Genomic DNA, 72,089 nt, shown 5'->3' on the forward strand with positions numbered 1-72,089 from the left:
GATTTTAACATGTTTTTACAGAGTGACGACACTTTTGGAAGAAGCTTTATCTGTTGCAAGAGCTAATCGCGAAATACTGTAGTGTAAAGATTTCGTTGTGTCTAAAAATTACTACTTGTTGATATCCAGCGTGAAAAACAGTCATGTTTTCAGAATCCTAATTAGATTCCTCCCTCCGTTTTTAATTAAAGTATTGAAAGACGGCGGAGCCTTCCGAGCAGACCACTGCCATGGTAATTCCCGTTAGGCACTTCCCCTTTCAATTTGTTTCGCCTTTGGTGTATCTAAATTTTCCCTAACTGTTATTAATCTTATGGACTATTAGAGTTAGGTTAAAACAGTGATTGATCTCACAGTACTTGCGTGACTCGAGTAGCAGTAGTAGAATTAAACATGGCTATAGAGAGAGATTTTTGGACACTGCAGGTGATCATTGCAGTAGGGGCAGCTTTAGAACTTTCCCTGAGCAGCAAGCGAGTTCGCGGATTCTTTTGTAATCACCAGAACTGACCGTGGGCTCTGCCGGGCAGTGGTTTATGTGTGGTTTATGGGCCGCCGTTCTGGCGGACGGGCTTGTTCCCCTAGGGGCCAAACAGGAGGGTGGGAACGCCGTGCCTGAATGCGAAATGACACTTCTTTAGAAACTGGCGGCGCCGGGCATCCTGGCGCCAGCCTAACCACTTTACTAGTGAGTGGACGTGGTGTGGGAGTCTGGTCTTGCTGTCCCGTGTGCGGGTCCAGGTAAAGCGCCCAGCTTATGTGTTTATTACAAGAACAGCGTACCTTGTGAGACGGGACGACGAATTTGTCCGGACGTCGCGTTTCTTAGACGCAACTGCGCCTCGCCAAACCGGCGCCCACTAAATCGTTTTATGGGCGAGACAGAGCATATTTTTACTAAGAATCGTGCCTCATCTTGTGGATTCAGCCGAGAGTTTGGCTGCAGGACCTCCAGGCATTGTGTGCTGTTTTTTCGGAGAACAAAATGTATACTTCACTGCAGTGATTGTTTGAGGAAGATCGGGTCTCCTTGCTTGAAAATATGATTGGCGCAGTAACCACAGCTGCGCCATGATAGGTTTTTTGGAAGGTTTTGAGCAACGGGGACTTGCTTCTCTACTGTCGCGGAGTACAGTCACTAGAGCTCTTCCATTGCTACAGAGGGAGCAGTTAACTGTAAAGATGTCCGGACACCCAGCTGAAACTTTATATTTTAACTGACGTGAGACAATCACTGGCAGCCGTGTGGGTCATCTCCCGCGGTACGACGCTTCGGCAGCGCTCGCAAGCAGATGACAGCATCTCGTCTTTCACCGGCTATACCAGTAACGTTGTGCAGCTTCGTCAAATTCAGAAGTCTACCAATAATTTTCACGACTATCTTTTCTCATAGCAGCCTCGTACTCGCAGTAGTCACTCCCAGCGTCCATTGAATGCTTAATTATATTATGACGTGAGAGACCAATCAGTGGAACGATGCAGCAGAGTGCACTTGCCTAGGCTGGAATCCTTCTACTCACAGCAGCCAGTCTCAAATTGGTTCAAATGGCTCTGAGCACTATGAGACTTAACTTCTGAGGTCATCAGTCCCCTAGAACTTGGAACTACTTAATCCTAACTAAGGACAACATCCATGCCCGAGGCAGGATTCGAACCTGCGACCGTAGCGGTCGCGCGTTTCCAGACTGAAGCGCCTAGAACCGCTCAGCCTCCCCGGCCGGCGCAGCCACTCTCATTTACACATAAATTCCAGTTAGGTTCCCCAAGTCTATTGACAACTAACCTGAGTTTGTGTTAATGAAATGTTATACAGCTGAAGTTTCTCCTCATATGTTTGTTCTCTCTTGACCTTGGTATTAGTAAATAAATCTCTATGTGATACCATAGGTCCTTGTTATCAATTTTTCAACGACAACCATTCTCATTCCCTATGATGTAATTTATATTGTTGTGGGTCTGAAGTAATTAAATTAATTATATGTCTAATCAGCCAACTCAGGGGTGATCCACACAGGGGCCACTAGTCAGATTTCCTTGCGCTATTGATAAACGTGGCATCCCTTGGGTGTGATGGTTACGACTTTTTTGTCGTTTGGTAGACGAGAACTGTCGCCACCACAGGCTAGCTTGCAGTATTTCATTTGAAAAGGGTAAGAGTAAATGTTATGTAATTTTAATATTATGTACAAAAGTAATTTCTATGGATTGTGACAATGTAAAGGAAGGATTACAGTTCATGTTAATACGAGTATGTTCTATGATATTAAAAGGATTTTATATAATTTCAAGTTCTTTCCTACTCATTTATAAATATTTCATAAAGCCCCATGATCAGATGAGAGATAGATCTGGCAAAAACTCCACCGACACACCTTGCACTGTTGTGTGGACAGTGAACTATATTTTCAGAGAAGGAGCAGATGTTTAATTTGCTGATGCAGCCTGATGAATAAAATATACAGTTTGCTGCACTGCGGTTTATTTCAGGTAAGTGCGGATCAGCTCTACACAGTCTTGCAGAGTGCAGACTGAGCAGAATCGAGTTACCCGTTGAAAGGTAAGACTCTACTGTAGGGCTTAAAAGACTTTTCTTAGGGAAAATTAAGAGAGAAAATTAAGAACAGTATTCAATTACAAATTTCATATAGATGCAGTTCATGTGTTTTTCTAACAGGGCATATTTTTCTTACGTAACAGTTAGTCATTGTATGCGACTGTTTCATGATAATGATATTCGGAGTGTTATGGATAACCATTCTGTATTTTCAGTTTCATTCACAGACAGTCAGATACATTTTATTCTAATTGGTATCACATATATCAAATGTAAACTGGATAAATATGTTTGTGTTCAAAATTAAGGTGACAAAGGCAATTCTAGATCAGAATATGTAATCGGAATTTAAAATTTTTGCTTTCAACTGCTTTTATCACACACTGTTTCCAATTAACAAGCTCGAACGTAAAAGTCTCAGTCTGTGAGTTTCAGAATGTCCTCTGATTCCTACTTAAAATAATTGCCTTTGCCCACGTAGTGAACCATTTACGGTGAGGGTGGCGACCTGATTGATTTCAGTTAGAGGTGCTGGTGGCGGCTGAAAGAGGCAGCTGATCTTCTATGTATTGAATAAGGTAGCTAAATAAAGGGATAGAATGGCACAGTACAAGTATGATGTTGCTCCTTAGGGAACTGATACATTTAAATTAATATCCAAAATTTTATGGAATTCCTTTAATTACACTAGTTTATTAAAGATTTTTGGAAGGGAGTTAAAAACGGAATAACATATCATCATCATCATCATCATCGTTATCATCATCATCACTGTTATTATTTCCTCCCTTGTATTTGTCGAATTAGAACTTGTGCTCTGTACTTAACATCGTCATTAACGGAACGTTAATATACACTATTTCTTACTTGTCGTTTTTCTATTCAGAGGATTCACTGCTTCTGCAGTTTATCCAGTCGTAATAATGCGAAAGTTTGTGGCTACGCATGCTACGTAATGGTGAAGTGGTACGAGTGGCCTAGGCTCAGGAGTCCTGTAGGCTTATGACGTCACTACCTACAAGATGTCGCTTCGCCACAACCGCAGCCGTAATAAAGAGGTTCTGAGCTGAAACCTAACATTAAAGCTCTCAGATGGCTGCACAGTGGAGCAGAGAAAGCTGTATTGCTTTAATGAATGTATAGAGGGAAGAGCTGATCTTATATACTGAGAAAACCTCGAGTTATTACAATAAAAGTTGGCATTTTAAACAGATATTTTACACCACAGTCTTGCAGTGGGTGACAGTTCCGGCAGGCAGGTGGACCAGCCATCCTTGCTGCCTGCTTTCCAACGGTCGTGCACGCCATACGACAGGTGCTTAATGCCAGTGACACGCATATACGCAGCTGCTGTCGCCAACATGGGAAACCCACCACTCGATATGCAACGGCCTGCCTCTCACATGTACTCATCCAACGCCCCCAAGAGACTCACCACCACTTCGTAACGATTTGCAGCTATACACTCCCATCATAGCCCACCTGCCAATGTTCCATTTGTTTCTGAGAAACAATAACTAGAAACCAAAGTTGGAGACAGCTCACTCTGTAGCTTTAAGCTGAAGTATGCTGTATCAGTCTCTGTGAGGAAGTCCCTGCTATCATTCTCCTGGAGCAAGGGCGCTCTGAGACGTCCTAAGGAGAAGTGTATTCTTAATCTCTTCTACAAAACTTAACTGGCTCTGCCAGTAGCAGAATTTGGGCTGGTCAGTTATGATAGACACTAATTCCCTTCTCTTATAGATTCTGCCTTGGTTAACCAATAGAATACATTTCTCCCCATTATGTAACAGAATTCTACCTATCGCCAACGAGAATGCATGCACATATACATGTGTGGCAAATTTCCGCCAGTACCAAAATAATTGCTATGGGCCGATCAGGGATCTCCTTACCAAATTTGAAAAAAAAATTTCAGCTCACCTCCTTCAGGCCTATCGATGGGGTTCCATGCTAGCAGCATCGTGTTTTCTTTTATCCTTCAGATCTTATCTTTGCTAAAATTCTCTGTGCTTCATGTACAATGAAACTTTATAATGGGTTTTGCTGTCTTCGCTTGGCGCACCTGCTGTGTTTGGCCAGCGAGTGTTTTCTGAATGTACCTGGCTGAGAATTTGGCTTTCAGCAGAAATATTTTTGTGTTCCCCTTGCGGCTCTTACCTTAGCCCAGCCAGCTAAAAGCTCTAACCTGCAGCATATTACAAAACTCCTTCACTGTACCAAAAGGAAAACAGATAGGGGGAAATTGGAATTGCATTAGTTGGCATTTATTATTATTACCTTCAGTTTTCATGCAGCATTAGTGATTCAATTTGATTTACCAGTTGGGTCTGCCTATTGGATTATTAAATATATTACGTGACAGTTTTGGAAAAAAACTGCCATGTAACATAGTTTATAGGAAAATATTTGATCAATACTATGATAGTGAATCGCAAAGAAGAAGGAGAAGACATAAGACATAGACCCACATGATATGGTAACAAGCACCAACAATCATCTTAATAATTTCTAGAAGACCTCAACGGAGAAGCCATCTGATGAGAATGAAATAGGATCAAATGGTTTCAAGAATATTCATGGAAAAGTCATTTGGTAAGAGATCAACAGGGAGGTCGAGGAGCACATAGGTAAATGAAATTAAAACAGTATGGAACAGGATGGGCGTAAATGACTGGTGGGAAGCAGCACAAGGTAGAAGCATTTGGAGACAACAAGTGAGAGCTACATGGGAGCTTCGAGTCCTAGAGAAACCAAGAAGATGAAGAAGACTAAAAGTAGTGACAGAAAGGTGTTAATTGCTCTTTAGTTATGTATTGTAACTGACATTCAATAACTAAGAATTAAATGCAACACTTTATGAAAATAAATGATTGCGCAATAACCTATTATTAATTAGCAAACACTACATTCAAATGCAATTGTATTATAATTAATACTTTAATATTAACCAAATTCATCACGATATTATTGGTGCAAATCATAGGATCTTATACATCAAAGATTCCTTTACTATAATGTGAAATATGTCACCCAATGAGGTATTTCTCGCCATTATAGTCTATTTATGATTTCTGATTTGATCCTGCGTGAAACAAATGTGTAATTTAAAAAACGAATTACATCACATTTTGTGAGTTGTCCTCTATCTGTTCACTACCAATGCTGTCTACTTAGTCACGTACTTCAATTTATACTGAAATTTTCTAATAGCCAGTAAGTAAAGCGAAACAACAGCATTTCTTCATGACAAAAAATCTAGTTTCTTACTGACATTGCAGTAAGAGGAAACAAAGAGCAAGTAGGCTGTGCTTCATTAAGAGAAAGTAAATTAGACTCTGATTGGCACAAAAAGCCCTATGTAAGTTCCAGTTGTTAGAAAAACTATGTATTATATTTGAATGGAATTACTTAAAACATTTAAATGTGAGTGTTGACGATCAAGAGTTGTGAATGTACTAGCATTTCAACTTGTAATACCCTGTAAATTATAAAGACAACAGCTTATATTTAACACAGGACACTGCTCAGAATCCTGGAAATAGTACTAACATTTTACTAGCATAAACAGTCAATTGTAATCTATCAGGTCCCTACAGAAAACCTACTTCTTGTCTTAAGTACACTATAAAGCATGCGACTGAAGGTACTTCTGTAAAGTCATTACTCCTCTTAAGAAGCACATCATACACCGAATATTTCGTCAAACTGCTCTCTAATTTGTAGCTTTTTACAACCATAAAAGTTAATGACTATTTAAACACAGTGCTACATGGTCATGTTTGTAAAAACCGTCACATACAATAGTCAAATCCCAATAAATTAAGAAATGCAGCCAATCCAAATTAACCCCAAGCCAGAAATGAAGATACAAGCACGATTAAAGTTAATGTCAGTGACTGTCATATCCAGTTACTATATTTCCACATTAAACTGCTGTTCTGTAGGTCTGTCTAAACGTAGCTGGAAATCTTGTCGAGTGCAGATTGAGCAGAGGGCAATCAAGTAGGAGTGGTTGCCAGCGTCCTGCCATTAAGAGGGGTCATTAAGGGAGGCCTTTTCAAAGGATGAACAGCGTCAGGGGAATGAGGAATACTAGTATAATGTTTGGAACAGTATATTGCATTCAGACTGACCTCCGCCAAAGAGTCACCATCTGTGTTGTGTCATGAATGAAGGAAAACCATTATATCAGGTTTTTAATGTTGGCAATCTCTGTTCACTGACGCTCTCTGCAGGAAGCCAGTGCTGGGAAACGCTAGACCCAAAAAATTACAAAGATATGATCTCTGAACTGGAGTAAGATGGAAAGCCACCCAGCGCTTTCGTGTTTAAGAACATGTTTTTGACTGTGCTCAGAAATAGTAAGAGCAGCTACCATTGGATAATATGTATTAAGCCTAGAGGGTGAGAAGAGAAAGCCACATGTGTTCATGTAGGAGGTCCGGTTGGCTAAAACCAGATGGTGGGAGTAGGGAGCTGCTTGTTTCTGAGCTCCATCACTAAAAATCTCACACGACTAGTTAATTATGTTCGACGGGAATTGGTTGCATTATTAAAACAGACCTAATTAGTCGGCACTTAGAAGTATCACTGTCAGTGGTGTGCGAAATCACGCAAAAGTGAAATTCTGCTTCTTGCTGGGAGCGCTCTGTGGAAGTTACTTCCATCCAAGACTCGTTAGGACTCGCTTCAGCCGAGAGAGGGGCAGCGTTTCTGGACACTCTTAGGTGCAGGGCCGGATGACCTAGAACTTTCAGCCGTCTCTCGCAGACACCCACCGGTAACGTTAAGTATGTTGAACAACTGCAGCGCTCGCAAACCTTGTGATAAGATGTATGTCCAGTTTTCAGACTGACCTTAGGACTTTTACGTTTCTAACTCAAATATATTTATCAGCAATCTCGAACTCAACACGTGCTCAATGAAGATAGTGTGTGCATGCCTGATACTTTCTGTAGTTCTTCCTTTCCTCTATGACAAACATTCGGCAATCATTGCGCGATTTCTGCGAACTTAATCATTCCACCAAATGTTTTGTTGACTTTAACATATTCACCTCAGCCTTATTATCTGACGTTTACTGCTTTTATTCCATTACAAGTTGTGCTAGTATTTAAAGAATAGCACAAGTTCACGTCCTTGTGCATTTGTGTTAAACTTGAAACCCACAGCAAAATTAATGAACAGGTTAAAACTGTGTGCCGTACCGAGACTCGAAATCGGGACCTTTGCATTTCGCGGTCAGGTGCTCTACCATCTGAGATACCCAGGCACGACTCACGCCCCGTCCTCACAGCTTTACTTCTGACAGTATCTCGTCTCCTAACTTCCAAACTCCGGGACTTGAGTAGTGCCTGGGTAGCTCAGATGGTAGAGCACCTGACCGCGAAATGCAAAGGTCCCGAGTTCGAGTCTCGGTCCGGCACACAGTTTTAATCTGCGGCGAAGTTTCATATCAGCGCACACTCCGTTGCAGAGTGAAAATCTCATTCTGTAATACACAGGGTTTTATAGTTAGCACTGTTTCAGTCAGTAGTTTGATGAACTCCCTATTTCATCATCTTGTGCGCTGCAGCACTCATGTTTCACGTGTCTTAGGGCCACCCTTGTTTAATAAAGTTAATTTATTAAGTTACCCGTTGTGCAACATCTCATTTAAATTCACGTGATTCTGTGGGTATCGAGTTGGTTATCGCTAAGGTATCGCAGTACAGCTCTTCCTGACATCCACAGGGATATGGTGATGGCTCAGCAGTAGGCTTACAATTTCCCAGTTCTTCCCAGTACCTTCTTTCATAATGGCAGAACCATTTATTGCTTGAAGAGCATGAAGTATTATTAGAACTACTTCCGACCAGTGTAATCTTGCACCACTTCATCCATATTTCTGAGATAGTTTCTTTTACTTATGCTGATTTTACCTTCATTATAGTTTATTATGATAGGAGCATTTATTAGAAAAGAAAGGAAGATTTGGAGGTCTCTAGTATGCAATACATGTGGATAAAAATATTGTCATAAAAAGCTTTCATTACATAGTCAAGGAGAGATCTTTTGGCAGAAAATAAGTACTACCGAACTATTGTTCTAGTGCGACACTAAATACACACTATCCGCAATCTTTGCGAGCGTCTAAGTCAGTGAGTCAACGCATACGTCAATTTCTAATGATTGGAAGGTATATTGTTTCAATGATATTCTAAAACTTAGTAATCTCTCAGTCAGGACTTAAGCATATTGACTTCAGTTTTTCCATGATTTCGTCGAATGATTCAGTGTTGAAATGAAAATCACAATTATTAATTTCGCTCTATACACACATTGGTCATCCACACATTATGTTTAATCATACAACGACTGTACACATTCTAAACAGATGTTATTATTGTAATATTATAGGACTGTCTACACACTGCATAAAAGAGTTAAGGGGTCACTTTTTCGAAACCCTGAAACTGCCTCCAATTCCGAAGCATAAACTTTAAATTTTGTCAGAGATGCCTACCACCTTCCTCTGTGCTGGTACAGAAGCTTGGCCCCCGGAGTTGTCACCCTCGAGCTGGGCGATGCATCAAACAACAAGATGTCCACACATGCAAAAAACATTCATGTGAGCTGTAAGTTGGATTAGCACCAAAAATTTCACCACACTCCTGCCCCATGCCACCGAGAACGGTGGCAGCAGTGTCAAAGACTCTCAAAAACATCTTTCTGATACTCACTGCACTGTGAACTGTCGTTTTCGATCGCGAAATGGTTTGAATCAACACCCCAGGCAAAGGAATGGTTTTATTGCCGACCTTTATGCAACCTCCTGCGTCCGTTTCGTGTCAGTTCTGAGCGGCGGTGTGTCAGAAATGTTTTCCTCGGCCGCAAATAATGAAACCGCGTGATTTCAACGCCGGTTGTCGCGGTTCTGACCTACACATGGGTAAGAGAAGTTATGACGATCGTTGGGCGGAATTTTGATAAAATTTGGTGCGAATGGGACATCACTCACCCACCTTACAGCTCATACGAAGTGCTGGGCTGTGGCCTTTTTTTCGCATGTCTGGAGACGTTGCTGTTTGTAGCGTCGCCGAACGCGTGGATGACGTCGCGGGCCGGCACACTTTTGCGCTATTACAGAGGAAGGTTGTCTGCACCTTCGAGCCAAATTTCAAACTTATACGTCGCAATGAGAGGCAATTACGGGGCTTCGCAAAAGAAATCCTCTAAAGTTGTTGTACAGTTTAATTACACGACGGATAACGGGGAGAGCGCTAGCGGGACATGAGTAGGCAAGCTGGCCCCAGATCGACTTCGCCTCGCAGACTATCGATTATTGTCAGCGCGCCGCGCAGGGGAGTATTTTTACCAAAAGCCTTTCCAAAACTATTTTTGATAGGTTTAAACGTTTATTGTAGGCCCGTTCTCTTTTAACTTAATTGTAAATACAAATACAGCTATACTACTTCATTGCCAATCTTAGAGAGGCACCGGGGATGACTCGGTATCCATTTGTTAGTTTGTCTGGATTTATTTTCATTTGTACCGCGCTACTTTCCACAATTTCAGGACTTTTGCCTTGCAAATTTGAACGTACACTCATGAGATACCCTTAATTTGCTGTATTGTTTTTAGTGGTGTTTTGATGACAGGAACGCTTCTGTTAGGGTAACCAAATGCCTTGTCACGTACGTGATTGTTGCATAAATAGTGGCTTACCACAATTTCTCTCATTTATCTCCTTTTTTAAATATTCTCGCAATCAAATTCAGTAATTCTAGCTATGTGTGCAATGGCATTTCATGTACTTTGTTACATAAACATGCATTGGGGTGTTTATGTTATTTTGTGTAGTCTAGGTCAGCGCAGCTGTTACGTTTGTTTGTCTAATGATTCCGATCATACAAGCTTGTGCTCAAGTTTTTTCGACTTTGGCTTGTGATTTTGTTCATGTATAAGATCGTGATAGTTTGGAAATGAATGTATAAGACGAACTTTAATTTTTCTTTCCTCTCTACTTATTAAAAAAAGACACTCATTATGGATTGAAAAGATCACTAAATATGGATAAAGAGTTTTTTTAGGTTCAGACGAGTCATAAAGATTACTTATTTAGTTTTAAGGTCGTCTGTAATCGAAACACACATGAGTTTTTCGATAAGGTAAATAAAAACAGTATATTATTTTAAAAATTTTATATTTACCTCGGGAAAATTTGGTGAATTTTTTATCTTTGTAACTGGCTCTCAGTACAGTACCAGTTATAGCTATACTTCAGAACAGGTCCGACAAGCCCCGACACACATTGCAAATTGCTGTATAAAAAGGCAGAGGAACTAAAATATTGTTTAATAAAATTTTTCAACTTAGTTACTGTATTATAAGTGTAAGTATGCCATATTTTAAATACAAGCTGTTACAATCCTTTAACATGTAGATATTCTTGAGTTCGGACTCATTTAGTGAAACCACAAAAAATTAGCATTAAGGTAACCTTAATCAAGAAAAAATTTCCCTAAAAAAAATTCTTCTTGGATTGTTGCTAGATGCTAACAGACGTGTCTCAGGGCCCTTAAAATTTAGTTAGGAACCCACCAGTTGGTCAGTTACTGTAAAATATAATTGCCATAATCGCTGGGGTAAACTTTAATTTTTGCAGTTTTGGCCGGCCAACTCGGATGTGGTATTTAGACCGTTTAGCACATCCAAATACGTAAATTCCGGGCTGATATACGCGTCCCACCTCAGTACACACTACGCAAACACTTCGAAAACGTCATCATGCTTGCACAGGAGATCTATACTAGACACAGACAGATAGGGCACACAGATTTTCTTTGCGGAATGCGGAGTGAAGAAGGAAGGGCATCCGGCACCGAATACCAAAACCGATATGCTGCCAAAGCCAATATGCCACAATTTTGATCCTGGTAGAGAAAAGGGAAAAGGCAAAAATTAAAAAAAATATATATACAGTGCCCTGAGCCTGAGTTCAGATTTTATGAATAAAATGTTTGTACAGGTTATTAGTGCATTGTTCTATGACAAAATATTTTTAAATAAATTGGTATATTTCACCAAAGCTCTAGGATAAGTTTAGAGCGAATACTAACTAAGAGAGCGACACTGAAAGTGGTGAACAAATGGTTCAAATGGCTCTGAGCACTATGGGGCTTCACATCTGAGGTCATCAGTCCTCTAGAACTCAGAGCCTGAGGCAGGATTCGAACCTGCGACCGTAGCGGTCGCGCGGTTCCAGACTGAAGCGCCTAGAACAGCTCGGCCACAGCGGTCGGCAGTGGTGAACAACCCATTGCTACAATTCCAATACCAAAAACGTAACAACATCGAGTGCAGGATCGTAGCATACAGACTTTACACCATATGTTGCCATACTGTGCCGTCTCTCACGTGATGACAGGCAGTACCTCCAAAATCGCCGAGAGCAATGTTTCCTTCCGACAGCGTACTACATTTGAATTATTTGTTAAAGGGGAAAAATGTACTGCTGGAATTCTTCTCGACTTCAACGTGGCTGTGGAGATGTCCGCATGGGCAGCAGCAATGTTAAGAGGTGAGTGAAACATTTTATCTTGGAAACATGCGTATAAACGTTAAGCCTCATAGCTGTCACTCTCGAGGTGCCTCCACGGAACGCTACACAGAAGGGTTTCGACTGATTTTCTTGAACCTTGACAAACCGTAAAGGCTGCACATTATACCGTATTTAGACAATTTAGAAGCTCTGTAGTGCACTGTGCGAGAAGTGACCTGGGAAGGAGATTGTACTGCAACAGGATAACGCTCGTCCTCATACTGCTCACGTCACTGTGAAGACCATGAATATTTGGGGAGGAACTCTTCCACATCTTTCCTACAGTCTGAACTCGGCACCCTCCGACTACCATCTTTTCGATTCTGTTAAGGAACAGACGTCAGGCCAACGCTATGAGACGATGGAGGATGTTTGGAAAGTAGCGCTTCGGTGTCTTCGGGAAACTGTAACGGGATTCCACCGTCCGCTTGTGACAGAGAGTATGTATGTGAAGATGATGTACTTGGTTTGCCTAAAAAATAATTATTAAAAATTTTAAGACTTTTTGTTCATTTGTTTCAGTATGGCCTTCGTATTTATATTAGGAAGTGATAGAAATATGTGTAATACTCAGAAATCTCGAAACTAGACACGTAAAAATAGTGAAAACAATGCCAACGGAATGTGAAAATAAAGGCCATCGCCGAATGTAGTCCCAGTGTTACATCTAAAAAATTATTTCGCTGTTTTGATTTGGCCAAATAAAAAATCACTTATTCTATAGTGTAGCTCATATTACCATATTACAGCAGTTTCTAAACACAGTCTAACCTACAGCTACTAAAACGAAACAGATATTATCATGCTGACACTGTAATAAACAACTTTCTTCAAGCAGATGCTGCCGACCTAGAGGGAACATGCAGAAACGAAAAAAAGTGACGCACTGGAAGTACGTGGTGTAAAATGTACGCTACAGTCGGGGATAGAGAGTTCAATGGCTAAACTAGAAAAACATAAAATAAGGATATAGCATATGTGCTACATAATGAGAACTGTACTACATATTAATTAAACACAGATATTTTCACCTGATAGCAGCTAGATGACACGTGTTTGCATATCGTCGTATACTTTTCGTTCATGCTCAAGTACAGATCTGTTGTCTGTTGTATAGAACGATTAATTATGCTTTTAATTGACTTCAAAAAGAGTGAAAAATATGTCATTAAAGATCACTGATGTATAACAATACTCATATCTTATGATGAGAAGAACCTGTAGAGAGAAGCTGCAGCCAAATAATTTCTGTGTCGTATAGAACTTGCTAATATATATGTAGTTGATGAGTAGAAAGTGACGTATTCAATGAAATGATTATTACAGGATAATATTGTAATTCTGACGTTGATAAACTTAATTTTTTGCAAAAGAATTGAGTTTAGAATCTTGTAAGGCTACTACTTTTAGGCGACAATGATCTTGATGGAGTATGGTCTTCGTTCTGTCTACCACTGGCATTTATTGTGCAGTTAAAATTGGTCGTTGAGGTGCGTATGGCCAGTGGTTTGCTGGTGATCCACGTATTGGGTGTCTGAAAACTATAGGGTCAAAATTATACGGATGGTGTAGGATCCTAAACTGAGGATCTCGATATCAGCAACGAATCTTCGGAACTGAGCAATATTTGCGAGATAATTGTTTGTGGACTATTTAAGTTTCGTAACATACAAACTGCTCACGCGTCGAAATGCTGGCGCTAACTTTAAATGCAGTAAACCACCGTCTGCAATTTATCCCCGCTGGAACTTAGCACACTATTCAGTTGACATCTGGTTGTCGAAGATGGAGCATTACTCGTTACTGGAACTTGTAGACACGCGTTTAAAATATTGTTCTGGAAAGTAGAACGAATGAGTTACGCGAAAAGCGGCATGCTAATTGACAAGAATTTATGGTCTTGGATAAAGTTTATACGAAACTGAGTCGTTGAAGCTATAGACGGATGGCCAGTTTGAGAATATAGTGCTGGATCGTATGGAAGAAGATTCAGCATTAAACATCCGTCAACTGGTCAGGAAAATACAACATGAGGACCAATCACATCAAAATCATAAACGATGTGTGCAACCAATGGGGTAGAATGATTTTGAACCCATAGTTTATTCCTGTCAGTTGATTATCCAACACAGTGCTGCAGTGTAGGACAATCTGCAGTTGATATTGCTCGTTTATGAGGGTTCATTTCAACGCATTTGTGTTTTCAGCTGCAGAAATAGCCATAAGTTTGTTGGCGCTTCATTTGACTACTCCACCTTGCATGGTGTTCACTCGAAAATTGCCACCACAGTTATTTGGAGGCCGTACCTCCGGCTGCTGTAGTTTAATGTGGCTTCATCACGACGGTGCACCATCTCATATCCATATTAACCTCCACAAGAACCTGAACAACATTGGCCAAATATTTTTTTACTAAAAATTTGAATAGCCTTGATCGCAATAAAAAATAAAACTACAATTTTCTTACTGCCGGTTGCGGTTGAGTAACAACCATCTTCAGGTCATGGTTGCTAAAGAATCAGAATCGGTGTGCATTGTTGGCGACAATACCATCATTAATAAGTGTAACTCAGTACCTAAGCGTAAATCATTACGTTGGCCACATGATCGTTAGTTAAGGTAACACTCAATATAAAAACGTTGGTCAAGGTACGGCTGTGGAGGTTTGAATCATTCATAACCGGTAATCAGCAAAATTTAATTTTAATTGTTATTGCGATCGAGACCAGTAAAAATTTCTAACAAATAATACGGTTAGCTATATCTCCTTTACGCGCCGATGTCAGGTCTTATTGAACAACATTGCTGGAATTTCTGGTAGGTCCTGTCTGTGGCCAGCTGAATTTCCGGATCTCAATTTTTTACCGTAGTGTTACATGCAAGCATCGGTGTATGTAACGCATTTGGAGCAAGACAATCTAATTTATAGAACACTCGCCGCCTGCCTCATTGTGCAAATAGACCACAGGGATGTTGCAGGGAGTGTAACAAAATTTTATGCGCTATTGTGCTACGAGCATTAAGACGCAACTGTCAATGGCTACAAGTTCATGGGTTTTCGTACAAGCTGTAAGTTATTTATGTCAACAAAAACTAAATATTCATATCAACAACTGTATACAGTGGTAAGGTAAAGAGCGAGCACATTACACGCTACATGTGGATTGTTTTTGAAGTTTACGCCACCACGTCGACGACGACATTAATGGACATTCCTGCATCATTTGACTCCCAACATAATGAAATTAAGTTCACAGTGTAGATGGTAAGCTCATCAATACAGTTTTTGGAGCCTAAAATAGACATTACCACAAGGTAACGTTTCCTTTGTATCTACAGAAAAACAACCGCTCTCATTACCCATACAGTCACGAATATAGAGATTTCAGTTCGACACTGGGTTGCCAAACATCACTTTCATTATGTGAATCTGCTTTTCGCACCGAATTGCAAACAAACTTATCGCTTTTAGTAATAGGTTGTTACTTTGAACTGAGCGATAATTTTGTACGTAAAAGGTAAATGCATAAAGTCAAGCCATTTTTGCGTGTTGACCAACATGAACCAGATAGTGGTTACAAAATCTGTGAACTATGGAATACGATGGCAAAATTTCTAATACCCTTAAAAAATCTTAGTGTCGCAATCGCATACCTACATTTCGCAATAACAAGCGTAGTTAAATTGTTATTCAGAGAAAAGACAAAATTAATGACAAGTAGGTTATCGAGCAACGAGAGTAACTAGAGACTAGGAGGCTAGGAAAGACGGATTCAAAGTGGAACTTTTTTAAACAAATAACCATTCGTATGATGTACATCGTGATGTTTTACATACTCTTAGTGGAAGCAGAAAATTCATTATCGGAAATACTTGAAATAAATAAACATGAGACACAGAAAGCCAGCTTAGTTTTAAGTGGACTAACACAATTTCTTTTTTACCCTCTGTTAAATTAGTTTACAGTTATGCAAACATGAGATTATAATGGCAATTTTTTTTTATAAAAAGATTTAATTTTTGTCAAATTTAACGATTTTCTTTCATTCAGAAGCACTAATCATCCAATAAATTAGTGTTTCTTTATCAGCAGTATAACATGTTTCCTATTTAACATTAATGTCACGTTCTCTCAGTCAGGTACTATACAATCACTTAAATAATAATTTCCGAAAATTAGTCCCTTATATCAAGAACAGTATATAATTATACACTGTTTTATAATTTTGGCCGTTTAAGTTTCGCGTAGAAATGAAATTGCCGTCTCACACAACTTATTAATATCCTTCAGAGCGTAAGATAATTGGTGATTTGAAGACATTCGATTGAAGACAAAAGAATACTTTACTTGCGTGTTAGGTTAATCGGGTTTCAGTCATCTGTAACACATTCCGACCTCTGTAGTACTTAATTACTCTGGGTGACCGACTGACACACTCATTTTTGTGTTTCCTGAGCCACTACCCACTTTGCGACTGAAGAGCACACTGCTCATGCATTTGAAGGCAACTCAGGAAAGCTGGACGGGCTGTTGTAGAACAAGATCTCGCTCTTTTCAGCCATATAGACCAGTTAACTCGAAATTGCGCAGAAGGGCTTCTAAGTCTCAAAATTTGGGAAGCAATTTCTAGTTACGGTGTTCGCTCGATGACCAACGAGAACCTCCCGAAAGCCTTGACTGGAACCAGGGCACTGGCCTACGTTTAATTTATTTCTTTGACCATGTTGTTCATTGTCCCAAGGGAAAAAAAAGTTGGTGTGTGTGTGTGTGTGTGTGGGGGGGGGGGGGATGAACCTGAAAAAATGACTGTGTGCAATAGGAGAACAAAAGCAATAATAACCCCCCACGATGCAGCAGTTGCCATTGTTAATAAATCTGCGGTATGAACGAACGCAGGCGCTCAATTGGTTGCTACGCTGCTTGTGTGCTTGCTGTTTCCGATTTTCCGCAATGTGAAAATACATATTCATCGATGCGTAGACACCAAAATCATTTCTGGGACGCAATACCTTGCATTACGAGGTGGATAAAGGATGAGAAATTTTCCTGCGCCTTGTCTTGCTTTACAGACATTGTAAGAGAAGAAAAAGTATTCCTTCTGAAAACAAAAAGCAACAGAGAAGGCGTATTCTGCATGATACTGATTGCAGCGATGGAAGGGGGTGGGAGGGTGGGAGTGGGGATCGGCAAAGTAGTATACAAACTGTGGTTCCTTGAGACCTCTCTCTCCCTCTCTCTCTCTCTCTCTCTCTCTCTCTCTCTCTTTTTCTCTCCGTCCCCCCTCTCTCTCTTTCTCTTTTATTAAACAAAGACTGGTTTCTCCTCTGCCTGCTTCGCAGACATTGTCCATCAGATGTAGAAATCTCATTACAGACTCCAAACTGTACTCAGTTGTTTGTGTATACAAATTGGCTTTATACGAGGATTCAAAAACAAAAATGTTTCCCTGTAAAGACGAATGCTATGGAAAACTTTTTCTTTGTAGCCGGAGAGCATCCCGCGGTCGCTTGGTTTCGTCGGATCGTCGTGTATTTTGAACAGAATGCCGGTAGCAATCCGGTATAATAGAATAAAAAATGAGTATAGCTCTGCTTCATCGTGAGCTTATAATCAATTTTTCAACGAATTAACAATGCTCCTGTAAACTTGTACTACAGTCACATAATAGGTTAATGAAACCAGTTAACAACAGAATTTTTAATTTATATTTTCGAGACACTTGATGTTTTAGTCTTCCGTACGGAGAAATGACGTATTTCCCTAAAGTCGTTCGCGTTCACATATTGCTCAAAGCCATGCTGGTCAAATTCAGTAATAACGAAAGAGTTGGAAGAAATTTCCCTTTAGTAACAGAAATGCAGTAGTTATGCCTTAAAGTTAAGAAAGGTAATAAGTAAAACTTCTCTGGGTGTGTGATCGCGTTATGGTGAGCAATGAAAATCGATGTTCCGGCCTCTTTTGGGTGGAGTAATTGTCAGGTTCAAACTGATGAAGGCAAGTTGCAGCACTAGCCGATATGTCCCTTTTCCTTTTACATCACAACGCAGTCTCACATCCACACGAATTTTACCGAATCGGATCCCGACGCGGCAACCTAGGCTCATACAAAGCAATTTGCTTGTAACGTGTTACTCGCGTTTGAATACTCGTTGTGTATACATTTGGGAGAAGTTCAAAAGCGGACCATAACACTAAACACAATTGCTATCATTCACAGTACATGAGACATCCATAGACAACACACTGGAAAAGAGCTCCCTGCGAAAGGAAACAAATGGATTAAAATCTCTTTCCAGTGTACAAGTTTAAAGTGCTATGAATAAGTGTGTTGTGTTCGCTTCACCTAGGTGATAAGTTATTAATGAGGCCAGTAGGAAAGCAGAGGATCCAATGTTCAGCCTGTTGGAGATTGATGTATTTAGGGTTTGTTGTACTTTTTCCAGACGTGCAGCAGAAATGACCACTATGAGTCCGCAATCTCTGACATTACAGATGAGAGCATTATTTAAGAGAGCCATTATGCAGTGTCTGTATCTTATTTATACTCTTTGCCACAGTTTTAGAATTGCATAGCGTTGCAGTGGTAGCCTTATGAGCGACAGATGTAACTAGTCACGAAATAATAAACAGTAGCAGGAACGGAGAACCAAGTAATATGCAGATAATGCCTCAGATATGAACTGCACACATTATAAGAGGTTTACAATCACTCGCTGTCGATATGACGATAAAGCATCCGGTCACATAAAGGAAATGCCTTCCCGTTGAAAACACTGTGTATTCTTTATTGTTTCTCATTTCATCTCCCCTCACGAATGATGATGGGAGGCGACGATGTAATGTATAGTTCTTTAGCTGCAATCATATTTGTTGATTAGATGTGGTTCTAAATTATTAAACAAAATGAAATACGCAGTTTTTAAAACTGATGAAACAACTATTACTAGTTGACATTTTTTAACAGAAATGCGAAACTGTGAAGGATATAATTGCAATAAAAGAAGGAGCTCCATCGTAATGGAATAATTTGAGAAATGAGAGTTCCAGTGGTTCTGGTGGTGTAAGGTGTGGGATATCAGTGGAGTAGGAGGGTTGGTATTTAGGAATGGGTGTAAGGTGGGAGGTTGGGTGGTGGTTATAGAAGAAACCAACATAAGATTGGGTGAAGGTCGTGGTCATCAGGAGGTAAGAGTGGGATAGGATGAGAAGTTTAAAAATGCTTTGGATGACTTTCCATCAAATAAGGTACAACGGACAGATAATATTCCTTCAGAATTTCTGAAATCATTCGGCGAAGTGGCAACTATGTGAACATTCAGTGTGGTTTGTAAGATCTATGAGCCTGGAGATATATCACCAGATTTTCGGAAAACTGTCACTCACACAACGCGGAAGGTAGCAAGGTCAGTTAAGTACAAGAAGTGTAGGAGGGGTACATGTCATAGCGGATTTCATTAACCGTATGAGTATTTCAAACTATAAAGGACGAGGACGTGGAGAATGTACAGGAGAATTTTCATGTTTGGCTTCAGGAAAGGTAAAGACACTAGCCAGGTAATTTCGACTTTTCGCTTAATAATGAATGGAAGGCCACAGAATAGCCAATCGGACTGTTCAGTGTGTGTAAACCTAGTTCAATAAGACTAATGGAACTTTAAGAGTTCACTTACCAGGCATTGTTCAAATGGTTCAAATGGCTCTGAGCACTATGGGACTTAACTTCTGAGGTCATTAGTCCCGTAGAACATAAAACTACTTAAACCTAACTAACCTAAGGACATCACAAACATCCTTGCCCGAGGCAGGATTCGAACCTGCGACCGTATCGGTCGCGTGGTTCCAGACTGTAGGGCTTAGAACCGCTCGGCCACCATTGTACCCGTAGTAGCTGTGGATAGCGTCTTGGGGCAGAAGTTAAAAACTTTGTGAGTCAAGCGTTCGAAACCAATCACTGATTATATTTTGAACCAAAATCGTCAACAGCGGCGACCTAAGACTCCCAGCATAACGAACTACACTAATGCTGCCAACGATCTTGTCACTGAGAGCAAACGAACGGGTAGAGTTCAGGGCAACTTTTGAAACTTAGGTTTGAAATCGGTCCCTAAAAGGCAGAAATATCAGCATGATCAACGACATGAGGATGCAGAAGCAATGTAAACCACTTCCTTAAAAGCACATAATGTGTATACACACGACATGTGGCCTGTAAGCGAGAAAGTATCGTGATAATATCTCCATTGGCAGAAGTACCGGATTTGTCCCTCATTCGGATTTCCGGAAGAGGATTGCCAATGGGGAGGCAACCGTAAAAAAGATTAAATAATCAACAGAAAGGTAGCATACTACCAACCGGCGCGTAGAATTCCAGACGTCTGAAGGTAGCGGGAAAGCTAGACAATCGGAAAAGGAAAATGTAGAGTCTCAGTTTAGAGGTAATGAGCTTCAGTGAAGTGAAATGGAAAGAAAGCAAAAATTTCTGGTCGGCGAATATAACATAATATTAAAAGCAATAGAAAATGGTATAACAAAAATCAAATTCTTTATGAATAGGAAAACAGGACGGAGAGTGAGTTGCAGTGAACAGGTCAGTGACAGAATTGCTCTCACGAGAATCGACAGTAATCCAGTGTCAACAAAAATGTTCAAGTGTAGATGCCGACATCACAAGCAGAAGATGAAGACATAGGCAAAGCAGGTGAGGATACTGAACGGGGAATTTAGTATGTAAAAGGAGACTATAATCTAATAATCATGTGGGGCTGGAACGCAGTAGTAAAGAACAGAGAAAAGGGTGATGAGTGATTATCGGCTTGATAGAAGGAATGACAGAAGAGAGTAACTGAATTCTGCAATAAATTTCAGATCTTAACAGCGAATACACTTTCGGAATATCACAAAGGGGGAAGGAGGCATACTCGAAGAACGAATGGAAATACGGGAAGATTCCAGCTGGATCTCATCATTGTCAGACAGAGAAATCAAAATCAGATATTGGGTTGTAAGGTGCACCCACGAGCAGTTACGACTTGGGTCACAATTTCGTAACGACGGGAGGAGTCTGAAGTTTAAGAGACTCGTATTGAAAAATCTACGTGCAAAGAAATAGGCTACTGAAGTACTGAGAAATGATGAAATTCGTTTGAAAACGACTGAGGCTATAGATACTTCTGTGATAATGAATACTACAGTAACCAATTCAGTTGAAGAAGTGTGGGCATTTCTGAAAAGAGCAGTCATAGAAGTTAGACGGACAAAAGTACAAGGCAGGTAATTACAAAGAAACCTTTAATTACAGAAGAAATAAATTGATCGACGAAAGAAGGAAGCACAAAAACGCTGTGGGAAATTCATGAATATACAAATATAGGCCACTTAGCAACGAAAAAAATAGGAATTGCAGGGAAGCCAAGACGAAATGACTGCAGGAAAAAATGCGAAGAAGTCGAAACAAAATGGTCGTCGGAAACACTGATTCAGCATATAGAAAAGTCAAAACAACTTTCGTTGACTTCAAAAGTAGGGGCAGCAACAATAAGAGTGTAATGGGAGTTCCGGTGTTAAGTGCAGAGGAGAGTATGGATAAATGGAAAGAGTACACTAAAGGTCTCTACAAAGGCGGAAGGCCTACTTGATGAATGTGATCGAGTAAGAAATAGAACTCGATACTGAAGACGGAAGGGCCCGAGTTTAATAAAGCTTTGGAAAACTTGCCAAATGTAAGGCAGGAAGAACAGATAACATCCCTTCAGAATTCCTGAAATCATTGGGAGAAGTGATAACTAAGTTAACATTTAGTTTGGTTTGTGGAAGATATGAGCCTAAAACTTTTCGGAAAACTGTCACCCACTCAATCTGGAAGATAGCAAGGGAAGATAAGTACGAGAATTATCGCACTATCAGCTCAGAACCTCATGTATCCATGTTGTAGACAATAACAATATATGGAAGAACGGAAAGGGAAATTGAGAATCTGTTTGACGATTGTCGGTTTGGATTTTGGAAATGTAATGACACCGAAGGGACAGTTTTGAAGTTGTGCTTGATAATGGAAGCAAGCTTTAAGAAAAATCGAAACATGTTCATAAGATCTGTCTACCAAGGGAAAGGGTTCGGTAACTTAACATGATGCGAGGCGCTAGATGTTCAAGATTCTGTGACATATAGGAGTAAGCTATAGGTAAAGACGGAGGATATACACTATGGTTATATACTGTCCAGTCACATTAATGTGACCACCTATCAAAAGCATGCTTAACCATTCTTTGCAGCGCTGACCGCTGCGAGACGAGCAGCAAAGAGTGAGTGAGGTTCTGGAAGGTACCAACAGGGACGTGGACTCCAGTGCGCTAGGTTTCTCGATTAACGATCCTTGGCACGAACAGCTCGGTCGCGGTTGTCCGACGGATCTCACTACATTAATCAATATCACATATTCAACAGAGGCCGGGTGAAGACCGACCTAATTGCTGTCGTAATTTCGACCTAAATATGACTCGAGCCTTCATACAGCGGTCTCAAAATCATTATAAATTTAAATAAGCGCTGCTTATATCAGTTTTTAAATTCAAAGTTCCCGCTGACCCACGCGTAAATTCATAGAACCAAATGCTCGAAAACTACGTATAAGTTCGACTCAGTTCATAATTGTTAATAGCTAAGGCAGAGTGCTAATGACATGAACTGCAGAAAAATTCAAGGTGTCGTGACACATATTATTTCTTCTGCAGGTTTTTCCTATTCTGTTCTTTAGTTACCCCTTCTTATTTAGTGGGAGGGTGGTTGGTGACCTTGGCATTTAGTGTGGAGGGAAACCTCCCTAAAGCCTCAAAGCCTGTGTTCTTGCTTAATATTCTTTTATTTTTGGTGTTTTCTTCATCTTATGTTCAGTCTTGTATTTCATCATTTGTTACACTATCCTCAGGACAATACAGCTGCCCATTATCATTAGCGTTACCTGGGATTCCTCTTAATTGGGAGAAACAACTAATATAATGGTTTAGAAGTCCTACTTACGACGTTTGATTTTTATATGCTATCTTAAAATTAACGACGCCAAAATATGTGCTCTGAGAAGTTAATGATTTGTTATAATACGTTTGGATGGTTCTCCCATAATCATAATCAAAGTGACAGCAATTTTCACGTAATTTGGACAATGGTAAGTGTTAGTGAGCTATGCCTTGAACATTTACAGCGTAATGTACAGGGTGTTTCAAAAATGACCGGTATATTTGAAACGGCAATAAAAACTAAACGAGCAGCGATAGAAATACACCGTTTGTTGCAATATGCTTGGGACAACAGTACATTTTCAGGCAGACAAACTTTCGAAATTACAGTAGTTACAATTTTCAACAACAGATGGCGCTGCGGTCTGGGAAACTCTATAGTACGATATTTTCCACATATCCACCATGCGTAGCAATAATATGGCGTAGTCTCTGAATGAAATTACCCGAAACCTTTGACAACATGTCTGGCGGAATGGCTTCACATGCAGATGAGATGTACTGCTTCAGCTGTTCAATTGTTTCTGGATTCTGGCGGTACACCTGGTCTTTCAAGTGTCCCCACAGAAAGAAGTCACAGGGGTTCATGTCTGGCGAATAGGGAGGCCAATCCACGCCGCCTCCTGTATGTTTCGGATAGCCAAAAGCAATCACACGATCATCGAAATATTCATTCAGGAAATTAAAGACGTCGGCCGTGCGATGTGGCCGGGCACCATCTTGCATAAACCACGAGGTGTTCGCAGTGTCGTCTAAGGCAGTTTGTACCGCCACAAATTCACGAAGAATGTCCAGATAGCGTGATGCAGTAATCTTTTCGGATCTGAAAAATGGGCCAATGATTCCTTTGGAAGAAATGGCGGCCCAGACCAGTACTTTTTGAGGATGCAGGGACGATGGGACTGCAACATGAGGCTTTTCGGTTCCCCATATGCGCCAGTTCTGTTTATTGACGAAGCCGTCCAGGTAAAAATAAGCTTCGTCAGTAAACCAAATGCTGCCCACATGCATATCGCCGTCATCAATCCTGTGCAATATATCGTTAGCGAATGTCTCTCGTGCAGCAATGGTAGCGGCGCTGAGGGGTTGCCGCGTTTGAATTTTGTATGGATAGAGGTGTAAACTCTGGCGCATGAGACGATACGTGGACGTTGGCGTCATTTGGACCGCAGCTGCAACACGGCGAACGGAAACCCGAGGCCGCTGTTGGATCACCTGCTGCACTAGCTGCGCGTTGCCCTCTGTGGTTGCCGTACGCGGTCGCCCTACCTTTCCAGCACGTTCATCCGTCACGTTCCCAGTCCGTTGAAATTTTTCAAACAGATCCTTTATTGTATCACTTTTCGGTCCTTTGGTTACATTAAAACTCCGTTGAAAACTTCGTCTTGTTGCAACAACACTGTGTTCTAGGCGGTGGAATTCCAACACCAGAAAAATCCTCTGTTATAAGGAATAAACCATGTTGTCTACAGCACACTTGCACGTTGCGAACAGCACACGCTTACAGCAGAAAGACGACGTACAGAATGGCGCACCCACAGACTGCGTTGTCTTCTATATCTTTCACATCACTTGCAGCGCCATCTGTTGTTGAAAATTGTAACTACTGTAATTACGAAAGTTTGTCCGCCTGAAAATGTACTGTTGTCCCAAGCATATTGCAACAAACGGTGTATTTCTATCGCTGCTCGTTTAGTTTTTATTGCCGTTTCAAATATACCGGTCATTTTTGAAACACCCTGTAAGTGGCACATCAGTCATATATGAAATGAGCTGCTCTGTCTGCTGGGGTCCGGCAAACTTAGGCAGCTCTGACTAACTTTAAATTAAGGGCAAAACTATACAAAATCTATTTAGTAAAGCAAAAACGGCAATTAAACGCTGAAAACCTACAATCAAAATGTTTTCATAACGTATGGTTTGGTTTTAAAACACTTGCTGCTATGCTGTTTGTATCTCCATTTTGTATAGTTAGTTGCGCCGACTTCAACTGGTCACTTAATTCAGACACTTCTTATCAGCTACGTAAGTGCATAAACAATAATGAGAAGCTCATACAGCTCGCTTCGATTTGTTTGGTAGGTCGATCGTCTATGTGGCTTAATTAGTATAGATCGTATTACTGTACACTTACTGAAAAAAGTAACAAATAAATACTTAACTTACACATTCAGTCTCTACATCTAAGAAATCGCCGCATTGAGCTCTTTAATTTGGTGTATAGTGCTCTACAGTATGCTTGGTGTTCTGTGCTCCACGTTCGTAAATGTGCACCATGATGACTGTCTTTTTGCAAACTGCTGTCACTGCTGTGCTCCTTCGACTACCGCCATGCTCTGGTGCCATGCCGATCAGACTCCTGTCAAACGTCTGTCCTTCACCTTCAGTACGGATGCGAGGATGGGGGATGGAGGACATACACAGGGACTGCGGGTAGGTGGCGGTAGTTTGGAATGTAGGTCGGCCGAGAGGCGTGTCCAGATAGTTGGCACGTTTGCTGTAAACACTGTGTCTGGCTGGAGCAGTGGTTAGCGCAACTGCCTAGTATGCAGGAGATCCTGGGTTCGAATACCGGTCCGATACACCTTTTCACTCGCTGCCGCTGATTCCGCATGAGGTCCAGATGCAGCTGACAATAGTCCCTTTCCTTTCCTTTCTTATTCCGCCCCCCTCCTTCAGTTTACATAGTAGTGTAGCAAAGTCAGCATGTGTGACACGTTACTGATATCATCCAAACATGTAAAAAATCTGTAAGTATGACAACCTTAAATCTAATCAGAACAACATGTTCTCGTACCAACAATAGACAAAAATCCATTAATTATTCTGTAGCTGAATGTACGTCGGTGCAAAAACTTGTGGATAAAAGGAAAGTATACTGCGCTAAATTACCAGTTCTTTCGATGTCTTCACTCAAGCAGATTAAGCTGATGAAATAAATAGAATGGCAAAATTTACGAACATAATGACACATTTCGGCATCAAGTGAATATCGTTTTGTTGAATCCTGCCTACTTGTCAAATATGGGATGCCTAGGAAACCTGCTTTCGCCGATTACTAGACAACAATTCAAGCGAATCCGATTAATGAATTTTATTAAAAAAGGAAATGATTGCAATACTTAACTTTGAGCAAGCAAAGGACGACAGACAAAATAATGTTCTTCAGTATACACAGTTCCTAAGTCACTGGTCTTCAAGTGCATAACCTTGATTCTGCTATAGAAGTGGGCCGCAACCAGTCGGCGCGGCGCTTATGTCCTCTTCACCTAGAGGCCGCTGCCGTCCTGGATAGCGGTCAGTCAGCGAGCAATTGGCTGACGTCTTCTTCGCAGCCTCCTCTGCTGTCTCGTTCCCGACTGGTGTGCTGGCGCTTAACTTTACGCCATAACACATTTAGTAATAGTTTGCATGTTTTTATTATGTGTCTTTGAATTTTACTCAAATTACGAACCTCTGAATTTACCTCTCACTCACGCTATGTAGCGCACAGTAGCCCGTAAAATGCTAGCACCCACATCTGATGCGCGTCTTCCTCTGGTGACGGTAGTCTCAGTGCAAACAGCATTGTGCAACCCACCATGTTAGCCAGATCATCCAGTAGCAATGAATCAAAAATGACCTCTAAACGACTGGCAGATCAAGTTCATTTAACAAAAAAATCATCATGCTATCCAAACAATGAAATAAATCGCTCTGTTGAGGAACACAACGTTAAAGTTTTTACTTCTTTTTCTCTGACTCGCATCTTCGCAACGAAAGAACATCGATCACAACACTGCTTGCATGAGAAACTGATTCACATCCCAAGCAGTGTCTCCGCAAACGTAAATCTTTTGTGATAACTTACGCAACAGCTATTATTAGACAGCAATGACTGGAGATAAAGTGTCCATACTACAGCTTTATACTAACACAAATAGACGATCACTGGAAAGCCAGCACTACCTCCATGCACCGAACGTAACATGTGGGTGAACCTCTTAATTTACACAGTAGGGTAACATCTATTGTCTATTCCACGTGGTATAGAGTACAACAGCTAGTTGCAAATAATTTTTATTGCCAATTCAGATTTCGTTTACTGTGTGGCAATCTTCAGAGCAGCAAATGAAAGTTAAAAAAATACAACCACTTATATGCATTGATAAGCCAAAACATTATGACCACTGCCCACTGCGACGCTAAATGCCATCTGATTGCTTTGCGGGCAGGTGACGCCGTGAGAAATGTTCAAATGTGTGTGAATTCCTATAGGACCAAACTGCTGAGGTCATCGGTCCCTAGATTTACACACTACTTAAACTAACTTACGCTAAAGAGAATACACACACCCAAGCCCGAGAGAGGACTCGAACCTCCGGCGGGAGTGGCCGCCCGATTCGTGACATGGCGCCTCGAACCAAGCGGCCACTCCGCGCGGCTGACCCGGTAAGAAAAGTATGTAAGAGGAGCAGACGCGGACAGGGGGATCACGCCAGTGGAGGTATGGACTGCAAATGGGAAAATCCATTGATAAGCGACATTGACAAAGGGCAGATTATTTATTACGCAGAACCTGCGAACCTGGTCGAATATTCAAGTGCTACTGTCTTGAGCATCTACGGAAAGGGGTCGAAGGACAGTGAAACTACCACTAGGCAGTAAATGGTTGGACGTCCACGACTCTTCACAAAACGTGGGGTTCAGTGGCTTGACTGCCCTGAAAAGTAGGCTAGATGGTGATCTGTGACAACTCTGCCGACAGAGCACAATGCTGGTGTCAGCACAAGTGTTTTGGAGTACACCGTTCATCGTACGCTGCTGAACGTGGAGCACCGTAGCAGACCCCCCCCCCCCCCCTACGTGTTTACATGTTGATCCAACGACATCGTCAAATTGATGCGATCAATGGAAACATGTCGGCTCTTCGGGTGAATCATAGGTCGATGGTCGTCTCCACAAATGCTATCGTCAGTGTGAATGGCGGCTCTAAGTGTGCAGCGCGCCACAGAAGCAGGCTAGTGGGAGCAGTATTATGCTATGGGAGATATTCTCCTGCTCTTGCATGGGATCTGTAGTAGTAATCGAAGACACACAGACAGCTGCGAACCGCCTGCATCCCTTCATGCTTGAGGTCTTCCCCGATGGGGATGTCATGTTTCAGCAATATAACTGTTAGTGTCTCAGAGCCAGAAATATGATACAGTGGTCTCAGGAGCATTCATAGTGAACTCATGTCGATGTCCCGGCGACTAAATTCGCCTGATGTAGGCCCTATGGAACCCATCTGGGTCGCTATCGACGCTATCACCGCGCACATAAATCAGCCGCCCGTTTTTTACGTGAATTACATGATCCGTACGTAAAACTCTAATGCCGCACACATCCACAAAAATGCCAACAAACTGTCGGATCCGTGATACGCAGAATCAGGGATGTATTTCGTTCCAAAGACGAACAAACAAGATATTAAACATGTGGTCATAATGTTTTGGCTGATCAGCGTATGCACATAGCCCCAATTGGAGTGCCGGCCGTTGTGGCCGTGCGGTTAAAGGCGCTTCAGTCTGGAACCGCGTGACCGCTACGGTCGCAGGTTCGAATCCTGCCTCGGGCATGGATGTTTGTGATGTCCTTAGGTTAGTTAGGTTTAATTAGTTCTAAGTTCTAGGCGACTGATGACCTCAGAAGTTAAGTCGCTTAGTGCTCAGAGCCATTTGAACCATTTTTTGAACCCAACTGGAGTATCCATGTCAAAGGTTGAGTGACCAAACTATGGATTTGCAATAAACATTATTTGTGGCTCCAGAATGAGATTTTCACTCTGCAGCGGGGTGTGCGCTGATATGAAACTTCGCCACAGATTAAAACTGTGTGCCGGACCGAGACTCGAACTCGGGATCTTTGCCTTTCGCGGGCAAGTGCTCTACCAACTGAGCTACCCAGGCACGACTCATGCTCCGTCCTCACAGCTTTACTTCTGCCAGCATCTCGTCTCCTACCTTCCAAACTTTACAAAAGCTCTCCCGAGTTCGAGTCTCGGTCCAGCACACAGTTTTAATCTGCCAGGAAGTTTCATTATTTGTGGCTGATTGCTGAGCTCTTTATCAACTGAAATAAATACAGAATCTGGGCACATCTGTTTTCACATGGAATCATACCATACCTATTATCTATGCACAGGGTTGCCTATTCGCTGTCCTGCTAGAGCACCTTTCAATCAGTCAGTGATGGAAATAAAAGATAGGTTCAAGAGTGGAATTACAACTCAGTTTGAAATAATATATCTGATAAGATTCACTGATAACATTGCTATCATCAGTGAAAATGAAGAAGAATTATATGATATGTTGAGTGGAATGGACAGTCTAATGTGTAAAGAACATGGATTGAGAGTAAACCGAAGACTGAGAAACATAATGAGGAATAGAAGAAATGAGATTAGCGATAAACATAATATCAGACTGCGGTCAGTATGTAGACTGAGTTAAGGAATTCTGCTACCTTGGAAGCGAAGTACTGCGATTAGTGAAGAAAGGAGGGCATAGAAAGCAGACTGGCACAGGGGCAGAGCATATTTCTGCCCAAGATAATTTGCTGGTATCGAATGCAGCCTTAATATGAGAAGCAGTTTCTAAGAATGTACGAGGGGTGTTCAAAAGGAAAGATACGAAGCGACGCTAAGTGTATAATTGAAGTCTTCGTTCAAAAATAATCACCAGACGCCTGAGAACAAATATTCCATTACACCGCTAGCCAAACAATTCCCTGTTCCCAAAATTCCTGTGACTGTAACAGGTGCCAGTCCTCCATTACGCTCTTCGTTGTTTGAGTTAAAGGGCTTATCTCTCAGACTCTCTTTCTCTCTCTCTCTCTCTCTTTTGACATTGGAAACGTGTGGACGCACATTATCGTGGAGCAGCATCACTCCCTCTTTCCGAGCCCAGGCCTTTTGCTCTTGGTGTCTCACAGCGCACGTCACTATTAATGATTTTTCCTTGCTCGAGAAATTCGAGTATCGGAACTCGGACATAGAAGAAGATGGTGAGCATCGTCTTGCATGCTGACGGAACAACTTTGAATTGTTTAGGGATAGATGATGACGATACATTTGCGTCCGCAGATGTCTCACTACCTAACATCAAAACGCCATATGCAAATTTCAACCAGTTTGTTGGTTATGACATTTCGTACCCTGTAATTTGAACACTCCTTGTACGTTTGGAGCACAGCATTGTGTCGTAGTGATTTCTCCACAGAATCAGCGAAGAAATGAACATATGGAAAATAGTGACAAGTAGAAGGGACAGAATGATAGGCCATTTTCAGTACATTAAGGAATAACGTTCTTGGTACTAGACAGAGCTGTAGAGGATAAAAACTGTAGGGGAAGACAGAAATTCGAATATATCCAGCAAATAATTGGGGATGGTGGGTGTAAGTGCTACTCTAAGGTGAAGAGAGGAATTCACGGCGGGTACCAAGCGAGGTGGCGCAATGTTTAGGACACTGGATTCGCTTTCGTGAGGACGATGGTTCAGATTCGAGTCCGACCATTCTGGTTTACGTCTTCTCTGATTTTCTTAAATGGCTCCAGGCAAATGCTTGCATGGTTTCTTCCAAAGGTTTCGATGCCCCATCCAGATGTATCCTAATATGGGTACGTATCCGCCTATGACCGTGAGCGGTGTTCGGACTCGTAAATGTTTGTGGGCGGACACTCTCATGTAGTAAGTAATTAGCATTCGTTTTACTGATGTCTCTCTAGGATGCAGAGCTTGAATCTTACTTCACAAATGGAATTTTACTGAAAGGAACCGAGAAACTAAGGTTTATTTAAAAGCACTGATGAGGAGAGCATGAATATTAACTGGCAACACTTTGACATGACGATATTACACTGCAAATGATCAACCTGGACACCTTATATGTACTGAGTTAGTTAGCGGAAAAATGATTACTTCCATCGGCACAAAACACCTCTATAGTAAACCTGATACACTTATAAACAAATGTACTGTGAAGTAATCAGTGAACACCTACTAAGCATTCAAGATGCTTAGCTACTGTGGTGGTGCTTTTATTAGTAGTGTACGTAGTAATCATTACTTTAGTATTGCGTTGCAATATCTGATCATTCTGTATGGAAATGTATGTTGTATTATTATTAAAACATTACACTTTATGTCGCAACAGGACTACAATGACGTGATTACATTTTCATTAAAGAAAGAAACACTATATCCTGCACTTTAACAAACTGGAAGGTACTTTTGTCACACGCAAAAAAATTTATGAAGTCGTGTAGACTGAAACGCCACCACAGGTGTTGTAAGTAAGAAAAGTTACACAGCACCTTTTGGTGTCGTCTTCTGCAACACTGCTTCCAATATGTAGTAATGTTTATAATAACATTTTTTGTAAAGTTCTTTGGTAACACTATTCAATGACGCCAGTAGTAGAAATTAAGAACATGTTATATTTATCACCAGCTTACATATCTTTAGAAACAGAGAGATTGACGTGACGACTTTTACATTACACTAACTGCACCAATAGAAAATATACTTTAGTCTTTTCATAGGTGGTAAGCACTGTTTATAGCCTCTTACGAGAATTGCTACAGTACGATGAATTTGCAGCTTTTGATTGTGGCTTGGATGTCGGGATACTTTCCATCGTCATACGTGGACAGCACAATAGGTCTTGCTACAACGTTATGCATGCCGTAAGCCAGCATACCAGAACTTCAAATTGGCTCACAAAAGTATATAGGCACCTATTCTTTCTTGAATGAAAGATGCTTAAAACACTGCAGAATTAATAGCAACAACTGTATCTCGTTCATCCGAGGTCGATTGTATCGTTACAAGATTACAAGGTTACCGCCGACTTCCTTCCCAGCCTTGAAATAATCCGAACTTGTACTCCATCTCTAATTACCTCGTTATCGACGGGACGTCAAACTCTATTGTTCCTTCTTTCTTTTCGTGGAGGGTCGCATCGAGCCATTCAGAAGACTGATGACTACAAAAAAGTAAAGAAACAAGCTACAACTTGGACATTGCATTGTGGTTTCGTCAGTGGTTGGAGTGAACCGCGACATCTGTTTCATGACCTGCAGATGGTTGATGGTGCCCGAGACCTGTAAATTCATGCCGTAATTGCTGTGACTTTGAAAGAAAATATTTTTTTTTCGAATGCGCTCTATATCACAGATGTCATACGGTTTTCAGAGTCTGTAGCTCAGAAACCATTAAGTTGCACTATCATCGACATAATCGTCTTGAGGTTCAGCAGCTGTTTAGATAATTAAGATAATTCTCATTTATTATTCCGTCTCAGTTACACATTTTTAATTAGGTTCCGTGTCTCGGTCACTCTGGATCATCTTCAGTTGTAAGTAGTTTTGTCAGCAACGCGTCTTGTTTACTCAGAACCACATACCACAATACTCTGATACGTGGTTCTGAGTAGACAAGGCGGGTTGCTGACGCAACTCCTTACATCAGAAGATGATCCTGAATGATCGAAACACGCAATATAATTAAAAATATGCAATTCAGAAGGAATAATAAATCAAAGTCAGTCGTAGGCAACGAGCGTCACTCAGCAGTCACGTGCCCGGCGGCGGCCGCTTCAGAGCTTTGTGGCAGCGGGCCGGGCTCTCCTCTCCGTCTGTGTGCCCGGGCCGCAGGAGGAGTTCCTTTTCAGAGCGACGCTGACCCGCTCGCCGTGCTCTCGCACAGTCGCCTTGCGCGTTCTTTGCCGCCGTAAGACACTGACGTACGGCGTCTGAAAAGAGCCCTCCCGGGGTATCCGCCTAAGTCCATTTCTACGGCAGAGCTTTCAGAGTAATGACGCGAGCTGTCCCGCCAAATTGATGAGGAAGTGGCTGCTGGCTGCTTTGAAGGCGCGGAGCTTACCACTCTCATTTCTGGAAACTGTGCGCGGGGGGCTGGGAGCCGTGCAGCGGATAAGCATCTGCAGATGGATTCTCTGGAGGACGAATGCGGGCGCGCGACTCTTCCGAGGCGAATTCCTCTGCAGCGCGACGACGAGCAGCCGCGAACGGCGACATTTTCAATAAATGTGGGACACTGGATTAAGCAGCCACACGATTTGGCAATTAGTACCAACCTTGGGAAAGAAAACGCCATTGTAAGTGCTTAATACAGTTACTCTGGATGGACTGTTCTGAAAATTCTTTTGCTAAGGTAATGAGCTGAAAGAAATATCAAATCAAATTCAATTATATTCGAGCAATTCTTGACGGTATGTAATTTTAGTTTTCTTTATTGAGTTTCGATTCCCCCCGAAGGGGGTGGGCTGGCAGCAGCTTAGTTTGCCTCTCTTCAGCCTACAGAATTTGTTTTAAAAAGATGAAGATAATAAATAATAAAAGCAGGCGACAAAATCGGAGACTTAAATGGTAACATGGCGGAAAATCGTGGAACTTAAAACATAGAACAAAGGGTTGACGATGTTAATAAAATACATATGAAGCAGACAGGTAAAATAATAGACAGACTACTTAAAAAAACGCGGCGACATTTTGGTTTCTGTTCGCAAGAGACATAAAATTCACACCCAGCGACAGCATGATTTCTGTTCGCAACACTTTGGAAAGACGAACAACACTGAACATTCACTTGAACACTGCACCAAAAAGTTGGCACAAATATGTCATACCACAGCCGAGGGCAGGTGGGGGGAACCTGGGGAGATGATGGGAAAGAAAAGGGGTGGAGGAGAGGAAAAACGAGGGGGGGGGGGAAAGGAGCCGATGGAGGACGAGAACCCATACGAGGGGGGGGGGGGGTTCGTAACACTTTAACATCGTGGGGTGGGATTTTGCCCACATCTTGGGGTGCGATTCCGCTGCGTTGTCAGAGGGTGGGTAAGTTCTTGTGGGAAACGGCACAGGAGCAGTTACGAGGGGCGTTCAATTAGCAATACAACATTTCTTTTTTCTCGGCCGAATTCGGTTTACAAAATGCAGAATTTCTAGTGGGACATTGTTGAGTATTTTCGCTTCAGCGTCTATAGTTTCTTGAAGTTCTGATAGGTAGCGGTGCTATACGTAGCCTTTGAAATGGTGTCTGTAACGGAGGTACGTTCCAAGACGACAACTGTCAATGAGTTTCTTTTGCAGGAAGACTAGAGAATCATGTATACTCATAGGCACTTGTAGAATGTGTACGGAGATCTGGCTGTAAACAAAAGCACGGAGAGTCGTTGGGTGAGGTGTCTATCTTCATTGCAACACAAGTATAGGAACACTGTGCGGGGCAAAGATGCTATACAAACATGCCCCCTTCAAAAAGAGACAAGTACGAAAAGAAAGATGAACATATGTTTGTATTATAATATTTCCTTAAGCCCATATCAAATTTTTCACCCCACAACTGTCTCTCCCTCTCCGTGATTCTGGGTCAACGTATTGTGTGAATGTCAACAAAAATATATAGAGGTATCTGTTAAAAGTTTATACGAAATATGTTCTGGGAAGACAGGCAGTTTCTTTGATTCCTAAATTGCTTCATCCTGAAAATGGTACCTGGATACACTGTAGCCCGCTAATTTCGGAACACACGGTGACATTATGTATGATTATATTATACTGTAATCTTTGTTACGGAGCTGGACGCTGCATTTTCTTCTTCAAGAAAGAAGTGGTACATCACTCTGTTCAAAGGAGAGTTAACATATCAATCAATTTAGATTTTTACAGTGGTGATCGTAACGAAAGACGGTGGAGGTGCACACGTAGATGCGTGAATTGCTGCTGGTGAAAGTATCCGCCAGCCACACACCTAGAAATAATCCACATTATTCGCACCTCCTTATGGCGCCAGTACTCAAACACCAGTACAACTGGCGACTGTGACAGGACGGTGCCAGGTATAGATAGTTGAAGTAATTAAAATATATGAGACATGTTGTAAAAATTTTCCATTGCATTAATTATCTTTTGCTTTCTTTGTTACAAGAAACGAATAATATTGGCAAGAAAAAGAGAGGAAGGATCACGAGAGAACTATATGCATGGACGGAGAACGAAATTTGTATGGAAACTACAAGAAAAAAATTGTGAAACCCGTCGAGAAGGTAGAAAATTCTAACTTACAGCTTCCATGACTGCGCTTGGTAGCGCCTCACTCGTATTTAATAGTAGTAGTACCTCTCCCCTCACATCGCAAAACCTGGACCATCTTAAATTGTGGTAAAATAGAGTATTTATTAAAAAATCATTTTTTGACAGATAATTTTGAGAGAGTGTAAGTACGACAGCAACGAGTTGCAGTATATGTTCGCATCGCGTCACAAGATAATTTAGAAACTTTTATCAGAATAATTAAGAAAGGGATATTCGTTTTAAAATTTTCCATTAGTGAATCACAAGAACAGAAATGGATACAGCAGATAAAACCATTACTGACAATTCAGTAATTAATGTAGAAACACAAAATGTCGCCGCAACTAACGCGACGACAAGTGATAGTGTAGCGTGAACATGTCGTTGAGTCAGACGACAACCGCGAGTATTACTTAAGCTCAAGTATGGTTGAGAGTAGCAGTGTTGTGATTAATGACATGATTTTACTTACGGTAAACGAAATAAATTCGCGAATATCACCGAGAAGCATTTTTTTCACATTAGCGTAGCGAAAGGCACGGTAGACAAATTCTAGCAGACCCAACCTTTCCGCATCGGGCGAAACGGACCTGAGTGTTATCAGGTCGACTCAATAGATGTTCAAAATTATACTCCAACATTGATGCAACTTATTCAAGGCGTTATTAAAACTCTTAATGATCCTAGGAATGAACAAACATAAAAATTTAAAGAAAAAAACTTTAATGATCTAACACGAAAGTATGAATTCTAACGTTTCCTTAAGTCGATATCAAGTTTTTCACTCTTCAACTAACTTTCTCTTCCTGTCTGTGATTCTGGGTGGACGTACTGCGTGTATGTCAGACAACAATATACACTGAAGAGCGCGTACGCACATGTGCCGCAATACGACATGTCATGGACTCCACCAATGTCTGAAGTAGTGCTGTAGGGAATTGACAACACGAATCCTGCAGGGCTGTCCATAAATCCGTAATAATACAAGGGCTCAGAGATCTCTTCTGAACACCACGTTGCAAGGCATCCCATATATGCTCAATTATGTTCATGTCTGGGGAGTCGGGTAGCCATGGAGAGATTTAAACTCAGCAGAGTGTTCCTGGAGCCGCTCTGTAGCAATTCTTGACGTGTGGGGTGTCGCATTCTCCTGCTGGAATTGCCCAAGTCCGTCAGAATGCACGAAGGACTTGAGTGGATGCAGCCGATCAGACAGGATGCCTACGTACGTGTCACCTGTCAGAGTCTTATCTAGACGTATCAGTTGTCCCATATTACTCCAACTGTACACGCCTCATACCATTACAGAGCCTCCACCAGCTTTAACAATCCCCTGATGACATGCAGGGTCGATAGATTCATGAGGTTGTCTCCATAAGTCCACCCACTCGATACAATTTGAAACGAGACTCGTCCGACCAGGCACATGTTTCCATTCATAAACAGTACAATGACAGTGTTAACGGGCCCGAGCGAGACGTAAAGCTTTGTATCGTGAAGTCATCAACGGTACACGAGTGGGCCTTCGGCTCCGAAAGCCCATATCAATGATGTTTCGTTGAATGGTTCGCGCCGGCCGCTGTGGCCGAGCGGTTCTAGGCGCTTAGGTCTGGAACCGCGCGACCGATACCGTCGCAGTTTCGAATCCTGCCTCGGGCATGGATGAGTGTGATGTCCTTAGGTTAGTTAGGTTTAAGTAGTTCTAAGTACTAGGGGACTGATGACATCAGATGTTAAGTCCCATAGAGCCCAGAGCCATTTGAACCATTTGAATGCTACGCACGCTAACACTTGTTGATCGCCCAGAAATGAAATCAGCAGAAATCTGCAGAATGGTTGCATTTCTGTCACGCTGAACGATTCTTTTCAGTCGTCGTTGTTCCCGTTCTTTATCGCTACCTCGGAGATGCGGTGTCCGATCCTCGAGCGTTGACTATAACACCCCATCAAAGTCTTGATAACCTGCCATTGTAGCAGCAGTAACCGATTTAACAACTTCACCAGACAGTTGTTGTCTTTTATAGGTGTTGCCGACCGCAACGCCGTATCCTGCCTGTTTACATATCTCTGTATTTGAATACGCACGCCTATTCCAGTTTCCTTGACACTTCAGTGTGTATTTGTTAAAAGTACCTATCTCTGTATTTGAATACGCATGCCTATACCAGTTTCTTTGGCGCTGCAGTGTATATTTGTTAAAAGCTTTCACAAAATACCTTCTGGAAACAAAAGCAGTTTCTTTCATTTATAAATTGCTTCACCCTGAAAATAATACCTGGATAGACCGTAGCCCGCATATTTCAGAACACAGGGTGACATTATTTACGATTGTATTATGCTGCATTCTTTATTACGGATCTGGACACTACTTCTTCTTCTTCTTCAAGAAATAAATGGTAAATGTCACTTTGTTTAAAGGTGAGTTAATATATCAATCAATTTAGATGGTTACAGCGGTAATCATAGTGAGAGACGGTGGAGGTCCGAACTTAGAGGCGTGAATTGTTGCTGGTGAAGGTATCCGCCAACCACATAGCTAGAAATAATCCACATTAGTCGCACCTCCTTACGACGCCAGTACTTAACTACCAGTATAAGTGACGCCACACCACCTCTCGTAAGCCTGTAAAGTCATCGTGACGGTGTCCTGGGACTCTCAAGGGGTTATTCTGTTTGATGTTCTCCCTCATGGCGCAACGATCAACTCTGAAGCGTACACTGCTACCCTCAGAAAAACTGAACAACGACTTCAGTGTGTTCGTCATGACAAAAACGTAAACTAACTTCTCCTTCTCTATGACCACGCAAGGCCTCACATAAGTGTCGCATCTTCCAAGTTCTATCTTTGACAACCGCACTGAATGGTTTCTTCACCGTCCTTTCTATTTGTTAATTATAATATCTTTGGTAATAGCCTCGTACCCAAGGACAGGTCGTAGAAAGTGGCATCTCTCGAACTGTGCCTGGGCTGACCTCACTCGAGGGCCGAGACACTCACCCCAGTCTCGGATTGTTACAAACATGAAAGCGGGAGTCGCTCTCCCTCCACTTCCTGCAGCACGAGGCCGTTCCTTCCACTGCGAAGGTTACCGACTCTGGTCAACTCTGACAGAATGCAATCTCCAGTGGTACGAACATGTCCTTTTACTTATTAAGCGGTACGTCACGATAAACTTCATATACTCATGTGAAACACCTCGCTAATGTCAACCTCAGTGAATCAGTATCACAAGCCAGAATCAGTTATGTGTATTTTCTACAACACTTCATGGTAGTAAAATGTACCATGTATTGGAATATGATTCATGGACACACTGGAGAAGAAAGAAAAGCGCAGATAAAGAAGTGTTACATGAAACTTCCTGGCATTCTGGAAGTGTTACATATTTACCACAGCAAAAGATTTTACCTTCAGGCTCAAATTCAAATGGCTCTAAGCACAATGGGACTGAGGTCATCAGTCTCCTAGACTTAGAACTACTTAAACCTAACTAACCTAAGGACATCTCACACATCCACGCCCGAGGCAGGATTGGATGCGGTGTGGAGGTACATGGTTTCAGCGCTCTTTTCTGCTGGCCGTTGTCGGTCCACCAGACCATGGAGCTGCTAATTCTCATTCACATACATCGTCAGTCAGCAATCAGCATCACAGTGTTGAGTGCACCACGTTCCTCTCACCAAGGAAAATTTCCATGCCACTACCGTGAACTGAACCCAGGTCCTCCCAAAGATATACTAACCGCTCGAGAATGCGAATCTCATGGTATTAGGATGCATCAAAAACCTGGAATCTCTATAGGAATTTACATAAATTAAATTCCTAGAAGTTACACAATGAAGCCGTATGAAGTGTAACAAACACGTATTATCTGAGAAGTATTTCCATTTGCCAAGCAATTTGCGGCAAGATTTGTGAATCTGTTGAGACAACTGGTACAAAGTTCTTTGTACGACATACTCATATGTAATACTGTATTTCACATTCTCATCCAGGAGTGATGCAGAAAATGGCAGACGGAATTCACAACACTGTAAGTAGGATTGTAAACGACAAGCTCAATTCATGCGAGATCGTTGTGCAGAAAGTAAATGAAATTGCACTAACGTCTGTGAAAAAATACAATATCATGGAGGAATAATAAATGTACGTCATTTAGACTTTGTTTGATAGACGCTTTCTCAGAGAAATAATAATGCTTGAAGGATAGGTGAGAAATCCCAAGACGCGTCACCTTATCGTTATGCAATGTTGAAGATGCAGCACAACGTGCAAGGAGGCGAATACCAACATATTGTCCTCAGGCGTAAAGTTGAGACACTATTCCATCATTAGATAATCCGGGAGACTATATTGCTGCTGATTGATTTATCTCTTATGTTTATTCATTGTGCTCATAAGGTAACGAAAAAACGAAATGCAGCAGGTGCTGTAATAATAAAAACGAATTACAACTTATCATAATAACATTACGATAAAAGTGTTTTATAATAAAACGAAGCGGTCCAAATCATCCATAATTATCAGGATAAAACGAACTTTCGCCTTTAAACAGTCCGTGTCTACTTCCAGTCCACAGTCCTACTGAAGTAGCGTTACAGGAAGGACTGTCACTAAAGTTTGCAAATATAGCAAGAGGAGTAGATACATAAAGAAATCCAGTATCACAATAAAATTGACAGAAGCTGAAATATCAGGCATTAACAAGTGTCCAGTTCTGCAAGTTTCAGTCTCTAGATCTACGGGATACAGAATCAAGGTAGCTAAAATGTTTACGGAGGAAAAGTTGTCTTAAGATTTCTGTACTGATTGTTGATCTGCCTACTAATGGCCCTTACCCAGAAGACGTAAAAGTCTTGTCTGCAGCCAGACAAGAATCGAAAACGAAAGCCGTCTTCCTCTTGAAGGGCGAATGTTTTACTGAAAAACTAGCACGTAGCTGTTTAAGACAGCTCTCGCTTGTTGTCCCAATGACGGCTAAGACAAAGAATTCACAACGTATATGGCGAAATGAGCTGCAGTTTCTGTTGGAACGAGCTTCCTGGACTCAAAAAAATAATTTTACTACATTTATGCTATCCCTTAAGTGAGGCAAATTTAGAATATGCAATTTAAATGACAAGAACATATCGAGTGAATTTACCAGGATAATTATGAACCATTCCCAGAAGTAAATAGACATTCACATAGTTGCCAAACGTTTTCTACAACGTTGCCAATTCTCCGTTAGATTAGTGACGGGAAGAATAAGTTCGCTCAGCCGATGTGCTTCTTCAGCTGGCTTGCATTAGGGAGACTCACGCTTCAAAGACATTACGGCATCGACTGACAGTGCGTTGGCTGGGAGCAGAAATACGCAGGATAGGGCAATGAGTTTCTTTCGCATTTCTGTAACTTTGATTCGGTTCTAAAGCGTACTTACTACTAATGTCTGGATGTATTCGAACATCGTAAACAAAGAACAGGGGAAATTATTAAGGCTGCTATCCTCTGGAGCAGCTGTCGTAGCTATTTTTGTTTTTCTGCCTTAAGCGAACTGCAAACTAAACTGGAAGGTATTCGCTTTTTAGAATTACCAGACGCTATTTAAACTGTCAGTAAATAACATTCATTTTAACATTATATACTTGAAAACAGTTTTCCTCATTAATTACATTGGCACCAAATCTAACGCATAAGAAAAGACAACACTGATTACAAAATGTGAACACCCACAGAGAAATTTCGTAGTCTGAGAATAACATATACACTCCTGGAAATTGAAAAAAGAACACCGTGAATTCATTGTCCCAGGAAGGGGAAACTTTATTGACACATTCCTGGGGTCAGATACATCACATGATCACACTGACAGAACCACAGGCACATAGACACAGGCAACAGAGCATGCACAATGTCGGCACTAGTACAGTGTATATCCACCTTTTGCAGCAATGCAGGCTGCTATTCTCCCATGGAGACGATCGTAGAGATGCTGGATGTAGTCCTGTGGAACGGCTTGCCATGCCATTTCCACCTGGCGCCTCAGTTGGACCAGCGTTCGTGCTGGACGTGCAGACCGCGTGAGACGACGCTTCATCCAGTCCCAAACATGCTCAATGGGGGACAGATCCGGAGATCTTGCTGGCCAGGGTAGTTGACTTACACCTTCTAGAGCACGTTGGGTGGCACGGGATACATGCGGACGTGCATTGTCCTGTTGGAACAGCAAGTTCCCTTGCCGGTCTAGGAATGGTAGAACGATGGGTTCGATGACGGTTTGGATGTACCGTGCACTATTCAGTGTCCCCTCGACGATCACCAGTGGTGTACGGCCAGTGTAGGAGATCGCTCCCCACACCATGATGCCGGGTGTTGGCCCTGTGTGCCTCGGTCGTATGCAGTCCTGATTGTGGCGCTCACCTGCACGGCGCCAAACACGCATACGACCATCATTGGCACCAAGGCAGAAGCGACTCTCATCGCTGAAGACGACACGTCTCCATTCGTCCCTCCATTCACGCCTGTCGCGACACCACTGGAGGCGGGCTGCACGATGTTGGGGCGTGAGCGGAAGACGGCCTAACGGTGTGCGGGACCGTAGCCCAGCTTCATGGAGACGGTTGCGAATGGTCCTCGCCGATACCTCAGGAGCAACAGTGTCCCTAATTTGCTGGGAAGTGGCGGTGCGGTCGCCTACGGCACTGCGTAGGATCCTACGGTCTTGGCGTGCATCCGTGCGTCGCTGCGGTCCGGTCCCAGGTCGACGGGCACGTGCACCTTCCGCCGACCACTGGCGACAACATCGATGTACTGTGGAGACCTCACGCCCCACGTGTTGAGCAATTCGGCGGTACGTCCACCCGGCCTCCCGCATGCCCACTATACGCCCTCGCTCAAAGTCCGTCAACTGCACATACGGTTCACGTCCACGCTGTCGCGGCATGCTACCAGTGTTAAAGACTGCGATGGAGCTCCGTATGCCACGGCAAACTGGCTGACACTGACGGCGGCGGTGCACAAATGCTGCGCAGCTAGCGCCATTCGACGGCCAACACCGCGGTTCCTGGTGTGTCCGCTGTGCCGTGCGTGTGATCATTGCTTGTACAGCCCTCTCGCAGTGTCCGGAGCAAGTATGGTGGGTCTGACATACCGGTGTCAATGTGTTCTTTTTTCCATTTCCAGGAGTGTAGTTTCAAATCAAAAAAGTGATCGAAATATGGAACTCAAAAGCCACGAAGAAAATTAAACTCGGGAATGATTGCGGATAAAGTTCTATTCCAGCTCCTGATAACATGAAAGGGGAAGCATTTGTGACGAGAATGTGAAACAATGAACAAAAAACGACGACAGTAATGTCTGGAATATGCCATTCTTAAGTAAGGCTACCATTCATTCTATAAAACCCAAAGAGACTAAAAGTATGGCGTCTACTCGTAACGACTACAATATAAATACTGATGATATTTTATGCATAAAAGCGAAAAGCACCTGATGAGTGATCTCAGTTTTCGACTTCTTAAGACAGAGATAAACTACAGTAACAAGAAGAGATCACCCTAAGTGAGCATGAGACGAAATTTCTATGTAGTACCTCGAAGCTGGTGCATTTTGCTCGTAGTTTATTTGCCAGTTGTTTCATACTAGTACGCATCTAGGCTATCGTAGAATTCATATGAGAATTATCATAGTGTAACTGTTAAAACAGATTGCTGCATTAAATACACTGTTGGAAAAAAATCGCAACACCACGCAGTTGTGCGACATAAACAAAAGTTGATAGGCGTGTTTCTACATCTGAAAGACGATATATATTAAAATTTCGCGCCAGTCGCATAAAAATGGCGCTAGTAGCGCCACTATGAGGATACAAATCAGGATTACTTTAAATACACGTTGTAACGGTCGCACGCGTTAGTATCCTTTGAGACTGTACGTGGTGAGTTGGCGTTAGTCAGGAATGCCTTTAAGGCGACAAAGCATCCCACTCAGTTTGAACGAGGTCGTGTAATAGGGGTAGGAGAAGCTGGATGTTGCTTCTGCTATACTACAGAAAGACTGGGCAGGAATTTAGCCACTGTAAATGATTGCTGGCAGCGGTGGTCACGAGAATGTACGGTCACAAGAACATTGGGATCTGGACAGCCACGTGGCACCACTGAGAGGGAAGACCATCGCATTCGGAGTAGAGTTCTGGCGCATCGTACTACATCTGCAGCAGCGATTTGGCACCACAGTGACACAATGAACTGTTGCAATTCGGTTACTTCAAGGACAACACCCAGACAGACGAGTTGTAGCGTGCATTCCACTGACCCCAAACCACCGCCATCTGTGACTTCAATTGTCGAGCTCATTGGAAGGCAGGATGGAGATCTGTTGTCTTTCCCGATGAAAACTGATACTGTTTCGGTGCCAGTGATGACCGTGTGTTGGTTAAAAGGAGGCCAGTTGAGGGCCTGCAACCAACTAGTCAGCGTCATAGGCACACTGGAACGACACCTGGAGTTATCGTATTACAGGGCCTCTGGTAGCTGATTGGTCAGCGTGACGGAATGTCAATCCAAAGGGCCCGGGTTCGATTCCCGGCTGGGTCGGAGATTTTCTCCGCTCAGGGACTGTGTGTTGTGTTGTCCCAATCATCATCATTTCATCCCCATCGACGCGCAAGTCGCCGAAGTGGCCTCAAATCGAAAGACTTGCACCAGGCGAACGCTCTACCCGACGGGAGGCCCTCGTCACATGACATTTCCATTTCCATCGTATGACAGCAGAAGCACTCTCATGGTTATCCCATGCAGCCTGATGGAAAATTTGTACTTCATTCTCGTGATTAGACCTGTTGTGCTGCCATTCATGAACAGCACTTCAGGGGTCGTTTTCCAAGAGGATAACGCTCGCCCACATACCACTGTTGTAACCCAACATGCTCTACAGAGAGTCAACATTTCTCGGCCTGCTCCATCATCAGATTTGTCTCCAGTAGTGCACATATGGGCATCATGGGATGACAACCCCAGCGTCATCCACAAACAGTCTCTCTACTGACCTACCAAGTGCAACAGGCATTGAGTTCCATCCCACAAACTGACAGCCAGCACCTGTACGACACAATGCATGCTCTTTTGTATGAATGCATTCAACATTCTGGCGGTTACATCGGTTATTAATGTACCAGCACGTACATTTGCAATGGCTTGCCTCACGCTTACAGTAAGTTGTGATCTTGCAATATTAACCACTTAAATAAGTTACCTAACAAATGGATTCCCGAAATTTCATTACTCTACATTAATTATTTCTTGATGTTTCGATTTTTTCCGTCAGTGTATTACAGTACTTGTGGAAGAATCTGACTCAGTCGTCAATGCTAATTGTAATTTCATTTCATTTTAAAGACTCCTGGAAAGCCTTAATAACTCTTTTAAAATAGTTCCTGCAGTCATTACTTCAACTAGTCTCCTAATACAATTGCCCATCGGCTTTTGTGTAATTGAAAACTGAGGCTCGCAAAACTAGGGCAAAACGAGGACAGTAGACATAGATACTGTACAACTCACTCTTTAAATCACTGTGGAATAACTTGAAAAGTTGAAGATTTTTAAGACAAAGAAGTTAGAGGAAACGCCGACGGACTAGCTTCACGTAAGTTCCCAATTCGTATTACTGAACAGGAAACATGCACCTCTTCCAGTATCTACATAACGCCCACCTAGTACCCTGAAATTTTATTGTAAAGCGTGGTTAACAAGGGCAACACATCCGAAACTTCGCTTGGTGAAAGAAGGATGAAATTAGTGGGACACCTATTTTGTCTTAGGCGCCAGCAATCAACAGTTTCTGAGAAAATGACACTCAAAGTTATGATGTTACTTCATCAGTTCGCACCCGTGGTATTAAACAAAGCGAGGTGGCAGTGAAGTGGCTAAGAGCTTAGTTTCAAATTTTTGCGCTCTGTGTTCAGATCCAACCATATGTTGTCTATTTTTCTTTTGTTGCCGTGGAAGTGTGTAACTTCAATGACACCAAATAATTTTTGTGACAGAGAGAAATACAGTGGGATTACTGGTAAAAGAAATAAGCATTTCAGACTTAATTAAAAATCTTTTATAACCTTGTATAATTAAGAGGAACTGAAAATGAAAAACATAGCTTCTAGTATTTTATTGTTTACATTGATTTTTTTTAAATTTCTCAGAGTGGTATGTGTAATAAAACATACAAAGCATAAAAATTCAGCGCACACTATCTACAACACTCGAAAAATGCTCGGAAATTTTTTTGACTACACGCCTGTAGACAATATGTTGTAGCATTTCGTCTCCTTGCACATTATGCTGCGTCAGAGACAGTACAGCTGTGAAGTTCAGCGTAACAATAAGGTGACAGGTCTAGCGAATTCTGTCACCGAGTGTAATGACAAATTATATGAATGTATGGTGTTTGTCCTTTCCGATATGTCTGAAAGAACAGACACCACAAACTCATATAACTGACGCACCTAGATGGGCAATGGATCCAGCTTCTTCAGTGTGTATACACAAATACGTCCGAACTCCTGTCGGAATCTCTGAACAGCAAACATGGAATCAATGGACAGAGACTGCGAATCGGTGGCACTTGGTGGGAATACGGATCGGTGGTGAGGCAAGGCAAGATAGTCTGTGCAGTTGAGTTAACGCTGTGCCCCGGATGGTGCACTCGCTAATGAATCTGTCTAGTAAGCAGGAGATCCTAGGTTCGAATCCCAGTCTCGTACACATTTTCGCTCGTCGCCGCTGATTTCGCGTAATGTCCGCTGCAGCTGACAGTTCTGATGCCCTTCGATTTACTTGTAATGGTAAGGTAAGGGGCGGAATTTGTCAAGCGGAGACGGAGATTTTGAAAAACTTCGTATCCAGTGGAAGAGCATTGAACTGATGACTTTTATTCTTGAGGGTATTTCGTTCTTCGTTGCAACTACAAAAATGCATGATTATTTTTTCACCAGACGCATTTCGCTTTATTGAAGTAAAGCATCATCGGTGGTCTGTAAAAATCTATTTACGTTTTGATTTGATTTTAGATCGGCAAACAGTTCGTTAAGAGTAAGTTGATTTTTACTTACGGTGATTTTCAGTTGATTTCTCGCTTACGTCGGGAAATGCCGTCTGCTAGCACATCCTCGATTTTCTGCGTTAGACACTGATAATTTCGGTATAATTTTTAGTTGTTCTGCAGAACACACTTTTACGCAAAACACTGTACTCGGTTTGTTTTTATACTTCTAAGCATTTGTTGTGGTTTGTGTTTTGTAGTGTTGCCGACATAACCTTTCCACTACTTTGTCTTTGACTTACAACAATTTTTTTTTTAAAATTAGCTTATTGTACGTATGTGATTCTAATTAATTATGTTTCTGTGTATTTATGTACGGTGTAAGTGTAGGAAAGGAATAGTGGTAGGGGGCTTCTTTTGTGTAGGGAACGGAGAAACCATGATGATTGGAAACAAGTGTATAGCAGTGTGGTGGAGTGTGAGTTAGAGGAAAATATGAGGAGCGAGAAGTGAAATGAAATGGTGAGTGGAGGGGTGCTTGGTTGTGGGAGAGTGGAAGGGGATGTAGGATGGATAAGGCTCCTTTCTTTTTCATGTAATTTCATCAATTTCTTTGTATAGAGGTTGGATTCCAATATTTATTTGGTCATTGAGCAACTGTTTATTTTGTGTTAATGCTTTTTGTATGTGGAAATTTCTTGGAAAGGGAGGAGGTGTCTGTCTTTACTGATTTTTATGATATTCATATCTTTTTCAATATTGCTTGGTTTATGGTGTTCTTGTTTTAGAAGATCCGCAAATGTTGAATGATTTGTACCGTATTTAAATGCTCTGATGTTTTCTTTATACCTTGTGTCGAATGTCCTGCCAGTCATTCCATTGTATATCTTCTCACAATCTCTGTAACTGAGCTGACAGATACCAGATTTTTGGTATCTGCCTGGTCTTGATTTCAGTTTTGGGTTGTGCTTTTGTACGGTATTGTTTTGTTTTGTAAGCAATGTTTATGTCTTGTTTTGTGAATATGTTACCTATTTTATGTGTGAATTTGTTGAGGTAGGTCACCATACGCCATTTTTTGTTGTAGTGCAAGTTGTACGAGTTGGTGTGGTTTGGTTAGATTTTCATTGTTTCGTTTGTGTGCCATTGTTTCTATGTGTCCATTTTTTAATGCTGTTTGTTTTATAACGGCTAGCTCTTTCTGATAATTAGAATTGTTTAGGGAGATCCTGTTCAGCCTGTTGTTTGCTGCTTGTTTGTGGTTCTGAGGGTGGTTTGAGGTTGCATTTAAGATTCTGTCACTTGCTGCGGGTTTTCTGAATATGTCAAATGTGTGTTTATTATTCTCTTTTCTAATGGTTGTGTCCAGAAAGTTGAGTGTGTTTTCTTGTTCTTCTTCTACTGTGATCTTTATGTTTTTGTGTACAGTATTTTTGTCTTTGTGTAGTTGCTGTATTCTGTTTTTAGGTTAATCTACCATTTTTATTATGTCATCCATATATCTGTACCAGTAGATGATTTTGTAGCTTTTCTTTGGTATTATGTCTTCAATATTAATTTTTCTATATCATTCATGAAACTTTTAGCTAATGTTCCTGAAATAGGTGCTAGCACATCCACATTTTTTGTTGTTCTGCAGAACACACTTTTACGCAAAACGGAGCTGTCAAACTACACACCGTGCTCGACAGAAAAAACACGATGAGGAAACTAGTCTGCCTGAAATTTACGTCAACGGCCAGGGTAGGTAACGGGAACGTTGATGGCCACAAGGCAGAAGATTCCGCAGGTGCACTTCAATTCAAATAACTAAATACAGTGAAGGGTCGGGCCAACCTTCTTCTTGTATGTAGTATTTGAGATGCCCTGCTTAAATTGCAGAATAAATTGTGAAAAGGAGCCAAAATAAGGGGCTGTCAGTTACACTCGAACATACAACTTTATTATTTGATAAAACATTACCAGAGCCCAAACATTTTTTTTAAACCCACAGCTTTAATCCTTGGGACTTAATTACCAGCTGAAAGCCACTTTAATTTAAAAACGACTGAAGGCCAATAACTTAAAACGCAAGCATAATAAGAAATTAAAAAGGCAAGCCTTATCTTAAAACAGTTCTTTAGTTAGGCTGAAGTAAACAAGTTAAATTCAAATCGGTTGAAGGCCGAACACTTAAAACTCCAAAACATTAATTTTGTTTAAATATCAAAGTCCTTACGTGAAACAGTTCTTTATTTTATGCTGAAGGCCTTAAGAACAAACAACTAAAACTCAAACCGGCTGAAGGCCGAAGACTTCAAATTTAAAAAAAAAATATTTAAATGCCAAAGGGCTTACGTGAAACAGTACTTTAAACAAGGCCGAAGGCCTTAAGAGTAAAACAGCTCCTATTTAAAACACAAAACTGGCTAGAAACCACACAAGTGCCGACAACAAGATCAAATTGAAAAAGATAAGGCAGTACACACAAGGGCGGCCAGATGCTCGAGGGTCGGCCTGTAACTCGAACACTAACGCTCGCTTAGGTGAGACAGGCAGTCGGGCCAACCATTCATGATCCGAGAACAACCCAACTGACTGACAGTCAGCAGACCCACCAACAAGATAACTTCCACTTCACCCGACCAGGGCACAACAGCAGCTCAATGGAACAACGTAGAAGATATTGGCGCCCACAACCAATCATACACGGAGCTGTCAAACTACACACCGTGCTCGACAGAAAAAACACGATGAGGAAACTAGTCTGCCTGAAATTTACGTCAACGGCCAGGGTAGGTAACGGGAACGTTGATGGCTACAAGGCAGAAGGTTCAAATAACTAAATACAGTGAAACTCCATCGGAGGGTGGCTAGAATTTTCCAACTTGAGCGACATTGTTGCTCACATGAATAAACCAACAGCCAACAACGAACTCCAAATGACACAATGTGAACAGTCTTGACTTGCGGGTAGGTTAAATCGAAACTCAACTTTCCGTGTCCAGGGTCGGTGAGCCACGCACCTCGTAGCTATGGGAACAGTGCCACACACTCCGACACCACGTAGACTGCCAGCGGGCCCTGGTCAAACTCCCATCCCTGAGAATTCCTCGCTGCTCCAAACCGACCGACCTACTCCTCAGAGCCAGTACACCAACTACATTTAAACTAACTTGTCAGTCAAATTCACACAAACTACACACAGTTTTACGAACACTTGCACGAAGAACTAGACAATTCTAATGGCAGTGCCTGTACAATAACAGGGACAAATCACGAGTCGGCACACACAGCCAACCCATTAGCGATCACCGACCCAATACACTTCATCATCCAGCAAAACGACCGACCGATGACCACCCAAAGTCGTCCCCACTCCAATCATGTGTGTCGGCAACCAGCAGGCGAGTCATGGCAGTGCAAACCTCACTGCTGCTGCGCCCCGACTGAACTTGGGCCACGTGCCAACTCAAACACTGCCAGGTCCGAACTAACTGCTGGCACATTCCAACTGACTTCACGATACATGACGACCAGGAAGTAATAGCAGTGCCGCAGAGATAATACAGCAGGGCTTATATCGATAAGTGCTGCTGCTGCTGCTGCTTACGGGCAGGCAAAGCAGCAACTCAGTGACACAAGTAATTGAAACTAACATAACGAGGTATCTGTACGGTAAAAACAGGCTGTTAAATAAGATATGGCACGAACACAAGCCGCGCACGGCTCAGTATTCTTGATTCGATTCAAAATAATTTTGTTGTATTATTAACTGTAATAATTTAATTGTTTCATCTGTGTGTTTGTGAGGTAGCTGGTTGTGTGTTTTCAGGTTTTTTTCAATTATTTTTATTGTTTCATTAACAGGAATGCAACTGTACATACTTTCAACAACAAAGGAGAGCAATGTTGTTGTTCTAGGGATTTTAGTGTCTATTATATGCACTACAAGTGGAGTGGTATTTCTTCTATAATTTTCTAGTTTATAGTACTGGTTGATCTATGACTGCATTTGTTCTGCTAGGAGGTATGTAGAAGCTGCCCTGAAATTTACTATTGGAGAGACTGGATAATTTTCTTTATGGAACTTTGGTTGAAATCTCATCTTGGGGGCTTAAGGGTTTTTCTGTACAAGTCTCTGTTTGTCTCTGTCTGGAAATGTATACTCTATGTTTTTGAAGGTGGTTTTAACATGTGTTTGAAATCTCTTATTTAGGTTTGATTTTAACTTTTTTATGTTATTTTTACTGACGAATTTTTCTACTTTTTATGTATTCTTTTGTTTTTATGGGGACAACACTATTACCATTGTCAGATTATGTTCTAATAATGTTTTCTGCTTACAGTTATTTTTTTTTAGATATTTAAGCTTTGTTTCATCAGAATTATTTTTGAATTTCTTGTTTTATTTTTTAATCAATGTTGGTATGTTTTTAATTTATTCTTTTATTAAGTCCTTAGTTAGCCTTGTGTTTACATTACTGTTTTCATCTTTTTCTTCTATAATGAGAGTATATTCAGAGTCTATAACGCGATCTTGTATGTGTTGTTCGTTTGCTGGTGGTCAACATTGTGTTTCAGACCTTTTTCTAAGAGCTGTTTTTCGTTTGCAACTAGTGTTATATCTGTAAGATTGACCACCCTAGGATAGAAATGGTGTGTGTGAATGTGTTTGCTGTAATGGGGTTTTGTGAGGTGCAATTTGAGATTTTTCAGTTTTCTCATTATTCTTTAGTCGCATTTTGTTTATAGTTCTGCATGTGTAGCCTTCGACTTTCTCCACAATAGAAGTAAAAATAGCTGGATTACTTAATTTTTGTGCTAGCTGAAGCCGAATTTCTTATAATTCTTGATTTAATGTCTGTTTCTTAGTGCATAGTGATTTAATTTTTTGTTTCAGACAGACATTTTTAGCAGCCTGTATGGCAACTTTAGCTGCTTTTGGACTGATTTGATCTTTAAATTTATGTATTTTGGCATAAGATCATTCTGTTTACAATGGTTATTTAATCTGATGGTTTCAACTCTATTAAACATTTTAAAATGGATGTTCTTAAAATGGTAACAGAAGTAGGGGGACAAAGTACGTTGTGGTGCATTTTGTTAGTGTGAGCTGCCTACATCAGGCCAGGTGTGCACTCAAGGACAAACCTATTGTTCTCCTTTGATTGACAGGTACTTAACCTATTGTTCTCCTTTGAATTACAAGTCCTTAACCGTATATTCTGCTAAAACGTTCCTTCCTTTTGATTGACAGGCACTTAACCTATTGTTCCCACACCTCCTCCTACTCCCCTGCCCCCTTAAGAAACCTCCCCCCTCGCTGCTATAGGTACACTTTCAGGTCTGAGTTATTGGAGTAGCTCCTCTCACTCTTATCAATTTGATTGACTACTTAATTAAATTGATCAATTAATTAACCTCCCACCTACTGGTAAATGGCCTCCCATAGCCTCTCTTCCCAGAAAATTCCATCAGGCCATGCAACACACCATGGAGACCTCCACCTCCACTAACCTAAGAAAACGGCGGGAAAAGAGGGCGCTTTGCCTACCTCCACTGACCTAAGTCATCTGACTGCCACCTCTTCCTAGGAATTGGCTGGGAAATGGGACTCAGCATGTGCTGGATGGGATGAACATGTCTTTATTTTCAGTCTTTATTTAAACAATTAGAGGCAGTACCGCCATCAAATGTGTTCAACCCGAGGTCCAGAGTCAAACTGGCCTAGTACACAGTACCGCCACCAGAGGGTGCTGTTGTCCATTCTGTGATGTAATCTAAGATGGCGGTCAGGGATAGGGGGAAATGGCTTGTAACAGTGCGGTCACCATGGGTGCCAGAGTCCAACTGACATAGTATACAGTACTACTACCAGAGGATACTGTCGTCCACTCCATGACGTAATCCAAGATGGCAGGGAAAATGGTGGGAAACAGTGTGTTCACTAGTGGGTCTGGGCCTAGTACACAGTACTGCCACCAGAGGTGCTGCCATCCATTCCATGATGTAACCCAATATGGCTGTCTGGAGGGCAAATGACTCAGCCTGCACTGGGCTGCTGGCAAGAGGAAGGAGTGTACCTTATTTATTTTTGAACAGTTTATTTAGGGATGGATTTGAGATAGTATATTTGTCACACTGATACAAATCACGTGCTCTGGCATGCTTAAGGTCACGCCACACAGCCTACAGACCTGCAAACTACTCGTAAATTACCGATATAACGATCTGCATACATGAAAACATCTCCTAAATTACCGAAATAATTACAGTACACAGCACACAGACATGCAGACTGCTCCTGATGTGCAGACGCGAAATCAACTCATAAACTTTCCAAATAATTCATAGCACAGCCTACAGACCTGCTTGCAAAATAATGCAACAGACACACAAACAACTTGTGCAGGTACTGCCTGCCACCGCCTGTCCACTGGACTGCACAGGAGGCTACCGCACAAGCTTCCAGAAGTCGAGATGCACCAGCAGCTCCCATGAACTGACGTGGCTGTCATCTGCCAAGCCACACACAGATGCCCGTTCGAGTCCCTAAAGCATGAGGCAGCGGGATCCCTTTCATACTTGACACCTGAGAAATTCCTCTCAAAATTCGTTATCACCTAAGCACCGTTATAGACACAACTGGATGGGAACGAAGATCTGTTTGCAGAGTGCAGACACTATAGGGCGTGCACAATTGGCACCGTAGCGAGCCACCACCGGACGTAAGCCACCGCGAGCCATCACTCTCACGCTACTGCTGACAGCATGTCATAGTCACCTCTACAGTTAAATTTCTTCAAATGTTATACTGATGTCACACGTCTATCTAAATAAGCACCAAGTCATCCTCTGGGCTCTGTGCACATGTGTTCATCACAGCTGGTGTGATCCCTCTCTCTACCTGCGGTCCAGTGAAGACCTAATTGCAAGCGACTCACCGTCACAGATGCTGCAGAAATCTGTTCAGGAATAGCACAGGGTGCATTGTTCCTCACGATCTTAATGGAAAACGTGTGATGTGCATACTGACATCACAGATCGTGCAATAGAAATCTGTTCGACTGCTCGCGATTCTAACGGGACATGCATGACGCGTGACTGACACATCACTGAGTTTAGTTACCTATCATCACAAGGACATCTAGCAATGTTCTCAATGTTATACTGAAGTCACAGGGCTATCTAAAATAAGAAGTAAGTCGTTCACTCGGAAATTGAATAGTGTCCCAGAAATACTTAACGTTCACTTTTGTAGGAGCTTTCGTCAAGTCTTGGCTTGTATGCACGGAAATTGTTGCCCTGACAAAACCTCTTTACGCAAATAGCGCGGAATAACTCCGAATGCATTCCTCCTGATATTGCTAAAATGGCACCCCGTTGACCATCTCTTACACTTCCTGCTTTCAACATACACAATCGTTCTCAACGCTATGTAGATACTCATATATCCAAGCACAAAGGATGTCTTGTGAATGAATTCAGCATTATGATTGGCTCTTATCGAATTTACCTGCTGAATGACTGATGCCGCAGTTGTGGAAGCACATTCCACCTTTTTTTTTCTTTCTGCAGGCGAGACTTTCAGCTGCAAAATCTATTTTATACAGATAGCCATATTGCACCCACAATTAAACCGTGCATAGTGCCCTACATATCGTCAAATATGGAAAGGCTCTTACTCAATTACACTGCTATCTGACGTAGGACAAGAGCTTGAGTATTAGAGGGTAAAACCGATCTCCAACGCAGAAATATATCATTGTGTATCGTGTCGATGTAGTAAACATACAATTCGTATCCTGCACCATACAAAAATCGCCCCTTTTACGTCATTCGTATAGTCATAGACTGCCAGACACTCATACATATACTGAGAAGACAGATAACACCTTATATACTCCTCACAGCACTAGATATTTTCCTGCATCCGACGGTCACAAGTCATCCACTCCCAACACGTGACCAGAGTGCCCTCAGCGGAATGCACTCACCCCCAGAACTGTTGTACAAATTCCCTCGGCACAAACATGTTACTGTATCTGGTCAGGACCTGCTTGCTTACTTGCTTGCTCTTCTACACCCATTTCCATTTCCAGACTCTAGGATTTCAAGAACACATTTAGTTTTGCATGGTTTGCCATAATATTATAACGTTTTCGCTGTACTTCTTGATATCAAGCACACTGCAGTATCTTACCTATTGCTTGCGCAACATAATTCTAAAGATGTAGACCCCAAATTATTTCTCTACAAACCCTGAACTCTAGTGAGAAGGAATGTGTTGTAAACCACTCAGTAACTAGAAACTTACGCCCTCTGTGAAGACCTTTATGTGAGAACCTTTATGTGAGAGATGAAACTGATATTTCCACTCGCGAATACCGATGTCGGTGATGTAACAGTTTTCAAATTATCCCTATAATTTACAAAGTCAACTAAGGTGTTTCTCATGTCTAGACAGAGCCAGCAAACGTGTCTTTCACCTGCTAGATGCACACACCACAAACGATGTTCCCTCAACTAAATAAAGGCGCGAAATGCGCAGAAACAGTCAGCTGGACAATTTACATGGAAGGGAATAATGGTCCAGTGCAAACACACGTCAATATTGCACCTTCTCAAAAATTTCCACGTGATCACGAAAGATATCAGTAGACTTGAGCTAGCATTCGAGTGTGGACCCATGGAACACCATATATATCCAGACCGATGTTTGGAGGTGGATCCACCACATGCAACACATCTGGGATAGGGCTCACAGGTGAACCAATCATGTGCTATGTCTGAACACGTGCTCCGTGTTCGAAGTTTAGTCCATGCACAGCCACCAGCTATTCTGTCACTGTGACAGATGAGTTTAAATGTAGAGATCGTCAATCAGTTTTGGACCGCAGTTTGAAAAGTCTCCACAACGCCGCCAAACTCGTCCAGTTTCCTTAGGTTGAAACTGTCTTTTATTTAAAATCGTGCAGTGTGTGCGGCGTGTTATAGTGGCTGCAATAATAACATAATTTACACCATGCGATGAATAGTTTTCTGCCAGAGGGAATGGATCAGACCATGTAAATGCCAGTTTAAAACTTGACACAGACCTTGAAGTCATGGTGGTAAAGCATTATGTATGGCAGTGTACAAGGTTGTTAGAGTAGAAAAAAACAATAGTTCAGACAAAGACACAGGGTCACAGGGAGCATCTCTTGCGACTTACAGTATGGTATGTTGGATATGCAGGATACGAAATGTATGTTTACTACATCGACATGATACACAATGATATATTTCTCGGTTGGAGATCGGTTTCACCCTCTAATATTCAAGCTCCTGTCCTCAGTCGGATAGCAGTGTAATTGAGTAAGAGCCTTTCCATATTTGACGATATGTAGGGCACTATGCACTGTTTAATTGTGGGGGCAATACGGCTATCTATATAAAATTTTTTGCTGTTGAAAGTCTCGCCTGCAGAAAGAAAAAAAAGGTGGACGGTGCTTCCTTACCAGTGGCATCAGTAATTCAGCAGGTAAATTCGATAAGAGCCAATCATAACGCTCAATTCATTAATAAGACATCCTTTGTGCTGGGATACAGGAGTCTCTCAATAGTGGTGACAATGCATGTGTATGTTGAAAGCAGGAAGGGTAAGATGTGGTGGATGGGGTGCCATTTTAGGATTATCAGGAGGAATACATTCGGCGTTATTCCGCGCTATTTTCGTAAAGAGGTTCTGTCAGGGCAATAATTTCCATGCATACAAACCAAGACTTCACGAAAGCTCCTAGAAAAGTGAACATTAAGTATTTCTGGGTCACTATACAATTTCCGAGAGTACAACTTAGTTCTTATTTTAGATAGCCCTGTGACTTCAGTATAACATTGAGAACATTGCTAGATGAGCTTGCAATGATATGTAACTACACTCAGTGATGTGTCAGTTACACGTCATGCATGTCCTATTAGAATTGTAAGTGGTGAAACAGATTACTATTGCGTGATCTGTGTTGTCAGTATGCGCGTCACACATGTTCCACTAGAATCGCGAGGAACAATGGACCCTGTGCTATTCTGGAACAGAGTTCTACAGCATCTGTGAGGGTGAGACGCTTAGCAGTTAGTTCTTCGCTGTACCACATATAGAGAGAGGGATCACACCAGCAGCAGTGAAACCACGTTTGCACGTCCCAGAGGATGATTTGGCGCTTATTTAGATAGACATGTGACATCAGTATAACACTTGAAGAACTTTAACTGTAGATGTGACTATGACACACTGTCGGCAGCTTCGTGAGAGTGAAGGGTCATGCTGGCTTGCATCTGGCAATGGCTCTCGGAGGTGTAGAAAAGTGAGCCCTTGAGGGCATCTGCACTCTGCAAATAGGTCTTCGCTCCTGTCCGGTCACATCAGCAATGGTGCTGAGGTGATCATGAACTTCGAGAGGAATTTCTCAGGTGCCAAGTATGAAAGGGATGCCGCTGCCTCATGCTTTAGGGACTCGAACGGGCATCTGTGTGTGGCTTGGCAGCTGACAGCCACATCAGTTTGTGGGAGCTGCCAGTGCATCGCGACTTCTGGAAGCGTGTGCGGTAGCCTCCCGTGCAGTCCAGTGGACAGGGGGTGGCAGGCAGTACCTGCGCATGTTGTTTGCGTGTCTGTTGCATTATTTTGCAAGCAGGTCTGTAGGCTGTGCTATGCGTTATTTGGACAGTTTGTGAGTTGATTTCGTGTCTGCATATCAGGAGGAGTATGTATGTCTGTGTGCTGTGTACTGAAATTATTTCTGTAATTTAGGAGTTGTTTTCATATCTGCAGATCATCATATCGGTAATTTATGAGTATTTTACAGGTCTGTAGGCTGTGTGGTGTGACCCCAAGCATGTCAGAGCGCGTATTTTGTATCAGTGTGATAAATATATTATCTCAAATCCATCGCTAAATAAACTGTTCCAAAATAAATAAGGTACACTCCTTCCTCTTGCCAGCAGCCCAGTGCAGGCTGAGTCATTTCGCCTCCAGACCACCATCTTGGGTTATGTCACGGAACAGATGACAGCACCCTCTGGTTGCGGTACTGTGTACTAGTCCCAAACCCCAGCATTTTCCCTGCCATCTTGGATTACATCACAGAATGGATAACAGTGCCTTGTGGTGGGATAACTTTATACTAGGTTAGTTGGACTCCTGACGCCATGGCGACCACACTGTTACCTGATGTTTCCCCCCACCCCAGACCGTCATTTGGATTATGTCATGGAATGGATGACAGTGCCCTCTGGTGGCAGTACTGTGTATTAGGTCAGTTGGATTCTGGACCTCAGGGTGAACACACTTGATGGTGGTACTGCCTCTAATTTTTTAATTAAAGACTGAAAATAAAGATATGACCATCCCGTCCAGCACAGGCAGAGTCCCTTTTCCCAGCCAGTTCCTAGGAAGAGGTGGCGGTCGGATGATATAGGTTAGTGGAGGTAGGCAAAGTGGCTTTGTCCCCACCGTTTTCTTAGGTTAGTGGAAATAGCTGTGGTGTGTTGCATTGTCCTGATGGAATTTGAACATTCCCACCATTTTCTTGGGAGGAGAGGGGAGGGGAGGGGGTTACCAGTGGGTGAGAGGTTAATTAAGTAGTCAATCAAACTGATCAGAGTGAGAGGGGCTATTACAATAACTCAGACCTTAAAGTGTACCTGTTGCAGTGAGGGGAGAGGTTTCCTGAGGGTGTAGGGGAGTGGGAGGGGGTGGTGGAATGGCAGGTTAAGTGCCTGTCAATCAAAAGGAAGGATCCTTTTAGCAGAACTATAGGTTAAGGACCTGCCAATCAAATGCGTGCAATAGGTTTGCCCCTGAGTGCATACCTGCCCCTGATGTAGGCAACCTGCACCAGCGAAATGTGACACAACATACTCTGTACCTCCACTAACAGAGACCAACTGGAAATGCTTGAAGAGGCCACATTTAATTTTTATCCATGGATTCACCTATTTTAGGAACATTAGCCAACATTTTCAAGAATAATATAGAATAATTAATATCTGAAGACATAATAACAAAGAAAAGCTACAACGTCATCTGCGGTACAGATACATGGATCACATAATAAAAATTGTAGATGAATGTAAAAGCAGAATGCAGCAACTACACAAAGACATAAATACTGTACACAAAAACTATAAGAAAGAGAATAATAAACACACACTTGACACGTACAGAAAACCCACAACAAGTGACATTATCTTAAATGCAACCTCAAACCACCCTCAGAACCACAAACAAGCAGCAATCAGACACATGTCAAACAGGCTAAACACGATCCCTCTAAATACTTGTGATTACCAGAAAGAGCTAGTCATTATATAACAAACATCATTAATAAATGTACACAAAGAAACAATGGCAGACAAATGGAAAAAAATAAAGAGACAAATAATGGAAAAAAACTACCCAAACCCCAGCAACTCATACTACTTGCATTATAACACAAAACTGGTGTATGGTGAGCTACCACAACAAATTCACATATGAAATAGGTAACGTATTAAAAAAAATCATAAACATTGCTTACAAAACAAACAATTCCATACAAAAGCACATCCCAAAACTAAAATAAAAACCAGGCAGATACCAACAGTCTGGTATCTATCAGCCCAATTGTAGAGACTGTGAGAAGATATTCGTTGGAATGACTGGCAGGAGATTCGACACAAGGTATAAACAAAACATCAGAACATTTAAATAAGGTACAAACCATTCAACATTTACAGATCTTCTAAAACAAGAACACCATAGACCAAGCAATATTGAAAAAATTGAAAAAGATATGAATATCTTAAAAATCAGTAAAGGCAGACACCCCCTTCCCTCCCAAGAAAATTTCTACATACAAAAAGCATTAACACAAAATAAACAGTTGCTCAATGATCAAATAAATATTGGCAACCAACCTCTATATAAAGAAATTGATGAAATTACATGAAAAAGAAAGGAGCCTTTTCCATCCTACATCCCCTTCCACTATCCCACAAACCCCCCCACCCCCCACCCCTCCAGTCACCATTTCATTTCACTTCTCACTCCTCATATTTTCCTCTAACTCACGCTCCACCACACTGCTATACACTTGTGTCCACTCATCAAGGTTTCTCCCTCCCCTACACAAAAGAAGCCCTCCATCATTATACTTTCCCTACTCTTACACAGTACATAATTACACAGAAACATAATTAAATAGAATTACACACATACAATAAGCTAATTAAGAAAATAATTGTAAGTCAAAGACAAAGTAGGGGGAAGGGTATGTTCTTCAACACTACAAAACACAAACCGCAACACATACTTAGGAGTATAAAAACAAACAGAATACAGTGGTGTGCGTAAAAGTGTGTTGTGAAAAACATAAAAAATGCATAGTTCTGCAGAACAATTAAGAATTAGACCGAAATTATCATTTTCCGATGTAAGCGAGAAATCAACCGAAAATCACCGTAAGTACAAATCAACTTACTCTTATCGAACTCTTTTTGATCTAAAAACAAATCAAAATGTAAATAGCTTTATTACAGAGGACTGATGATGCTTTACTTCAATAAAGCGATACGCGACTGGTGAAAAAAATCACACATTTTTGTAGTTGCAACGACAGAACAAAATACCCTCAAGAACTATAAAGCAACTAGAGACACTATGGCCACACAAATGAAGAATTTGATGACTTTTAGCTCCTTTTTTTGTATTTTCAGTCGTTCACTGAATAAGTCGCTGCATACTCTCACTATAACTCTCCTACACTCCTAAAAGCCTTGGTTACTGCGTTTATAGTAGACTGAAAGTAGATGTAAGTGTCGTCTTCTGAGACCTTTCAGCTCGGCATTTACCAACTCAGGAGCTCTGCAATCCACACGTCTGCATCGCGTCTCGTGCCACTTGTCAAAATAGTCCGCATAGCAGGTGCGCTTATCATATTTCATATACCGCAGCTGAAGAATCTTGATTACATTTTTTGACGCATCCGGCTTCTGACTGGTTGTATGCGGCCCGCCACGAATTCCTCTCCTCTGCCAACCTCTTCATCTCAGAGAAATGCTTGTGCCATAAGTCCTCAGTTATTAGTTGAATGTATTCCACTCTCTGTTTTCCTCCACTGTTTTTACCCTATGTAGCTCTGACCAGTACCATGGAAGTCATTCCCTGATATATAACACACGTCCTATCATTCTGTCCCTTCTTCTTGTCAGTGTTTTCAATATGTTATGCTCTTCACCGTTGCAGAAGAGAACCTCCTTATTCCTCACCCCATCAGTCCACCTAATTTTCAACATTCTTCTGTGGCATCACATCTCAAAAGCTTCGAATCTCTTGTGTTGTGGTTTTTCCACAGTCCGTGATTCACTACCATACAATGCTGAGCTCAAAACGTACATTCCTAGAAATGTCTTCCTCAAATAAAGGCCTGTGTTTTATACTAGTAGACTTTTTTGGCAATGAATGCCTCTTTTGGCCACTTTTTGTGTCCTTCTTGCGTCATCCGCCATGGATTATTTTGCTTCCAAGGTATTACGGTTCCTAAACTTTGTTTAGTTTTTGATTATCAATTTTTATGGCAATTTTTTCGTTATTCTCATGTATGCTGCTTCTCATTAGTTTCGTCTTTTTCCGGTTTACTCTCAGTCCGTTTTCTGCAGCCCTTAGACTGGTTGTTCATTAATAGATCCTATAATTCTTCTTCACCTACGTTGAGGGTCGCAATATAATCAGCGAGTCTTATCAGTGGTATCCTTTCATCCCGAATATTCATCCCACTATTGAACCTCCATCTTATTTCCGTAATTGCTTTTTGGATATACAGACTGAACAATAGGGGTGAAGGACTGTATCCCTGTCTTGCAACCTTTTTAACGCGAGCACTTCGTTCTTGATCTTCCAGTCTTCTTGTTCCCTCTTCGTTCTTGTACATGCCTTACATTACTTACTTTTCTCTATAACGTACTCCTACTTTTCTCAGAATTTCGAAAATTTTGCAACAATTTGAATTGTAGAACGTATTTTCCAGGTCGACAAATCTTCTAAATGTGTCGTGGCTTTTCTTTAGTCTTGCTTCCATTACCAAGCGCAACGTCAGGTCTGCATCTCTAGTGTTTTTTCCTTTAGTAAAGCCAAACTGATCGTCATCTAACGGCTCCTAAATTTTTTTCCATTCTTCTGTACATTATTCTTGTCAGAAACTTGGAAGCTGGTTGTGTGTCAGCTCGCACTTCTCTGCTCTTGCTATTTTCAGAAATTTGTGGATGATGTTTTTCCGAAAGCTTGAAGGTCTATCGCCAGTCTGATTTCGGAATCTCTGTTTGACCATGCTATAATCCAGATGGAATGTTCCCATATCTCCAGGCCTTTTCCAGGTACATCTTGTCCTCTTGTCTTTTTTGAAGAGTGTATTTGCTATAACTTACTAAAATTTCTTGTAGAAGTCACGTAGTCTTTCTCCTCTATCTCCACACTACCAGCCACATTTTCGTCTGTTCCTTCCCCTACAACTGCGTTCTACCATGATTATTACGTTTTCATCTCGTTTACATACTGAATTATTCATTCAGTATCTTCGTATAGTTTCTCTATCCCTTCGCCTTCTGCTTGCGACGTTGGTATGTATATCTGAACTATTGTGGTCGCCTTTGGTTTGCTGTAGAATCTGATGAGAACAACCCTGTCACTGAAGTGATCACAGTAGATCACTTTCTCCCCTATCTTCCAATTCGTAATGAATCCCACTCATTTATACCATTTTTTGCTGTTGTTGATATTACGTTGTATTCGTCTGACCAGGAATCTTCTCCTTCTTTCAATTTCACCCGTTATACCTAGATTGAATCCTTGCATTTCCCTTTTCAGATTTTCTAGCTTCCCTCCCACGTTGGTACTTCTGACATTCGCCGCTCCGACTCGTAGAGTATTATCCTTTCTTTGGTTATTCCACCTGTTTATCATGGTAATCTCCTTCTTGGCAGTCCCCTACCGGAGATCCGAATGGGGTCTAACTCGGAATCTTTTGCAGACGGAGAGGTTACCATGACACTTTTTCAATTACAGGCCGCAGGTTGTGTGGACGCACATAATGTGTCCTTAATGTAGTGATTGCCACCGTCTTATGCACCCTCATGTCGTTGAACGTTGATGACACTCCCACTTTTTAGGGACAGTTTTCCACCAAAAGGGTTGGCTGGTTGGTTGATTTATTCGGGGGAGGGGGCCAAACAGCTAGGTCATCCGTCCCATCAGATTAGGGAAGGATGGGGAAGGAAGTAGGCCGAGCCCTTTCAAAGGAACCACGCCGGCATTTGCCAGAAGCGATATAGGGAAATCACGGAAAACCTAAATCAGGATCGCCGGACACGGGTTTGAATTGTTGTCCTCCCAAATGCAAGTCTAGTGAGCTAAACACTGTGCCACCTCGATCGGTCACCCAAAGTACAAGAGAGTGCTCTGAACCTCTGCCCACTTTTCTGCTCTCTTTGATAAGGCCATTGGCAGAACAGGGGTGACTTCTTACGCCGAAAGTCTCCGGCCACAATTGCCGATGATTTTTATTCAAAATTTAAGCAGTGGCTAGTTTCAAATAGGTGGCACGAGATGTTTTCATCGCTAGTCAAAGGCGACGCCCTTAGACACGGGTCTCAGGTATGACTACGTAGAGATTTATTTATAATAGTGCACACAAAAGTTAGTTTACTGGAGTCAAAAGAACATCCTTTAATCAGCTTCAGGGATGTCTTTTTTGAAAACCTGTAGAAATCATTAACGTCAATTGCACACACCACTGACATCCATTTACGCAACTTAGGCGTATAACCCTTGTCATTACTTTTTTTTTCTTCGATTTACTCTCAATCCATATTCTGTACCTATTAGACTTCACTCCATTCAACAGATCTTGTCATTCTTCTGCACTTTCATGAATGATTAAAGTCAGTATTAACGAGCTTCCCTGGAAACAAATGTCAGAATCTAGTAATGATAGAAATTGTAGTGTTAGTGAGTGAGTGGTTGAGTTGTTTCTAGGCGTTCAAACGTACTTCATTTTTTAGCATTAGTGAACTCCGATATCTCAATTAAATGAACTGAAATTTCCACTATAAACGTAGACGTTGTTTTAATAATTAATATTAACAATATTCTATCATTCAGTATCAATATATTATAGTATAAACTTATTCTTTTCTTCCTCAATTCCACAGTTACTGGGTTGGCTTTTATTTCCTACATCCTTAATATCAGTTTCTTGGTATTCTCATCTTTTCTGCCAGCTCTAATTTCATCTGTGAACTCCTGTCTTAGTAGTCCTTTCTTCTTCCCTCCATCATTCTTTCAATAAGAGCAGAGAACGGACATGAATGGCGAAGTTGGTGACTAGCCATATTCATCCTCCTAGAAACGACCGAGCAGGCTCGCCGCCTGCCCTGAGCTCAGTAATTATTCAACATTCTTCACCAACAACAGGTCTCGAAAATACGCAATCTTCTCTTTTCCGCCTACCTCAGCGTCCAACTTTCTGCCCCACAGAAGCATAAAGACATTAGGCCTTCATTAGGCTTTTCTACTGACATTTTGTTTTTATTGACGTCAGAGTTAGGTATTGACACCTTTAACAGCGTAGATATTGTACTAGAAATACTGATAATAGCTACAAAGACTAGGTCAGCCAGAAAAATACGTATTGTATAATACAGAAAACAAAACTTCGCCAAAGCCGGTCCCAAGCCCGGTTGAAAAAGGAGGAGGGGTAGGAGTAACACCTCGTCAAGAAACCTTGGTCCACCTGGCCCAGGTGATAGTACCTTGTGAGGGTCCCTTGCCAGGGATACGGTGAAGACCTCAACGGCAGTGAAAGCGCAGATGGAGATCATCGGTACGGCGCAACTGGCGGAAGAGGCAGCCCAAATCCACTAGCGTCTGTTCTGGAATCCAGCGGGTAGTGGTCAACGTCAGTTCACCTAGTTGGTACGGCTGCTCGATGCTCTTCTTGACCTCAACAATCAAGCCGTAAACTTGTGACCTTCACAGAAGATCATCGCAAAATACACTACTGGCCATTAAAATTGCTACACCAAGAAGAAATGCAGATGATAAACGGGTAGTCATTGGACAAATATATTATACTAGAACTGACATGTGATTACATTTTCACACAATTTGGGTGCATAGATCCCGAGAAATCAGTACCCAGAACAACCACCTCTGGCCGTAATAACGGCCTTGATACGCCTAGGCATTGAGTCAAACAGAGCTTGGATAGCGTGTACAGGTACAGCTGCCCATGCAGCTTCAACACGATACCACAGTTCATCAAGAGTAGTGACTGGCGTATTGTGACGAGCCAGTTGCTCGGCCACCATTGACCAGGCGTTTTCAGTTGGTGAGAGATCTGGAGAATGCGCTGGCCAGGGCAGCATTCGAACATTTTCTGTATCCAGAAAGTCCCGTACAGGACCTGCAACATGCGGTCGTGCATTATCCTGCTGAAATAGAGGGTTTCGCAGAGATCGAATGAAGGGTAGAGCCACGGGACGTAACACATCTGAAATGTAACGTCCACTGTTCAAAGTGCCTCAATGCGAACAAGAGGTGATCGAGACGTGTAACCAATGGCACCCCATACCATCACGCCGGGTGATACGCCAGTATGGCGATGAGGAATACACGCTTCCAATGTGCGTTCACCGCGATGTCGCCAAACACGGATGCAACCATCATGGTGCTGTAAACAGAACCTGGATTCATCCGAAAAAATGACGTTTTGCCATTCGTGCACCCATGTTCGTCGTTGAGTACACCAACGCAGGCGCTCCTGTCTGTGATGCAGCGTCAAGGGTAACCGCAGCCATGGTCTCCAAGCTGATAGTCCATGCTGCTGCAAACGTTGTATAACTGTTTTTGCAGATGGTTGTTGTCTTGCAAACGTCCTCATCTGTTGACTCAGGGATCGAGACGTGGCTGCACGATCCGTTACAGCCATGCGGATAAGATGCCTGTCATCTCATGTCTAGTGATACGAGGCCGTCGGGATTTAGCACAGCGTTCCGTATTACCCACCTGAACCCACCGATTCCATATTCTGCTAACAGTCATTGGATCTCAACCAACGCGAGCAGCAATGCCGTGATAAGATAAACCGCAATCATGATAGGCTACAATCTGACCTTTATCAAAGTCATAAACGTGATGGTACGCATTTCTCCTCCTTACACGAGGCATCACAACAACGTTTCACCAAGCAGCGCTGGTCAACTGCTGTTTGTGTATGAGAAATAGGTTGTAAACTTTCCTCATGTCAGCACGTTGTAGGTGTTTCCACCGGCGACAACCTTGTGTGAATGCTCTGAAAAGCTAATCATTTGCATATTACAGCATCTTCTTCTTGTCGGTTAAATTTCGCGTCTGTAGCACGTCATATTCGCGGTGTAGCAATTTTAATGGCCAGTAGTGTAAGTTTCAACTTGAATAAGCATGATGGAACAAAAGGAAAGAAATCCACTACCCCAGGCATCAATCTCTGGACTGAATCTTCCTGATCACAGGATTCTGGGGGACCAGGAACGTCATGCGCAGAAGAGTTGTAGCTTCTCAAGATCTCTAAGACCAAAACAGAAAAACTTCGTTGGAACTCTCAACACAAACACACTCTCCAAAGTAGGTAAACTCAAACAACTCACAAATACTATGGAAAAATTCCACATAAAAATCCTTGCGATTCAAGAAACACGATTTACTAAGGAAAATCATTTTGATTCAGGAAACTTCAGAATCTACAAAGGAAAACCTACAGTCCAGCTGAACAAGGGACGCAAACAATTTGGCACAGATTTTGTTGTGTACAAATCAATTACAGACTCAATAATAAACTTCCATTCAACGTCAGAAAGAATCTCGACAATCTCAGTAATATCTGGAAACAAGGCATACACACTGATATATGCACATGCCCCCACAAATGATTACAATAGAAAAGATCCACAGCAATAGATGACTTCTGGGAACTACTGGAGGAAACCTCAAATAAAATCCCTACTCTTCACTTGAAAATTATGTTAGAAGGTTTCAGTGGACAACCCGGCAAAGAGAAAAAATTCAGGAAAACAACGGGAATTCATACAGCTCACATGAGAATAAATAAAAACGGCAAGAGACTGATAAACTTCTGTGAAAAGTTTGATATTAAAATCATGTCTATGCAATTCCTTAAACCTGTAAACAAACTTACAACATGGAAATCACCAAATTCAACTTTGGGTGAATTTCAGGTAGACCATGTTGCCATATCTAATAAGAATGCTAAATAAATGCTCAACGTACGAACAAGAAAGGTGTTTTTTGAGTCAGAGCACCACCTGCTGCAAATAAAGATTAGATTTCAACCTAACAGAAAGAAACCACCAATGAACAAAACAGTTAGAATTGATCCAGAATACCTTTAACTTAACAAGAGGAAAATTCTCCGGGAAATTGGGCAATCAAACACAACGAACTGGAAGGAACTTGCAGAAGTACTGAAAAACAGTATGAAATTTGGCAAACCCCTAAGAAAGAGAAAACACAGATGGTGGAACAATGTATGTGATCAAGTAATAGAAGAAAGAATACAAGTTTTGAAAACTTTCAGTACCAACAAACTACAGAAAAATGACCGGAATTTTTGAGAATACAGAAGAGTTCATCCAAGACAATACGAAGAGGAAAACGTAGATATGATATGAACGGGTTTAAAGAAATTGAACAAGAATTTATCAAGAACAACACCAGAAATTTTTACAAAATATTCAAAGATACCTAGAAGGGTATCAGCCACCTAATCTGTACTTTCGCAGGCCCGATGGATCACTGGAAACCAACCCTAAAAAGAACTGCCAAATTTTAGCTAAATATTTTCACTCGCTTCTCAACTACGAGCCTCCGGCAGAACAACTAGATTTCGAAAAACCCACATCCAATCTTGATTCAAATCCACCATCACTTAAAGAGGTGAAGGAAATAATCAATTCTTTGAAGAACAACAAGTCTCCAGGGGAACACGGAATCATAGTAGAAGTATGGAAATTAAATGACAATAATCTCACACAATAACCCACAGAATTCTATCAAATATTTGGGAAACTGAACAAATACCTGCAGAGTGGAAATGTGCATAAATTCACCCTCTCAACAAAAAAGGTGCAAAAACCGATCCAAATAATGAGAGGAATTTCACTGCTCCCTGTAATATACAAAATTCTTTCAAAGGCCCTGTTAAACAGACTAGAAGAACAAGCGGACCAGTTAATAGGGGAGTGTCAGGCAGGGTTCCGCAAAGGTCGATCTTGCATCGAGCAGATATGAAACTTAAAAAGAATTTTGCAAATGAGAATGTGTAGAAATACGGTGGTAACTTTCGTCGATTTTAAAAATGCTTACGATTCAATAGATAGACAAACATTATTTCACGCTTTAGAGGAGTTCAGGATTGACAGGAAAACAAGGTCAATTATTCAACAGGCATTAACAGATACAACCTCCAAAGTTAAATTCGTGGGAGAAACATCAGAAGCATTTCATATCCATACTGGTGTTCACCAAGGAGATGGAATGTTCCCCCTTCTGTTTAACATGGTTCTGGTAAAAAATTGTGAGGACATGGGAAAAGGAAATAAAAGGAATTCAGCTTGGGATTAAAAAAGAGCAGAGAATTAGGGTGAAGTGTCTGACTTTCGCGGACGATCTTGCCATTCCAACGAACAATAGAGAGAAAGCCAAACTTGCACTGGAAAAACTACGCGAAATCTCATAGAGGCCTGGGCTACAAATCTCCTACGAGAAAACACAGTACGGTATATGGAAAACAAACGTGTAGATAATCTCCCCATTACTACTCAATACGGGAAAGTGGCACAAGTTGCCCACTTCAGATATCTGGGAGAGATAATCCAACCATCAGGACTAAACAGCCAATAAAGATAGAATCTCCAGATTACAAAAAGCATATAAGCTCACTTGAAATCGCTATAATAAGAAATCTATATCTGTCAATGCGAAACTAAGGCATTACAACACAGTAATCCTACCAGAAGCACTTTATGCTGCAGAAACGACAGTGATTCATGGTCATACGAAGATCAGAGAGATTGAAAAGCAGGAAAGAAAAATTCTGAGGAAAATATATGGACCAGTGTTTCGGGAAGGGATTTGGATGATGAGGCCAACTAGAGAGATTTACAAAGACATAGAAACAGTAACAGACACCTTAGAAAGAGAAGAATGAAATTTTATGCACATATCAGCTGGATGAATAAAAGCAGGTTTACAAGACAAATCTTTGAGGTAGTAAACAAAAACAAGACAAAGTGGATCACTGAAGCAGAAGAAGACATTAAAAAACTGGGGATCACACAAGACAACATAAACAATAGAGAACAGTTTAAAAACATCATAAAGAAACACACACTTAAACAAGAACATATGGAGAACAGAATGGGAAAAAGATGGTCGGAAGAACGCAAAAGAGAACACAGTGAACGTATGAAGAGAATTTGGGAAGAATGTAGAAAGAAGAAGAAATCATGATTACTCAAATTCAATCGCGCTCTCAAAAGGGAATAATCGAAAATAATAATAATAATAATAATAATAATAATAATAATAATGGCCCGGGAAAAGAATAGGCCTCCGGTATGTTCTGCCAGTCGTAAAAGGCGACGAAAAGAACAAACCACTAATAGGGCTAACCCCCCTTTTAGTGTGATTAGTTGGTTCAGGACAGAACTAAAGAAGCCTCGGACAAGCGCCGTCATGGTCGGGGACGACTCTTGAACCCTATGCCCGCCCACAATGGTAACGACACTGCTAGCCAACTGGAAAATGATTTAAATCCAAATAGAGGTGTTTTGCAGGATATGCTTCCTGCAACCACCCTAGAAGGAAAACAAAGACAGAGGATGAGATGGTCAGATGAAGTTAATCGACACCTCATGTTCTGTTATTACCAAGCAACAAACCTAGGAACCAACACAACTGGATACAGATCACAAGTATACACAACATTTATTACCAGATACCCAGAATTAAAATTTTTAACAGAACAACGACTAGCTGATCAGATCCGTGTAATAATCAAAAATTACAGGATACCCCAGTCAGCATTAGAAAACATCAAACAACAAGTACAACAAATACTGGAACCAAATAATGTGCAATCAGAAGAAGAAGAAAATACAGTAATGGACTCAAACATCCCAGAGCAAACAAACAAAGAACAACACGCACCAATTAAACAATCAGAGGAAAACGAAATCTTAAGACAGCCACCAGAACAAGCACAAATAGAACACGAAGTGACACAGATGTTAGATATAGAAGAAAAATTTCAGCTAACATATATAGAATACAAAGACACAAATACAGACATTAGACCATTCTTGCATAGACCACCAAATAACCCACAAGTCGAAACAACAATAAAAACTATCAACACAATCATACACAACAAAATAAATGAAAACACAACTATGGAAGAGTTACAACTACTGGTTTATATAGGAGCACTGACTACACTAAATATACACACTAGGCAGAGATCAGAACCAACCAACACACAGAAGAAACCCACAAAACCAGCATGGCAACACAGGCTACAGATCAAAATAGAAAAACTGAGAAAAGACATCGGACAGCTAACACAATTTATAAGAAATGAAATCTCGGAAAAAAACGAAAAAGGTTAGGTAAAATCTCACAACAAGAAGCGACAGAGCAATTAGACGAAAAGAAGCAGAAATTACAAGCATTAGCCAAACGACTCAGAAGATACAAAAAAAATGAAAATAGAAGGAAACAAAACCAAACATTCAACACAAACCAAAAGAAATTTTACCAGACAATAGACAACACACACATTAAAATAAACAATCCACCAAACATAACAGACATGGAACACTTCTGGAGCAACATATGGTCAAACCCGGTACAACATAACAGGCATGCACGGTGGATACAAGCAGAAACAGACACATACAAGATGATACCACAAATGCCTGAAGTGATAATTTTGCAACATGAAGTCACCCAAGCAATTAATTCTACTCACAATTGGAAATCCCCTGGAAATGATAAAATAGCAAATTTCTGGTTAAAGAAGTTCACCTCAACACATTCACATCTAACTAAATTATTTAACAGTTACATTGCAGACCCATACACATTCCCTGATACACTTACACATGGAATAACTTATCTGAAACCTAAAGATCAAGCAGACACAGCGAACCCAGCTAAATATCGCCCCATAACATGCCTACCAACAATATACAAAATATTAACTTCAGTCGTTAAACAGAAATTAATGACACATACAACACAGAACAAAATTATAAATGAAGAACAAAAAGGCTGTTGCAAAGGAGCATGAGGATGTGAAGAGCAACTGATAATAGATGCAGAGGTGACATATCAAGCTAAAACTAAACAAAGGTCGCTACACTACGCATACATTGATTACCCAAAAGCTTTTGATAGTGTACCCTACTCATGGTTACTATAAATATTGGAAATATACAAAGTAGATCCTAAATTGATACAGTTCCTAAACATAGCGATGAAAAATTGGAAAACCACACTTAATATCCAAACAAATTCAAATAATATCACATCACAGCCAATACAGATTAAGTGTGGAATATACCAAGGAGACTCATTAAGTCCTTTCTGGTTCTGCCTTGCTCTGAACCCACTATCCAACATGCTAAATAATACAAATTATGTATACAATATTACTGGAACATACCAACACAAAATCACACATTTGCTATACATGGATGATCTAAAACTACTGGCAGCAACAAATCAACAACTCAACCAATTACTAAAGATAACAGAAGTATTCAGCAATGATATAAGTATGGCTTTTGGAACAGACAAATGTAAGAAAAATAGCATAGTCAAGGGAAAACACACTAAACAAGAAGATTACATATTGGATAACCACAGCGACTGCATAGAAGCGATGGAAAAAACGGATGCCTATAAATATCTAGGATACAAACAAATAATAGGAATAGATAATACAAATATTAAAGAAGAACCAAAAGAAAAATGTAGACAAAGACTAACAAAAATACTGAAAACAGAATTGACAGCAAGAAACAAGACAAAAGCTATAAATACTTATGCCATACCAATATTGACCTACGCATTTGGAGTAGTGAAATGGAGTAACACAGACCTAGAAGCACTCAATACACTTACACGATCACAATGCCACAAATACAGAATACATCACATACATTCAGCAACAGAAAGATTCACATTAAGCAGAAAGGAAGGAGGAAGGGGATTTATCGACATAAAAAACCTACATTATGGACAGGTAGACAATTTAAGAAAATTCTTTCTAGAACGAGCAGAAACTAGCAAAATACACAAGGCAATCACTCATATAAATACATCGGCTACACAACTGCAATTTCATAACCACTTCTACAACCCTTTAGATCACATAACATCAACAGATACGAAGAAAGTAAATTGGAAAAAGAAAACACTTCATGGCAAGCACCCGTATCATCTAACACAGCCACACATCGATCAAGACGCATCCAACACATGGCTAAGAAAAGGCAATATATACAGTGAGACAGAAGGATTCATGATTGCAATACAGGATCAAACAATAAACACCAGGTATTACAGCAAGCATATTATCAAAGATCCCAATACCACAACAGATAAATGCAGACTTTGTAAACAACAAATAGAAACAGTAGATCACATCACAAGCGGATGTACAATATTAGCAAATACAGAATA

The sequence above is a fragment of the Schistocerca nitens genome, chromosome 2 (assembly GCF_023898315.1).
Source record: "Schistocerca nitens isolate TAMUIC-IGC-003100 chromosome 2, iqSchNite1.1, whole genome shotgun sequence".
Classification (NCBI taxonomy): domain Eukaryota; kingdom Metazoa; phylum Arthropoda; class Insecta; order Orthoptera; family Acrididae; genus Schistocerca; species Schistocerca nitens.